This window comes from Oryctolagus cuniculus, chromosome 3 (genome assembly GCF_051225735.1).
Source record: "Oryctolagus cuniculus isolate XC-2025 breed Fujian yellow rabbit chromosome 3, ASM5122573v1, whole genome shotgun sequence".
NCBI classification, from domain to species: domain Eukaryota; kingdom Metazoa; phylum Chordata; class Mammalia; order Lagomorpha; family Leporidae; genus Oryctolagus; species Oryctolagus cuniculus.
Genome location: NC_142869.1, coordinates 109,760,696 through 109,817,683, shown reverse-complemented (window position 1 = coordinate 109,817,683; position 56,988 = coordinate 109,760,696). Strand labels below are relative to the sequence as shown.

At 40.9% G+C, this 56,988-nt stretch overlaps 1 long non-coding RNA gene across 1 annotated transcript; it reads right to left on the bottom strand.

The window, feature by feature from the left end:
* Positions 1-24,552: 24,552 nt before the first annotated feature.
* On the bottom strand, positions 24,553-28,903 carry LOC149127457 (uncharacterized). Its single transcript, XR_016231596.1, has 3 exons — positions 28,709-28,903; positions 28,247-28,282; positions 24,553-24,764 (listed from the first exon to the last, which is right to left on the bottom strand). It is a non-coding gene; the product is annotated as an uncharacterized LOC149127457 (long non-coding RNA).
* Between the last annotated feature and the right edge of the window lie 28,085 nt (positions 28,904-56,988).

Genomic DNA, 56,988 nt, shown 5'->3' with positions numbered 1-56,988 from the left:
GGTACACTGCATAATTTGGTTTGCCTGAAAAGTTAATTCAAGTAATTTTCCTTTTGAATGATCCCCTGAGATACCTCGCTCCATTCCTTCTTTATACATTAGCCATATGCTACAATAAATACTGTCAATACTTGTGGCATTTCCTCATTCCCTTTATTTTTCTTGGTTGGTTGCAATAATTAGTTTGTGGCCTCTGCTAGATCTAGCCACAAATAAATTCACCCTCAGTCAAAGTGGATAATCATCACCACCCAGCACTTGCAAGCCAAATCAAAGTTTAAAACACTCTAAAAAAAAAAAAAGTCAGCCTAAACAGATTTTTTTTTTTTTTGGACAGGCAGAGTTAGACAGTGAGAGAGAGACAGAAAGACAGAGAGAAAGGTCTTCCTTCCATTGGTTCACCCCCGAAATGGCCGCTACGGCTGCGCGCTGTGCCAATCTGAAGCCAGGAGCCAGGCGCTTCCTCCTGGTATCCCATGCGGGTGCAGGGCCCAAGCACTTGGGCCATCCTCCACTGCCTCCCCGGGCCACAGCAGAGAGCTGGACTGGAAGAGAAGCAACCAGGACAGAATCCAGCGCCCCAACCGGGACTAGAACTCGGAGTGCTGGCACCGCAGGCGGAGGATTAGCCTAGTGAGCCGCAGCACCGGCCTAGCCTAAACAGATTCTAACATCAATGGGTAGAGAGCAGATACTTGTACATATGTGCATATGTGCTCAAAAATAAAATAATGGTACAATAAGTTGTCTGATTGATAAAATGACAAATACAATAGTTTGCAAATGTTCCTTTGATACTCTTTCGTTAAAAAGTCTTTCCAATAACATATGTCAATCACACTTACAGATTTAGAATCCCTGGGTATCCCAGGAAATCATGATTCCTCCTCTTATTAAGAACCTCTGATTTAAAGTCAATATATCCAGTAGGATCTTGGCACCCTGAGCTTGCCTCTTTATGGAAAATGTGAGCCAATGAACATTGTCAAATTTGTTCTGATGCCTTTTCCTCACTCCAATAAAATCATCTGTGGTTCACGACATGATCATACAAGACAAAAGAATGATAGGCCCAAGTTGTTTGTGTGGATTTATTCAACTGTTCAGAATCTAAAACCAGCACCCTTATTAAATAGGCATCTTTACAGAAAAGCACAGAAACAGAAGAATGGGAGAAAGGAATGGGGAGCACCGCATGTGTGCAACCTGCACAGTCGCACATAGCCCTGTGCTCAGAAGGGATCTGTGTTGAGACTGATGCTGTGCTGGTGTCATCTTGAAATTCTTAACTTCTGAACAAGGGGCTGTATGTTTTCATTTTGCATTAGGCCTGGCATATTACATATTGCTGGTCCTGACAGAGGTACTATATATCCCTCTGATTCAACACATGGTTGGACTTGAAAAGCACTGGAAAGACTATCTTGAGGGTGCGCATGACAAAAACTTTCTCTCTTGTCTTGTACAACATTTTGCCTTGGATTTCAGAGTCACCAAGGAAGGTTATTTAGGAGAGAGAACTCTCCAGTAAAATTAGGAGGCAGGAATAACTTAATGCTTTGTAACTCCTCTGTCCTGAGCCAGGGCATGGCTCACTATCTCTTGTGTCCTTTTACTTCAACTAAACAACTCAGATTTTTGTTTCCCAAATGATCAGCATTCAGTATGTCATTCTATGGGCAGAAAGTTCCATGTATAGCTGTCATCCATTCTTAAATTATCCTAGCTCTGTGGTTTATGGTTTGACAAGGCTCAAGTCAGTCCCAAACCTCAAAGGCACTGCTGATCCACTTAAAGGGGCCCAACAGCTAACAATGAGAAGGTATGTATCACCTTCTGCTCCTAAAAGTGACCTTCAAGACCCAACCATACAGCCAGATGTTGGCCTTAGCAAAAGCCATACAAAAAAAGAAATTTCCCTCTGTAATAGAAGTTAGTGTCACATGTCAAGTAAATTATGTTGCTGGCAAAATTTATCTGTCAACATACTGTGACTCTGATACTTAAATAAAACCGACTAGCTAGCTAGCATTATAGAAACAGAATGGAATTTAGAGATTTGGTTTTCCAAATTGTTGTTATTTTAGAAAGGATAACAGTGGGGCCAGCACTATGGCATAGTGGGTAAAGCCACCACCTACAGTGCCAGCATCCCGTGTGGGCACCAGTTCGAGACCCAGCTGCTCCACTTCCAATCCAGCTCTCTGCTATGGCTTGGAAAAGCAGTAGAAGATGGCCCAACTCCTTGGGACCCTGCACCCACATGGGAGACCGGGAAGAAGCTCCTGGCTCCTGGCACAGCTCCGGCTTTTGTGGCCAACTGGGGAGTGAACCAGCGGATGGAAGACCTCCCCACCACCTCTCTCTCTCTCTTTCTGTGTGTGTGTGTAATTGTGACTTTCAAGTAAAATAAATAAATCTTTAAAAAATTTTTTAAAGTAAATAAAAATAAAAAAGAAAGGATAATGGAGGCAAGAAATGATTAATGACTTCCTAGAAAGTCAATAAAATAACGTACCCATTGTTCACTTCCTTCTGCTACCCATGTTCCCACTTTCAACTGCCCAAGTGGTTCCCATCCTGACTTGCCTACTGATTCCTAAATATCTTCCTGGCTCCAGGCTGCTTTGATACCTCCAGATGTGATTCTCATTCTGGTGTCTTACCTCCTTAACTTAGCCTTAGGAACCATTCCCATGCGTAGCGCTGAGCATGCATGGGAAATCCAATTTTTTTTTACATGACCTGTAGCTTAGCTATCACAGAATAAGGACATGAAGACATTCTTTGACCATGGGGCAGAAGTTTCTGTCTGTCACTTGCCCAGCTTTGGTAAGTATCCTGGTAATCCTGCCATACATTAGAGGCAGCCTCAAGTAGCTCATGATGCCCACAAAATAGCAAAGTAATCCTGTTTTAACTTCCTGCCAGAGCTCATCAGCTTATACTTCCCTTCTTTCTCTACTCTCTAAGTTACAGACATCAATAGGCCGGAGATTTCTTTGACTACAGATAGTCAGTATGAAGCCTCATCAACACATAGGTTGGGTTACAGCCACCAAGCAAGAAAGCATGTTCTAGAATGCAAGAGAACCTTATAGAAGGATCTGGTAGGTTCAGAAGTTATAGGAAGGGCAAGGGTCATAACTATAAAAGCAAAATGAAGGGCTCTGTATAGTAATGGGAAGGTCTTGGTGCTATAGAGAAACAAACCAGACACTTTATTCATGACTTTTCTGGCACTGATCTTGAGTGGGCCTCAACTTCCCAGTGAGTACTATAGATGTAGTTATCCTAACTGCCATAAAGGACTATGATTAGAAGGTGCACACTTAACCACATTTTCATACACAGAAGGCGTAGCATCCCAGGAGGCTTATAGAGCACTCAGGGACAAATCTGAGTCAGCCAAGAATCTGAGAAAATGGATGAAGAAACAAGATCTTTATTTCTGAAAAACAAGAAAATCTATGCAAGACTAATAGCCAAATCATTGAGAAAACAGTCAAAAGCCCAGGTTCCCTGATTCTTTAGGAAATCAAGGAAAACAGAAAGTGGACTAAACGGTATCAGTGAAGCACTTTCCCCCTCCCTATAGCAGAAATCATCTTTGAAACATGGCCCTTGGCACTGTGGCGTAGCAGGTAAAGCCACCACCTGCAGTGCTGGCATCCCATATGGGTGCCAGTTCGAGACCCAGCTGCTCCACTTCTGATCCAGCTCTCTGCTATGGCCTGGGAAGGCCGTACAAGATGGCCCAAGTCCTTGGGCCCCTGAACCCGTGAGGGAGACCTGGAAGAAACTCCTGGCTCCTGGCTTTGGATCAGTGCAGTTCCAGCCATTGCAGCCAATTGGGGAGTAAACCAGTGGATGGAAGACCTCTCTCTCTCTCTCTCTCTCTGCCTCTGCCTCTCCTTCTCTCTCCATGTAACTCTGAATTTCAAATAAATAAATAAATCTTAAAAAAAAAGAAACATGGCCCTGTGGCTTAAGAATTTTGTATAATGGGGAGTAAAACAAGACTATCACTGATGGGGCCAATTTTGAGTACCAGGTCCTTCTTGGGATCCCAGGGCTGAGTGAAAAGAGGGGTTGACATGGGGTGGGCTAGTACAGTCTGTTAGGACTGCTGTGACAAAATTCCACAGACTGAGGAATATAAACAGAAGTTACTGTCTTACAGTTTTGGAGGCTAGAACTTCAAGCTGTTAGTGTGGCTGGCTTGTAGATAGCCATCTGCCTCCTCACGATGTCTCCCCATGGTCTTTGCTATGTCTATCTGCCCAAATCTTCCCTTCTGACAAGGGCCCCAGTGATACTGGATTGTTGAGCCTATGCACATGACCTCAATTATCTCTTTAAAGACCCTATCTCCAAATACAGCCACATTCCAAGATTCTGAGTATCAGACTTCGACATGTGGATCTGAAGGGGAGAACATTATTCAGCCCAGAACAGATGGTTTTCAGCTCATCTCAGAACTAGTCAATGTTTGTTCCTCGTACAATATGATAGACTGTGTGTTAGGTGCCTTAGAGGGCATTGTTAATGTACGCCCAAATCACCTTATTATCAACCTCCATTTACAGGTGAGAACCTCTGGAGGATACAGGTGAGCTACTATGATTCAAGAGCCCAGGCTCTTAAACAGACACCTTGCTGTCCTTCCAGAAGCAGGAATATTGGTGTATCTGACGAATATGTTTGCTAAAACATCTTGTGTCCGAATTTGTGTCTCATGCCCCATAAGCTCTTGGAGTTTGGCCATAATAGCTCTAATTTATCAATAATTTCTTGAGCACCTATTGAAAAGGCCAAATTTCTTTGTGTGCTAAGAATTTTGCTAAAGAGATGACACAAGCATTCTCAAAGACAAGGTAAGTTGATCACTAAGTTTTGGAGAAAGATGAGACTTAATGAAATGGGTTAATAATTTCATCTTTGCTGGGAAGCTTTCCATGGAATGGAAAAGAGGCTGATGGGAAAATATTATGTTGATGTTCAGGTTTCTGGAGCTAGCTAACTCTATCTCAGATCCTTAAAAGCACAACCACCCTAGGGGCTATAATTTAGAATCACTAAATCAACCCTGGGTAAACTGAAGATCACATGTGAGGAAGGAAAAGAAGCAAGGGAGGAAAGAAAAAAAGGAAGCAAGGGGGGAGGGAAGAAGAGTGAGAGAAAATAAGGTAGGAAGCATTTGACTGGTACCTGCCAAGCAAATGTTGCACTGGATACTACATATATTACCTCTTTCATCTTCATCAAACGCTATGAGGGAAATGGTATATACCTTTATTCTCCGGATTCATAAACTGAGGCTTAGATGTACCAACACTTTTACACAAATGGCCATCACCAAAAATTGTCAGTGCCAAGATTTAAAGTCAACTTTATCTGTGTTCTCCCTAAACCACTTGCCTGCCAACTCCAACCCAAGCAACAAGAAGCAAGCAGGACATTCACACAAGTAACAGTCAATTGTTCTATGCTGGATGCAGCAGGACTTTCAATGGCAGACTCTTCATCCCCATAAATCGATGCTTATGGAGGTTGAAGACTCTGGGGGTGAAAGCAAGGTACTGATTTCAGAGAAAACTGGCTACCAGTAGGGTAGTGCAATCTAGTGTGACCCAAAGTGGGAAAGGCCAGAGGCTCTCTGCTGATGGATCATGGCACGGGGTTAGTTCTATGATAATAAATGGGGTTATTTGATGAGGTTCACTTACTTTATGCAAATAATCCCCCCTTTGTTGCATAGGGGTTTGCCTTGGTAAAATATATAAGCTCCAACCACTAGGGAAAATAAATCTCACTAGGCATTTACAAAACAGACTCAGAGGTGGATGAGACAACATTTTAGTGAAATAGGCAGGCTATTGAACACCAGGGAATTCACATGTTGTTTATCAAGTAAATAGATAAAGATGTACGGTCAGGAAAGAGAAAAGAAGAGACAGAGACAGACGAACTCTGAATTGCCTTTGGATTCAATGACAGCAGTTTAAACCAACAATATTTAAAGAGTTGTTAGAGACTAGGAGTGAACAAACAATTTAACAATATTTTTTTTTTATTTTTTATTTTTGACAGGCAGAGTGGACAGTGAGAGAGAGAGACAGAGAGAGAAAGGTCTTCCTGCGCCGTTAGTTCACCCTCCAATGGCCGCCGCTGCAGCCGGCGCACCGCGCTGATCCGATGGCAGGAGCCAGGAGCCAGGTGCTTTTCCTGGTCTCCCATGGGGTGCAGGGCCCAAGCACCTGGGCCATCCTCCACTGCACTCCCTGGCCATAGCAGAGAGCTGGCCTGGAAGAGGGGCAACCGGGACAGAATCCGGCGCCCCGACCGGGACTAGAACCCCGTGTGCCGGCGCCGCAAGGTGGAGGATTAGCCTATTGAGCCACGGCGCCGGCCAACAATATTTTTGAAAGCAATAACATGCCTTCACTATACATTACTGTTTGCCATGTATGATGGTAAAATGCACACTAATGATACATCATACATGTTTGCCATGCATGATGTATTGAAAACAAATATATTTTTACAACTTTCATTCTATTTAACCATTGAAGAATTCCTCAAAGTAGTGAATGATACAGAATAATTGCTATGGGATTTTAAAACGTATTTTGGTAAGGGATTCTGATTATTTTAACACTTAGGATCAAAGCAAGCACTTGTGTCCTCTAGTGATTTTTCTGTTGAGTTGAGAAGACAGTTCAATAGCATGTTTGAGAACCAAGCCACACTCACACAATGCTTTCTATTTGGCAGTCCCTGTTCCAAGCACCTTAGATAGAATAGCTCTTTGGAGGTAGTGGCTTTTATTACTTCCATTTTATAGATGGAAGAACAGAGGCATCATTATCTGTTTTCACTTCCAGTTGCATATGTGGTAGAGCCATGATTCAAACCCAGGCCACCTAGCTCCTGAACACTGCCTACCCTGCAACTCATGACAATACTGTTCAGGGCTCTGGGAGCTGGGCAACTGTACACAGTCCATCTGGCTTCACTTTATTGCCCTCTTTGGTTCTTCCACTACTTTCTAAAATCGACAGAGGTATCTTTTCTTCAGCACCCATGTAGGTCTATACAGATGCCCAGCATCGTAGGGATGTCTTAAGGTTTTCTTGTTTATTTTTATTTCTTTGTCCTGAACGATGTTTTGCTGAAGCATGATGTACAAACTGACCTTTTTTGTCAAGGCTGAATAAATTCAACAACAAACTGGTGTTTGCTTTTTGAAATCCTAGATTTTTTTTTTTTTTTTTTTTTTTTGATGGGCAGTTCTTGCCTGAGGAACTTACCTTGGCTGTTCACTAACAGGGCAAACCTTCCACAGAGATGACGCCTTGGGAGGGAGAAAAGGTCAGGCCTGCAGGCAGCCTCCGCAAAGGAAAGAAGTGGGAGCTTCTGGGCCTGAGTGTCTCAAGGCTTATCAAGTTGACCTGCTGTCCAAACCCCTATCTCCACTATGTATCCCCCTACCAAAGATGAAACCTCTTCCATGCAGACTAAGGCAAGTTTGCAATGGCAAAACAGCAGTCTTCATGGTCACACACTCTAGAGGCAGCCTGTGCTCTGCCATTTACTAACTGTGTGACCTTGAGTAAGTGACTTAACCTCTCTGATCTTCCATATCTTCAACTCAACATGTTTTGTCAAAAGTACTGGGTGCAGAGAGCTTCACACTTTCACCATTTAATTCCATTTCCATGAATTTTTGAAGCACTCCATTACATAGACATTATGAGTAAAATTTGAATATGTCTGGTCCTCAATTCATGCTAAAACCTCTTCCCCTCCATTTTCTTCACTGGATTAAAATATCAATATGAAACATCTGGGGTATCTTACTCACACACCTCTTCTCTGGACCTAGAGACATTATAACCACACAATGAATATCCAACTATCATTCTCTTCATCTGCAAGTGGATTGTCATGGTAAGGAACATTATTTAGTTGTTCTGCAAGCCCCTGGACCGAATATGCTGAATTCCAACTCTAACTGAATGAAGCCACAAAACCCACATTTTTCACAAGTCATTTTGTTCACCAGACTCACCCAGTGTGATTAATTTTTAATTGACATCCTTGGGGCCAGTGCAGTGGCATAGAAGGATAAGTTTCCGCCTGCAGTGCTGACATCCCATATGGACACTGGTTGGAGTCCTGACTGCTCCACTTCCAATCCAGCTCCCTGCTAACATGCCTGGGAAAGCAGTGGAAGATGGCCCAAGTACTTGGAAGATGTCCCAAGCACCCACATCGGAGACCAGGAAGAAGTGCTTGCTCCTGGTTTCAGATCAGCCCAGCTCCAGCCGCTGTAACCATTTGGGGAGTGAACCAGCAGATAGAAGACTTCTCTCTCTCTCTCTCTCTCTCTCTGCCTCTGAATCTCTGTAACTCTGCCTTTCAAATAAATAAATGTCTTTTTAAAAAAGAGCAGCAAAAACAAGAATGCTTTTGCATATATGATTATAATTCAAAAACTTAATCTTTCAAGTCTCTTCATATAAAGAACATTTTTCTTATCATCCTTATTGGCTATTTTTCAATACCTTCCCTCCATTTTACTTTTGTTGCTTTCATTAAGTTATAGGAAAAGCATTTAAGCAAAAAAGGTTTGGAAATTTCTTGGTAAAGCTAGAGCTAATTTTTGACTGTTCAAATATGACCAATTTAGGAAATAGCTATTTCAGTTCCAGCAAAGATATCTGGAAGAGATACATAATTAAATTACTTATTATTTATTTATCTGTTTTAACTCAAAAATAGCTTCAAGAATGCATAAGCAGAAAAAATATATAACATCAATTGAATACAGAGATCTAGCAATGAGTGTGCAAAATGATGATTATATGGGAACTAAAAACTTTCAAAGATGAAATCAATAAAGGACCAAAAGAGAAGCGATCAACTTCAAAGCCAAGGATCAAAATTGTGCAATAATAATTAGAGGGTACTCTTCTAGGGCAGAGTCCCTTTATTCTTCACCTTTAGGAGAACACTGGCCCAATACACATGTATAAGAGCTTTTTACTTGATATTTATAGGACACTTTGGAAATGAACAATGGGAGGTGAAAAAAAAAAGCTTTTTGTCCCAAATGTTGTAGAGTTACTGGTTTAGCTAACCTCTGCAAAAATTTTACCCACTCACTCAAGAACAGCACAAGATGGAAACAGTAAAAAAAAAATAAAAATAAAAATAAAAAATAAAAAAACAGCTATGCTGACGCCATAAATAAGAGTGTCGAATTGTTAAGTCAACAACAGGAGTCACTGTGTACTTACTCCTCATGTGGGATCTGTCCTTAATGTGTTGTCCAATGTGAAGTAATGCTATAACTAGTACTGAAACAGTATTTTACACTCCGTGGTTTCTGTGTGGGTGCAAACTGATGAAATCTTTACTTGATATATACTGAATCGATCTTCTGTATATAAAGATAATTGAAAATGAATCTTGATGTGAATGGAATGGGAGAGGGAGCAGGAGATGGGAGGGGTGCGAGTGGGAGGGAAATTTATATTTACTAAATAAAAGTTAAAAAAAAAAAACAACAACTATATACTGACTTCTGGATGAAGTCATGGGGTCCACTTTACTCCTACAAACTCTGTCCCAATTCTATGCCTCATTTCTAACCTGTACAAATTCAGTCTTTGAACTGTGCTTTGTTTCCTTATTTTCTTTATTTATCACTTTGGACATATTCTTCTATATGCAAGTGCATGTGCACACACACACATAGACACACACAAACCTCCCAATACTCCTGCCTTTGCCTATATCTCAGGGAAACAGGCCCATCCTCCCAATACTCCTGCCTTTGCCTATATCTCAGGGAAACAGGTCCGTCCTCACTTCCTGCTACACCTTGTAAGTCTCCATTCCCAGTTGCTCCAGCCCACAAGGAACAGGGGAGATAAGTGCCTTTTTGAGGTCCCAACTTCTGTCCCTTACATGGAGAAGGAGATTAATAGCATTTCACTGAGCAAAGAACTGGTGCCCTTTCTTGGCATTAGTAGTAGTTTAAAAACTGTTAGTACAAAAAATAAAGTCTCAAGGCCAGCAGTGTGGTATAGTGGGTAAAGCGACCACCTGTGGCGCCAGCTGCTCCACTTCAGATCCAGCTCCCTGCTAAGACACCTGGGAAAGAAGCAGAAGATGACCCAACTGTTTGGGCCTCTGCACTCATGTGGGAGACCTGGAAGAAGCTCCTGGCTCCTGGCTTCAAATCAGCACAGCTCCAGCCATTGTGGCCATTTGGGGAGTGAAGCACCGATGGAACATCTCTCTGTCTTTCCCTCTCTCTCTCTAACACTGCCTTTCAAATGAATACATAAATCTTTAAAAAACAAACAAAAAAAGTCCTGTAAGTTTGTAGGCCTGGGTCACTCTCCGACGAGACTATGCCAAGGCTGCAATCACGAAAGATGCAATCATTTTGCATGGTTTCCTTCATGGGATACAGCTGGAAGACTGACGTCAGCACACGGCTTCCATTTGTGATGTTCAGTAAGTTTCTAACATCTCTGTGCCTGAGTTTCCTTACTTATAAAATGTAGATTGTTACCACAACAACTCAATAAAGTATTAGTTTTCAAATAACAATTCACTTAATTCTTATAACAGGCTGGCGCCGCGGCTCACTAGGCTAATCCTCCGCCTAGCGGCGCCGGCACACCGAGTTCTAGTCCCGGTCGGAGCGCCGGATTCTGTCCCGGTTGCCCCTCTTCCAGGCCAGCTCTCTGCTGTGGCCAGGGAGTGCAGTGGAGGATGGCCCAGGTGCTTGGGCCCTGCACCCCATGGGAGACCAGGAAAAGCACCTGGCTCCTGGCTCCTGGCTCCTGCCATCGGATCAGCGCGGTGCGCCGGCCGCAGCGCGCCGGCCGCAGCGGCCATTGGAGGGTGAACCAACGGCAAAGGAAGACCTTTCTCTCTGTCTCTCTCTCTCACTGTCCACTCTGCCTGTCAAAAAAAAAAAAATTCTTATAACAGCACCATGAGCTAAGTTCTATTACACTATTCACAATTTACAGGTTAGGACATTAAGGCACAGAGAGGTTAGGTTTCTTGTCATAGTCATGTCAAGCATCAAAATCAACCTAGATAGTGTAGCTGCAGTTCTTGTTCCTAACCACTATGCCACTATGGTGAACTCTGCTGAATATATATATATATATATATATATATATATACATATATATATATATATATATATATAAAATCCTATGCATCTGATAAAGACAAAGACTTTATAGAAATTATCAGGGTCTACAAAGGGAAGATCCAACATATAACCAAAATATCTCCATGTAGAAAGTGTTTCATTCTCTGGCAAAGCAAGAATTACAGTTGTTGCAAGGATGAGACAAGATGGCCACCAGGGAGTCAGCACAGCATCTGACATGCCATCAGGATTGTGATGATGGGGGTCACCACCCAGGGGTTCAGGCACCATGGACATCACTGCTGGCTTTTCACTCTCTCACCTTATACTGCCCAAGTGTCTGGCTAGAATTAGAGGACAGGATGGATCGGCTGAAGCTTATCCCTTAAAGAGGGAAGGGGAGGAACAATGACACACCTTCAATGGTTTCATCTACAACTCAACTTTACCTGTAAGCTCTAGAACCTAAATATGTATTCCATATTCCAGCCAAACTGGATTGATTTTTCTCCTAGATGTCTTGTACTTTCCCAGTCCCACTTCTCCACTAATTCCTTGGCCTTTACTGCAAATGTGTTCTTTCTCAAGCCCACTGATATCTGCCAATTCTTTGAAGTACCTTTCAAATTTTACCACATCCACAAAGCTTTTCCTCCTGCTACTAACTGAATCAAGACATTCAACCTTTTATTCATTCTGCGAACATTTATTGACACCTATCCTATCAGATGGCAGATACTTTGAGAGGCACTGGAGATGATAAAACTCAGTCTCAGACTCTTCCTTCAAGGGGACAAGAAAATCAATGTGTAAGTCCTGTGTAATAAGTGCTATGAATGTAATTCAAAGAATAGTTTTCCTACTTTCCTGTGAATTTCATATTCCTTTCTTAACACTTTTATATATAAAATGCAAGGAAGGGGCAATATTGTCAGTATATTCTCCCTGCTATTATAGATATTTATGCCCTCTCTTACACAATGATTAGTTTATAAGCTGACTGAGGCCAGGGAACATGCCGTTTGCTCCAAGGATCACTGGGGCAACCATCAAGTTCAGAATGCCCTGAATTGACTAATAAATATTTTGTGTTGAGCCCTGAATCTTGCCATGCTGTAGGTTAGAACAACTCTCCATTTATAACGGCTCTAAAGAGTAATTCATTAGGAGAAAAACAAAGAGATGTTTCTTCATCATCTTCCAGGGTTCTTTAACAGGCAACACCCGGCCAACTCCTAGCCACACTCAGACATGGAGTGAGAAGCCAGGAGATTTAGGGCTTCAGCTGCTCAAAAGCCATTGCTGCATCAATGCACAATCCGGCACTGACATATGGTTCTTTATTACCAGGTCTTATAGCCCTGAGCAATTGTATCTGCCAAAGGGAGAATATTCACTTCTGGGTTTGGGATGTAAATATTCCATCCCCCGTGCTTTGCATGTCATTGCTAATGGCATATAAAGAATGATCCAAGAGAAGTATAAATAATCATTTGGCTCTATAATGAAAATAGGAGTTCTGACTATAACCAGCCAAAAATGAAATAGTGCAAACTGCAAGCTCAAATCAGGAGGTTATCATCTGTATCTACCTCAGAAAGAAATTCTTACTGCCAGAGCATGGAATGAATTAAGAGAAGGAAAAATATTAGTCCATCTCCGCAGCCTCATTTCAGCCAACAAGGGAGGCAGGCCCAAAATTACAAAAGAGTTGTCCTTTTGAAAATCTTCTATTAAGCTAAATATTCAATTTCACCAGTAGAACAAGAATAGGGGCCCAATTTCCAGGAATAAACCTTCCAAAAGGGACCCAAGCATGCTTGAAAGTGTTTCAATGGGAAATCAGGATTCCAGTTTCAATTATAAAACACAGGATAGAAGTACAATCTGGAAAAACTAATCTGGCTTCTTAGCGTGAATAAGCTAGTCGTCCTTTCTGTGGCAGACTGCAAAAAAGGGCCACGAATACCTCCCGTTCCATAAACATGCCTCTTTGTCAAGTGACTTGGTAGTTCCCACTAAGGTGGAGTGGTAGAGTCAAAATATCCAGCCCTTGAATTTGATCTTAGTAACTTTGACTTGTTTTGCCAATGGAATGATAGAAAATGATTCAGAGACTTTACCAGTACTGTGCATTGGCACTTCCCCTCCATAGCTGCTCTTGGGAACATGAGCATGGACATGTCTCACCCAACTGAAATCAAGCCAACAACCAGACATGTGGGTGAGTCTTTCCTAGACCACTTAGCTACAGCCAAGCCACCAGCCAACTGCCTAGATCAGCTGAGAATACCAAAGCCAGAATAAATGGCCACCAACCAAATCACAAGACCAGGGGAAATAAGAAAAGTTTGTTGTTTAATTCACTAGGTTTCATTGACACCCTATACCACTAAAGTTACTTGATATACCTGCATCCCATGTTATGCATTCCTTCTAAGTCTCTCCTCAGGTTCTGTATTTTCAAGAAGGAGATAATCTGCCCAGAACTTGGTCAAGGTAAACTCAGAATTCATCTCCATATTCAGCACTCCTGAGGGTGATGGCTACAGATGGTACAGGATGCTCCAGCAATTTTCAGAAGAGACCAATCCTCCACTCCATCTTGGATAACATCTGCAATAGCACTGAAAAGATATGAGAGGATCCAAGGTGGAGAATGGGAGCACAAAGCACCACAATCAGGATTCTCTGACACTGCTGGGAATTCTGAAGGGCAAGATTCACATTATCACTGTCTAGCTTTCCTTGGCCAAACTATTCAAACCCATTCCAACATCCACTAGGTTTCAAACACACCCTCAAGGGAACAGTCTACACCAGGAGAGGGTTGGTGGTTGGTATGAGTGTTCCATGAACCCATCAACATGCCTGCCACATAACTAAATCCTAGTCAAATTCCTCACTCCTGACCGCTTTGCTTTGATATCTGCTTCTCTGTTTATGCACCTTCTCTAGCACAAATGAAGGGTTCTGTTCTATATCTTAGAAATATCCAACACAAATGCCACCTCTCCACCTCTCCCATATTGACTGCTATATGGTGAAATCATCTCCCATTAAGCCTGGTTTCTGAACCTCTCCTATCATGCTGCTCCAAGAGTCTATTGACCAGTCAGTTAGAACTGAAATGTGAGCTAACCTTGACCTATCTTTCCTGTCCTGAACCATTTTGAGTGAGCTATGTTGAACCCTGGTTCATTCACCATGAACACTCTATCTCTCAATCTCATTTTTATGCATTTTCCATACAAAATCCATCATTAAGATACATACCTAGAATTCCTTTCATGACACTTTCTTGGCCTCAACATTTGTTTTCTTTATTGGGCCTCAACTACTTTTAATTTAAATCACCTCACTTGATTTCCTGTATCTTGAAGAGTTACCATATATCTGTATTGGAGTAAAGTGATATGTAAATACATAAAGTATTTATTTTTTAAACCTGAAAGTCAGGTTTCATTTGTCTTTGTTAACTTCATCCTGTGGCTTTACTGGCCTTTGTTTATTTTCCATAAGCCAGCATGTGACTTAGCCCTCCAAATGTCCTGTCATCTGAAAATATGATATGCATGCCTTCCATATCTTCATCTAGATTCATAAAAAAATATTGAATGAGAGAGAAAACTTTGGCACACTTCTAGAGATCTCCATCCAAACAACCTCAAATCATTCATCAGCTATGAATCTATCTAACATTACAAGATCCAGCCCACATATCCATAAATGATATCACAAACATCTAAAGAAATGAAGAAGGGGAATATTTCATGCTTTGGGAGAATAAAATCAGAAAAGGAACAACCAGAATGATATATTTCTGAAATGGAGAATGTTTTCTTGAAATGCAAAATACAAATTTATGTAAAAACAAATTTAAATTTTCTTTAAATTCCACCATTTGAAAGTATTATGATGGTCAGCGCCGCGGCTCAATAGGCTAATCCTCCACCTGCGGAACCAGCACCCCGGGTTCTAGTCCCGGTCAGGGCGCCGGATTCTGTCCCGGTTGCTCCTCTTCCAGTCCAGCTCTCTGCTGTGGCCAGGGAGTGCAGTGGAGGATGGCCCAAGTCCTTGGGCCCTGCATCCACATGGGAGACCAGGAGAAGCACCTGGCTCCTGGCTTCGGATCAGCACGGTGCGCCAGCCGGCCGTAGCGCACCGGCCACAGCGGCCATTGTGGGGTGAACCAGAGGAAAAGGAAGACCTTTCTTTCTGTCTTTCTCTCACTGTCCACGCTGCCTGTCAAAAAAAAAAAAAGAAGAAGAAGAAGAAGAAGAAAGACAGAAAGAAAGTATTATGAGGGGCCAGTGTTGTGGCACAGTGGATTAAAGCCCTGGCCTACAGTGCCAGCATCCCATATAGGTGCCAGATCGAGTCCCAGTGGCTCCACTTCCAATCCAGCTCCCTGCTATGGCCTGGGAAAGCAGTAGAGGATGGCCCAAGTCCTTGGGCCCCTGCACCTGCATGGGAGACTCAGAAGAAGTTCCTGGCTCCTGGCCTTGGATCAGCGCAGCTCCAGCCGTTGCGGCCAATTGGGAAGTGAACGAGTGGATGGAAGACCTCTCTCTCTGCCTCTCCTTCACTCTCTGTGTAATCTTTCAAATACATAAATAAACCTTTAAAAAAGTATTATGAAAAATGTATTTGCCATAATTAATAAAATATTATTCTGTCATCTATGTTTCCATAGAAGATTCTTAAGCTCTATTTAGCACTGATAGTCATTACAATGGTTCACTAAATAGTTCTCTAATGATTCTGGATAAATGGGATAATTTCACTCTTCTGCTCCATCTGAAGTTTGGAGCAACTATAACTTGCTTTGGCCAAAGAAATTTGAATGGAAGCATTATCCACTCTTTCTAGCAGATTTTAAAAGCTGAGTTACCTGTGCCATGGTGCCTGAGAAGCACATGTTGAGACAGAACTTCATGGGTCTGGGTCTCTAGCTTCCCAGAGGTGGCTCACGGTAGTGCTCCTCTGCTGAACTACACTTACCTTGCATGTGCGTGAGAAATCACTCTGAGAATTGTTCACTGCTGCAACACAGGCTGCCCTATTCAAGCTATTGCAGAGTTTGCCTGTGCTTATAGGGGAAGAGGGGATAAAGATGAGACAGATATTGGGGATATATCAGTGAATAATATAGATAAGATTCCCTGACCTTTTACTTTATATTAGGAAGCCAACAATCTTCTGACTCTTCATTTCATATTATTCAAAAATGTCATTATCAGTTGTGTTTGTAGTGGCATTTATCTGAAAAAAGCAAATGTTGCACAATGTCTTCTTCCCATCAGTCATGCTAGGATAAGGAAAGGGCACAGTCTTGACTTCTTTCTTGACTCTTATTTGTTATAAAACACGCTCCTAAGGGCTGGGGGTCCTGCTATTCTTGCACTAGCACTGACATTTGCTCCAACCCTCTCTAACCAGCTCCCAGGTAATGTTGATCATGCTGATGGGTGGACCACACTATGAATAGCAAGTATGGCCTCCCAGGGCTTCAGCTGACACCTTTGCCTCTCAGGTTACTTAGAACACCAGAGGAGGGAGTGGGGCAGGAACGAGGGCCAACTCAGTGCTTAGTCCTGGGTCTTGCTTAGTCCTGGGTCTTCAGCTCAGGTTACCTGCTGGTGCCTATTTCCACCAATGCACTGCAAATACTTCCTTTCCTTTCACTTAAGTTATACTCACCCTACTGGTTCATCCAATAAGTATTTTTAAAAGATTTTTTTAAAGATTTATTATTTAATTGAAAGACAGTTACAGAGACAGAAAAACAGAGAGAGAGAGAGAGAGAGAGAGAGAGAGAGACAAAAGACAGAGGTCTTCCATCCCCTGGTTCACTCCCCAAATGGCTGTAACAGCTTGAGCTAAGCTGATCTGAAGCCAGGAGCCAGGAGCTTCTTCTAGGTCTCCCACATGGGTGCAAAGGCCCAAGGACTTGGGCCATCTCCTGCTGCATTCCCAAAAGCATTAGCAGGAAGCTAATGGATCAGAAGTGGAGCAGCCGGGACTCGAACTGGTGCGCCTATGGGATGCTAGTGCTATAGGCTGGGGCTTTAACCCACTGCACCATAGTGCTGGCCCCAAAAGATCTGTTTTTTTGTTTGTTTGTTTGTTTTTTAATCACACACACACACACACACACACACAGTGAGACTGAGAGAGAGAGAGAGGTCTTCCATCTGCTGGTTCACTCTCTAAATGCCCACACAGCCAGGGCAGGGAACTCTAGTTGGGTCTCCCCCATGGGTGACAAGTATCCAATTACCTAAGCCATCATCTGCTGCCTCCCAGGGTATATACAAGCAGGAAGCAGGAATTGGAAACATAAGTACAACTTCAACCCAGGTACAGATTCAGGGTGCAGCTGTCCCAATTAGGGTCTTTATCATTGTGCCATAATATCTGCTCATCGGTGTTTTTCAAAAGTTCACATATGATGCAACTTACTGCCGAGAAGCACTTCAGCATGGGTGCTGCCAGAAAGTTTTCTCCAGAAGGTAGCATGCTGAGGCCTTCTCAGAAAGAATCAGTGGCCCCCAGTCGTCCCAAAGAGAATTGTCTCGCTTTGTTGATTGTAGTGGGGGTGGGTCTACTATTTATGAGTGACATTACTTTTCAAGACTTTGATTTATTCTATTTTTTTTTTTTTTGAGAGAGAGAGAGAGAAAGAGATAGAGATATGCCTCTCACCCACTGGTACACTCCCAAATGACTGCAGCAGCTGGGGCTTGGCTGTGCCAAGGTTAACAGACAGAAAAATCAATCTAGGTCTCCCAAATGGTTAGCAGGGAGCAAATCAGTTGAGTCACCAACACACTTCCCAGAGTGTGCATAAGCAAGAAGCTGTAAATGAGAGGAACCAAGATTTGAACCCATGCACTCTGATATGTGATGCAGGCATCCCCAAGTGGGTTCTTATCCATTAACCCAAACGCCCACCCCTAACAGTAACCTTTAATGGAATCTGCCTCTGTTGTTCCATAGCCAGGTTCAATTAAATTCCTCGAGTTTATGAGTCTCCCACTGAGGAAGAGGCTACCAATATCTCCTGCTATCTAACGTACCTATATTAGATGAAATATAAATATTTATTTTCTGTAAACTCATGCACTTTTCTGAACAGAATGTGAGTTTTGCTTATATTAAGCCTGCAGATTCTGACTGTGAGTAACAGCTTTTTTTCTGCGTTTAATCCCTTCCCCCTTATTGTCACATAATCTTCCATTTGTTCCCAACAGATCTGGTCTGTGAGTTTACTTTTCTGACATTTAAGCCCTGAGCTTTCAGGGTTTCAATCTTCCCTTTATTTACATCTCCAAGCCTTTAAATGGGTCATGCAAAGTCATGATCTATGTAACAAACAGTGCTAGCCACTGCTTGAGATGCAAGAAAGAAGACAATGAAAAGGTTCATTAAAAAGGAGAACACTGTGAATTTATCCATAAAAATAAGTGATCCCCATCTCTAGATCAGTATTATGCAACCTGCAGGTTGCCAGTTATTAATAGGTCACACAATCAATTCAGTAATTTGTGATCAGCAATTTCAAAGGACACAGAATAGAAAATATCATCATTCCTCCATCATGGGGAAAGAGACTGTTTTATGAAGTCATACTTCAGACATGTGCCCACGAATGTGTGTGTGTTTGATGTGCCCCTGTGGCTGAGATAGAAATCGTACTGAAAATCACTCATATCGAGGGTCACAGGTGATACCAGGCATCCTGGCAAGTGTTGGAATGGCATTTTGCCTTCTCTTTCACCTTCTTCTTGACCATCCCATTCCTCTCTGTCTTTCTGATTCCCTAACATTTCACATCTCACTATAAAACTAGTGTTAGTCTAAATAACAGAGCAAAACACCTTAAGGCTGAAATCTATATATTAGGCTTTAAATTTTCATCAATCTATTACTATACTTGGCTCCAATCACCTTTTCTTTGCCCAGCCAGGGAACATATTAATATCAACTAACAAGGGAAGCTTAATTCACTGACTACCAATTAGAGAAGCAGTAAACTCTATTTGGAAAACACCAATGACTGTGGAAGGTAATATTTTGAACGTAGCATAGTATAAACAACTTGGTTAATTTCTTTTCAAAACTCTGGTCTTTAGGTCACTGCCACAACTTTTAACATGCATTAATGTATCAGGGCAATACTGGGAATGTAACATCTACTTTCAGTCAGTGTTTCCCTGAATCTCTGCTCTTCCCCCTGGAGGGCTTGTCAAATGAAAGCACAAAGTTTGAAGGAACAAAGCCAAAGTCAAAAGTGAAATGATAATGCTCAGGGAGTGAATAAAGAAAGAGAAAAATGCATACACAGAGCAACTCCCAAAGGGTTAGGAGAACACAAATTGTAGGAGGAAGAGACCCCACGGGGGGAAGAACAAAACGTGTTCAGACCAGCTTCAAAGAATTCCTCATTGTTGAGCACAGTAGGAGAAGGTTAAAATAACATGGCTGCTCTCAGTGAAACACAAGAACAAAAAGACACTGGGCAGGACCAGGGTTTTGTGCTCACCAGCACCTGTCTCATACAGAAGGACCCAGTAAGACTTGGGAATTGAATTCTTTGCCAGCAATAACTTTATTTTGGTAGGTAAATTAATGATGAATATAGATAGCACTTTTAATCACAAGACTGTGAAAACTATATAGGCAATTATAATGTATTAAGGTAATACGAAAGAGTAGCATTTACTGGATACATAATATATAAACTCTAGATAAACAGAATTAGAATAGAATCTTCCCCAGACAGTCATTGAAGATAAACAACCAATTAACCCTAGGTCAAAGTCACATTTTGACAGAATTTTCTAACTGCAAAAAGCTTCAAAAGATAAACCAAAATTCATTTCTTACAGTGGAATCTCAGCTAATCTCTAAGAGGCCCTACATTAGAATTAAAATGGTGTGGGTTTTTTTTTTTTTTGGAAGGAATATAAGAATCAAAATTCAAACATATAATTCCAACATTGTTATTAACTAATTTTAAATATCCTTTAAAATAAATTAAATGGAAGGCAAAAATATGAGGTCAAAAATAGCACAAGGTTACTTTGAAAAGTTCATGGAAAATGGAATCGAAAAAATTTATTTTGCTGTAAAAGAATTTTGAAATCAATACATATTTGTTGTCATCAAAGAATTTCAGGGAAAATACAAATTATGAAAAAAATCTATGCAAGAATTTCAAACTTTTTGCACCAAAATCAACTTATCTTTTAATTCCATATTTCCATAGGCTTTCTGAAGTACCCTTTTACATAATAAATTTGGCATCTACCGAACCATTTATTTGTAGTTTTCAATCTCTGCTTCATATCTTCTGGGCATCCAGTTCAATTTAAATCTACATTTACTGAATAAAGATTACAATAATTTGTATTTATTTTTATTTTAGAGAAAGAGGGAGAGAGGAAAGGGGGGAGAGACAGAGAGAGAGAGAAAAACACTCCCATCTCCTGGTTTACTCCCTAAACACAGACAATGGCCAGGAATGGGTCACACGGAAGCCTGGGGCCATAAACTTGGATGGCAGGGACCCAGTTACGGAGTCTTCACCACAGCCTCCCAGTGTTTGCACTACCAGTAAGTTGGAGTCAAAAGCTGGAGCCCAGTATGGAACCCAGGCAGTCTGATATGGGATGTAGGTTTTAATCACTAGGTTAGGGGCCGGTGCTGTGGCACAGCAGGTTAAAGCCCTGATCTGAAGCTTCAGCATCCCATATGGGCACCGGCCTGGGAAAGCAGCAGAAGATGGCCCAAGTCCCTGGGTCCCTGCACCCACATGGGAGACCCGGAAGAAGCTCCTGGCTCCTGGCTTCAGATCGACACAGCTCTGGCCCTTGCAGCCATCTGGGGAGTGAACCATCAGATGGAAGACCACTCTCTCTGTCTCTACCTCTCTCTGAAACTCTGTATTTCAAATAAATAAAATAAATCTTTAAAAAAAAAAAAAAGGCACTGCAGTGTGGGATGAGGGCATCCTAAATGGCATCTTAACTGCTGCGCCAAACACCTATGAGTGTTTAAAAAAAAAAAAAAATCACTAGGTTAAATACACACTTTCACAGACATCTTTTGCAGTGACAGAATTGTCCTGTTTTTAACATTTTATTCAATAAACTTTTAAGCTAACAGAAGATTTGAAAACTATTTGTAATTTAGGTTTTCTGGGTTTATTTTTTCATTAATCTGCCTAGAGTTTTATCAATTTTATCAGTTTTCTTTCAAAATACAGATTTAAGTTTCATAAAATTTCTTCTGTCGCTTTTCTGTTTTGATTTGTATTGATTTGGTTCTTGCATTTATTTCTCATTCTGTTTTCTTTAGGTTTCTTTTACTCTTTTCTACTTTCTTAACATTGAAGACTAGATTACTGATCTGAAGCCTTTATTCTTCATAATATAAATATAAATTTTCTACTAAGGACTGCTTTAGCTGCCTAAAATTTATTATTTGTTGCATTTTCATTTTACTTCAAAATAATTTTAAATTTTTCTTGAGATTTCCTCTATATCACATCACTTATTTGGAAATGTCTTGTTAAATTTCTGTATATTTGAAACTTTTTGAAACATTTTTGCTATAGGTTTCTAGTTTAATTCTTCAAAGGTCCAAAAATTCTATGATTTTTAACAGATATTAAGGTTTGCTTTCTGGGCTAGAATATACTCTGTATTGGTGAATGCTTTACGCATTTAGAAACAACATTTATCCTAATGTTGGGTAGGATATTTTATAAATGTATGTTTGATCAAAATAGCTGAGTAGGTTATTCAAGTCATCTATATTCTAACTGATTTTCTGTTCTCTAGTGCTTTCAGTTTCTAAGCAAAGAGCTGTTAAAGATTCCAACTGTGGTTGTAACTTTGTCTATTTTTCTTTTCAGTTCTGTCATTTTTGCTTCATATTTTGAAGTTTGTTGTTAGGTGTATACACATTTAGGATTATTTTATTTTTCTGGCAATTCACCCTTTTATCATTATTCAATGCTCTTCACCATCTCTAACAATTTCCCTTGTTCTGAAGCCTACTTTGGGTGTTTAATACAGCTACTCCAACTTCATTACAGTTAGTATTTGCATGGTATATCATTTTTCATACAATTAACTTTAACCTATCAATGTCTACATTTAACATGGGTTTCTGGAAGACAGCATAGTCCAGGCTTCTTTTATAATCCAATCTGACAATCTCTGTCTTTTAATTGGTTTGTTCAATCTGTTTATACTGATTATTGGCATGACTGGATTAAAATCTGCCACCTTGCTACTTATTTGTTTTCTCTATTTTCTTGTATTTAAATGCAATGTTTTCTGACAGCTATTGTTTCACAGTATCTTCTCACAGATTTTTATACAGAAAACTGCCTAGGAGGCTAGAGATAGAAAGTAAAATTGCACATTTTTTAATAATTCCATTTCAATACAACTTTTATAATTCCTCCATTGACTTGTCTACCTCTTTCTAGAGGTTTTTTTGGTGACTGCCCTTAGACTTTAATTATTCACTGTCAATAATCAAATAGTGTAATACCAGACCAGAAATTGATTAATGACTTCAACACAGGACATTCCCAGTTCCTCTTTACATTATTTGTGCTACAATTGCCTTGTGTTTAATTGTTCCCTATGTTATAAACAGGCTACTCCTTTTGCTTTAGACAGTTATATTTTTGAAATTTGAAAAAAAAAATTATTTTACTTCCAGTGTTTTTTATTTCTTAGTGTGAATTCAGGCTCATCTTTGGTGTTATAGTCTTTCTGCCGAAAGAATTTCATTCAGCCTTTATTATACAGAGGTTCTACTGGCAACAAACTTCCCTTGTTTTTGCTGGTCTGAGGACATCTTCATCTCTCCCTGATTTCTGAAGGACATTTTCACTCAACAGAGAATTCTTGGTTGACAGTGTTTCTGCTGGTTTGTTTAGTACTCCACAATGTCACACCATTGTCTTTTTGTGTGGTTTCTAATGATGAATCTGCTAATCTTATCACTGTCCTTATTTCTTTCTAGATAATGCATCTTTGTTCTTTGACTATCTATAACATTCTCTTTCTTTGCAAAGCTTTTTGTTGTCTTTGGTTTTCAGAGATTTGGATATGACGTGCCTGGTTTTGGTTTCTCTTTTACAGGGGAAAGGTTATTTATCTTTCTTCATGCTCTATGATGATTTTAGGGCTATGACGTGATGTCTGTCATGTATTTTGAAAAATTATCAGCCAGTATTTCCTCAACTATTTCTTCTACCCTATTTTTCTCTTTTCTTTCTGGGATTCCAGCTATGCATGTCTGAGATTATTTTATAGTGTCCCACAGTTCTTGTGTTCTCAGTTCTGTTTTATTCACTTTTGTGTGTGTGTATGTGTGTGTGTGTGTGTGCTGTATATCCTTAGACTTCTCCTCTGTGTTCATTACTCAATGAGCTGAAAGGCTGCGATGAGTGCAGATTCTCAAACCTGCTGTGGCCCTCAGGGCCTCACACTCCCCAGTACATAGGAACCTCCACCCTGACTGTTCTCTTATTACCAGTGTCTGTTTGTGTCTTCCCTTGGCAAGCTGAGCTCATATCTCATCTCTCCTTGTGGATAGCTCTTTCTCCAAATATTTTGGGACAGTTATTTGTGACTCAAGCTCTCCAAAGTTTTCAAAACAAGCTGTGAACTCTGGTATGACAATTATTTTTTTTTCATTTTCATTTTCAGCTCTCTGATTCTTAAAATACAAATTGTAAATATCATCTACATCTTTTATTTATTTATTTATTTGAAAGAGAGAGTGAGAGAGAGAGAGGTCTTCCATCCGATGGTTCACTCCCCAGATGGCTGCAAGGGCCATCCGAAGCCAGGAGCCAGGAGCCAGGAGCTTCTTCCAAGTCTCCAGGGCCCAAGATCTTGGGCCATCCTCTGCTGTCTTCCCAGGCCACAGCAGAGAGCTGGGTCAGAAGTGCAGCAGCCAGGTTTCGAACCGGCGCCCATATGGGATGCCAGTGCTTCAGGCCAGGGTGTTAACCCATGGGATGCCAGCGCTTCAGGCGAGGGTGTTAACCTACTTCACCACATTGCCACAGGCCCCATATTATCTACATCTTTTAATGAAATCAAATTCATAATTAGAACCTCACACAAACTATCTCCAAGCCTAGATGGTGTTATCAATGAAATCTTCTAGATATTGCAGAAGAATGGAAACAATTCTTATAAAAATACTTATAGAAAAGAGGAAAAGAGCTAACACCTCTTAATTTATTTTACAAGGCCATTATAATCCTGACAACAAAAAAGGACAAAGATATTTTACAAAACAAGACAATTGCAAAGGCAACTCTCTCATGAAAAATAATTTTAAAATCTAATTAAAAACTTAGGACTGTCATTACAACAGTATATTAAAATGAATGTCAACCTTTCACAGTCACATATGTAAAACACAACATATTCTGGGTTTTATTCCTGAAATGCATGGCTAGTTTACATCTGAAGAATCAGTGTAATTCTCCACAGTAAATGCATAAAGGAGATGAAACATATGACCAGCTCAACTGAAACAGAAAAAATATTTGGTAATATTTAACATTTGTTCATAATAAAAATCTATCTACAAACTAGAAACATAAGGATGTTCACTTTTCACCACTTGTTTCAATATTATTCTCAAGCTCTTTCCCAGTACAACAGGGTTATAAAAAGAATAAGTGCTATGATAGTTAGAAATAAAATAATTATTTATAAATGACATGATGTTACACACAGATGTATACATGACTCTACAAATGTATATTAGAACAAATAAACAACCTGTGGGTTAGGAACAAGCAAGTAGAAACATTGTATTTAGAGAAGTTTTAGTTATTTTTTTTAAATTAGTATCAATAACCTCAAATACCTAAGAACAGATCTAAGTAAAGTTGCATAACATCCTTGGAAAAAAAGTCATCAATTATTATTAATAGAAAATAAGACAGAAAGAATCAGAGAGATATATGTTAGAATATGACATTTCCCCTCAAACTCATCTTGAGTTAGTACATTTTCAATTAAAATCATGGCAAAAATTCTACACTTTATATGGAAATTCTAACAACTAAGCTTAGCCACCTTGAACCAGAGAAACAAAGTAGTTTGTTCACTCTCAGTAATGTAGTCGAAGGAACAATGACAAATATCTAGACCTCAATGGCAAAGTAACCACCAATCAGACCCATTTGTACATAGCACCTGCTTTATGATATGATATGATAGCACCACAATGCAATGGGAAGAAATGAGTTCTTCCCAAGAATGCTTTATGAATTGGACATTTTTAATGTCAGGGGGAATCCTGACCCTTATAATCACAAATGAAAATCAATTCCAGATCCCACCCTGACACAAATGGATAAAAGTGAAAACTAATAAAGAGAATGTAAAGAGAATATTTTCATGATTTGGAGATAGATTTGTTAAACAGAACATACAACACAGGTCATAAGAAAAAAGTTGGTAAGTTGGACCTCATTAAACTTAGGAACCTCTGGGGCCAACATTGTGACACAACAGGTTAAGCTACCACTTGTGAAACCAGCAACCCATATCAGAGTGCTGGCTGGAAACCTGGCTGCACTGCTTCCAACCCAGCCCCCTACTAATGCTCCTGGGCCCCTACCACCCACATGGGAGACCTGTATGGCATTCTTGGCTCCTGGCTTTGAGATGGCCCAGCTTGGCTTTTGTGGCCACTTTGGGAGTAAACCAGCAGACAGAAGATACCTACCTCTCTTTTTTTCTCTCTCTCCCCACCAACACCGCCCCCCAGCCCTGTCATTCTGCTTTTCATATATGAAATATATTTTAAAAAAAAAAGTTCTGTTCATCAACAAATCATTAGGAGAATAAAATGAAAAGTCATAGATGGGGATCAATACTTGCAATATGTTTCTCTAATAAAGAGCTCATATCCAGGATGCACTTTAATTTCTATAAACCAGGAACGAAAAGATGGCTATCTCAATGTCTGAAATGTGGGAAGGAATATTTCACAGAAATATTGAGAAGATGCTTTAAATTAAAATTTACAAAATAAAATAGCAGAGAAATTCTGTTTTTCTCCAGCCTGCTTCCTCTATCCTTCCCAAAGAAAGGAGCTGACGTTGACCTTGGGAAATAGATCACTACCCCAGTTTTTGTCTTAGGCTATGGCACTCTCCATTGAAAACTACGAGGTCAAAGCAAGTGCTGTTCTTCCCTGACTGCTCTTGGACTCCTCCAGTCAGCACACCCACCCACAAGCTAGGTCCTGCACCTTGGGGGATGGGAGAGAAAAGCTCCCCATAGTTGAATCTTAGGTCAAAGCTACAATCACCAATTCTGCTTTATCAATCATAAAATGAGAGCTTGAACCCTATCTAATGTTTTGAGGTTTTTTTCTGCTTTTCCTCAAAAATCTGTTTCTTAAAATATTTATTGACTGATTTGTTTATTTTTATTTAAAAGGCAGAGAGAGAGAGCAAGTGAGCACTTCTACCTGGTGGTTCACTCCCCAAGTATGCCCAACAGCCAGACAACACTCAGGCAGAGGCCATGAGCCCAGAACTCCATCTAGGCCTCCCATTTGAGTGACAGAGATACAAGTACATTGCTGCCTCGCAGAGTGCACATTAGCAGGAAGCTGGATGGGAACTGGAGCAGGGACTGAACCCAGCGACTCTGAATCCAAGTGGTACCTTAACCACTGAGCCAAATGCCCACTGCCAGAAAAGAATTCTCACTCTTCAAAAAACTCCAATAGCAGTGGAGAAGGAGGAATGTGATGAGATGAGGATAAATAGATTGAGAGATAGAAGGGGGAGACCATGAAGAACCTAGGCTGAAAGTGAGGGAGCAGATTATCTCAAACTGCTGCTTCCGAGAAGCATGGCTGGCACATGCACAGAGTGTTAACACTGGCAGTGTTAACACCACACTTGTCAAGTCCTGAGGAAGAAACTGAGGGTGGTGCTTCTCCATGAACTACTTTCTTCCCACCAAAATATTTCCCAACTGACTCCATGTTTTGTCAGGAATCTGGATAGCAAAAATTATAAAACCTTTTTGTACTACCCTAGGACTCCCAAAAGTTAAGGTTTTATGAACTAATGATCTTTTAAGCAAAAGAAAAAAGTCCTCTTGATCGAATTTTATTGATCAGAGTTTTGTTTGTGATGTAAAGCACACTCTCATATAATGCAAGAATCTGCAGGATTTTCTAAAATAGGTCAGCCAAGAATTTATTGTTTTGGCCCTATTGTATTCACTGAGTACCTTATAAAACCAAACCAATAACTCTCCCATTTGTATGCAAGTCAGAAAAGAAACAAGCAACCAAGAGACATCTATATTACTCCTTGAACAGAAAATAAGCAAGATATGTGTATTTTTTTTCTGCATTACCAGCAGATAGATTTTATTAGCCTTATTATTTAGTATATAGTATTTGGCTCAGAGACAAGCTTTCATTCACAGGAATAATGTGTACTATTCACTTTGTGATACAGGTGCTATCAGTGTCACAGAAAAAAAGCTTTTTTTCTGTTCTTATAAGTAATGCGCTGTTTATAACAGATGTCAGCTCAAAACAGAATTGTAAACACTTTATGGCACAGTAGACACTATACTGTTGATATGCCTGACTGTTCAAATCTGTAATACAGAAATGGATAGCAGAAAGACGGGAAGAACTCAAAGGAGTTGGAGTGAAAATATTATTTTGCCACTTTCTAGAAACCTTCAAAAATCTTTCTCCCCAAATACACTAGCATTGAACAAGTTTAATTCCTGCACATTTCACTTTTAAAGCTTGAGATCAATATTTCACTTTATATAAACAAAGAAAAGCCAATAATACCAATCCATTGTGTTCGACAACTGTTTCAATTCTTAAGAAGGTTGTTTTGAAAGATCAATTCCAACTCTAATATAGAAAACGTTAAGAAAACAATTATAAATGGTGACACAATTACATTTAGGGTAATTATAAAAATTGTGATTGGATATTAAAGCTACTGACCTTAATCATATATTCAAGGAAGAATGGAACAATCTCCTAAAATACAATAAGAAAGTACATTATTCATAAAGTAAAGTACTTAAGTAGAGCGTGTATGTCACTTTAAGATTGTACGTAGGTAGTCTTCCGGTTTATGAAAAAATTTGATGCGATTATCTGGCTAATTCCTTCCCACACACTCTTTGCTAATCAAATGAATTAAACTGCAGGAAACTGAGGGTAGGGAAGAGGCTGACTGATGTACTTTGATAACATAAACAGACCAAACCCTGAGGATAATTACGCAGAATCAGTTTTCGTCTGCTTAGGCATTACTTCCCTTTTTCTCTTTCTAATTAACCGAAATTTCCTAAATACAAGTAGAACAATTAAGCAAATTTTAATTATGCCTTTTGTCTGCCTGGAACCCCAGACTGAAATGGAAACACCCACCCCAGAGAAAGTAGCCATCTCGGCTCTCACCGTGAGAGAGGGCAGGAGGCCTTCCGGGTAGTGTGGGAGCCTGAGGCACTCCAAGGTAGACCTGATGCGGATGAGGAAGCGGCTGGTGGCGCCTCGGGCTGAGGCTGGGCCGGCTCAGCGCTACCTCACTCTGAGGGCAGCCGGAAGCTCCAAACCCTCACCTGTCACTCAAAACGCCTGCCTTCCCATAATGCACCTTACATCCTGGGCGCGCTCACGGAGTCTATAAAAGGAGTGGAAGACCCGAGCCCGGCCGCACGCCCCTCGCGTCAGGCAGTGCTATGGGTCTGTTTCTGTGCTCGTTTTCTTTTTCCTTCGTTTCGGTCGGCAAGTGAACACAGCGTTTCCATTCTCCTGCCGGCTTAAACGGGGACAGACCTTCAGTCTTGCAGTCCTGCATTCGGCCTCCCTTTCCTCCCCAGTTTGTGCACCATTCCTTGGCCCACTCAGTTGCATATCTTTCTGTAGGGCTGTCCACACTAGCGTCAATGTGTTTGCTCACTGGCAGATAAACTGATAACAGTACCAGACTCTGCTTAGTTAGTATTCCTTTTTATTTTATTTTTATTTATTTGAAAGGCAGAGTTACAGAGGGGCAGAGGCAGAGAAGGAAGAGAGAGAGTGAGGTCTCCATCCGCTGGTTCACTCCCCAGATGGCCGCAACGGCCAGAGCTGCGCAGATCCAAGCCAGGAGTCAGGAGTTTATTCCAGATCTCCCACTTGGGTGCAGGGGTGCAAAGATTTGGGCCATCTTCTACTGCTTTCCCAGGCCATAGCAGAGAGTTGGATAGGAAGTGGAGCACCAGGGACACGAACAGGCACCCATATGGGATGCTGGCACCGCAGGCGGCAGATTTACCCTTTACACTACAGCACCAGCCCCTGCAGGCACATCTTCGGTCTCTCCTCTTTTGCCCCTTCTTCCTCTTCTAAAGACCCCTTTGGTTCTGTTGGTAATCAGACCAGACACCCATGCATCTGGAACCCACCCGAATAATTCAGGATAATCTTCCACTGGAAGGCCATTAATTTAATCATTTTGGCAGAGTAGTTTTTTCTGTGCAAGGGAACATAGTCATAGGCTCTGAGAATAAGGAAGGGGGTGTCTTTGGGGAGGGGCATTGTTCTAGATACCGCAGGGGCTAACTGAATGAACTGTGGTCATGGTCATTTTCTAGAGTGGTGCAATGGGACTGACATTGTGGTGTAGTGGGTTAAGCTGTTTGCAATGATGGCATCCTGGCTGCTCCTTTAGCAATCCAGCTCCCTGATGATGCACCTGAGAAAACAAAGGAAGGTGGTCCAAGTACTTTTGCCCATGCCACCCACGTAAGAGACCCAGATGGAGTTTCTGGCTCCTGGCTTTGATCTGACCCAGCCATTTGCTGAGCATACCAATAGATTGAAGGTCTTTCTGTCTCACCTTTTCTCTTTTACTCTGCCTTTCAAATAAATAAGTCATTTTTAAAAAGATTGGTGCTTTTCATGAGCTGAACTACCCATGCATGAGTAAGCTCCCAGTCCTTTCAAAGTGTATTATGTAAAGCAGCCACTTCTTAAAATTTATATATAACATTTATATATATATATATATATAGTATATCTGCATGCTGCCATTCTCAAATACGTTCTTCAGGCTCTTTTACCTAATACACAAACAGCTTTAAATAAGTTAGAAGATTATCATAGATTCAAAGAAAGAAAATCTCGTAACAAGGTGCCATTTGCTCAAAGGACCTATCAGTATTATTTGAAAATGTTAATTGTAAGAAAAAAGGAAAGCCTGTCTGTGTCAATACCTCCTTGAAGGTTCAGTGAATCAATAATCCTTTGAAATGCTACACACGCACATGCACACATATACAGGCGCGCAAGTTCTCATTTGGAGAAATGTTTATTCTGACTTAATAGTAATAGGCCCCTGGCTTCGGCCTGCCCCAGCATTGGCTATTGCAGCCCTTTGGGAGTGAACCAGCAGATAGAAGATCATTCTCTTTCCCTCTCTCTGTCACTTTGCCTTTCAAATAAATAAAATACAGCTCTTAAAAAAAGGTTTTGGTTTTGGTGAAAAAAATTTTGAAATTGCTGTGGCTTTTTCATAGTAGATAGATTCTCTTAACTTTTATAACATCCTGTGAGTATATAATAATGTAAATTATTATACATGTACTACTAATATACACAGGTACCAGATAGATCATTTAAATGAAAATGAAATAAGCAGCATTTTCATGTACCTTGATAGTAACAGTTGCTTTGTATTTCTAGTAGTTAATATCTCAAGGAAAATATGCATTTAGGTTTAGGGTTGTCTTTACTAAACCTAGATTAAATTAATTCTGTCAATGAGTCCTATTTGTAGATTTCAATACTTTGGCCCACTCCTCATAAGATCTTGTAACATTGTGGCTGTTCTTTACGATGTCAGCAAGGAAGTACTCACCCTAGAAGTATCAACTGTTCCATTTTATTTTGACTTGATTGGCTTGCTCTTGCAATCTTGGATTTAGGGAATGTTTGCATATTTGTTACTTTAATGTGATTGTTTCATAGAACTCATTATAAGCCACTGATTCATTTTATGAATATCAGTTTTGTTAGGAGATAGTACAATATATAATCACCGCTAGTCCAGCTTGTATAACACAGCATGTATAACACGCTGAAATGCCCTCTCGGTCACGGAGCACCTTCTTCCTTCAGCAACTTGCCTGAATGAAAGCAGAAGACCTGTTCACACAGAGTCTGTATCAGAGATTAGTAAAGAATAGTTCTTTTCTCCTGTTTTTCTGTAGAAAGCAGTAAGCAGAGGTCCAGTGTCCCCCCACCACCACCTTATTGAATTGTCTTGCTTACTTACCCCTAGGGGCTCACCCCACGTCCAGATCTGCTGTTCTAACTTATGTTTCCAAACAAAGTGATTTGTAGCAGCATCAAGGAGCATACTCAATGAGAATGAGCTCTGAATTTTTCTTGTGGGGATCAGTCTCAGGAAGATGGCAGCAGATGTCCCTGAGAAAGGCTGATCTACTTCCCTGAGGGGCTGGCTGCACACCCCTGCTGGACCAAAGGCTTAGTGATTATCCTGATGTGCTAGGAGAGAAAAAAGGAGGAAATATCGTAAGGAACCTCTTTTTCTCCAAACCTCTGTTCTCTTTTAGAGGGACATTAATTGGGAGTAACACTCTTGGTCTCTCTTTGGGAGGAAGATTGGATTATTGGTTGGTCACATAGATTAGGGTACAGAAGCCTGGCATATGTGGCCCAGCCCAATCACATTCTCCCAGAGACCTGCCTCTGTCATGCAAATAAAACAGCTTCTGCTGTGCTCCTTCCCTGTTTCTTGGGGGAGGACTCTGCCCCTTCTCTGGAGGCCCAGGGGACTTAACACATTTGACCAATTCTACAGTTCTGTTTTAAGACTCTACTGTTATTCACTGAAGTCGTATTCTCTCAGAAATTTCAGTCTTTATTTGCCTAGCTCATTTATTTACCACTAAGTGGTCCCTGACTGGTCAGGAAGACCCAATATTAAAATATTGTGGGATCCTGAGTAAATTTATATTAACTGTATGAATATCTCCAAAACAGTGCTAATAATACCTGGCCCACATTATAACACCATGTGGCATGTGCTAAGTCTTTCATTCCAGTTCCTCAAATAGTAGATACAATATCTTTGTAATGTGGCAGGGACTACATATTAACAGAAAGCACTCAGAATGTCCATCTTGGGTCTTGACCCCCTTCTAGAAGAGCAAACAGAAGGGAGATGAGAGGTTGAGTCATATATCTCATACACTAGTCGGGGATCCACATAGGCAAATGATTCTAATGCTTTAGTGGTCTTCAAGATTAAGATTCCAAAAATCTCCAAAAATCCCCACCCAAAATCTTCGTACCCAGTGTGCAAATTGTGGCCCTCTGGTGAGTCATGATATCAATTTAGTAGGTCAAAGCTAACATTTTTCTGAGGACAGAATTGAGGGACAGGGCTTGCTTGATATGAAAAAGCAATATTGATGTGCTGGCCACAACACGACTGTATTATATTGTTTATTGAAATCAGTGGTATGTGTGTGTGTGTGTGTGTGTGTGTACTAGGTTACAGTGTATACTGTGTTTTCCTGTCATGAATCATGATAGTATTAACTCCATGGTTCTATCTTTTTCAATTTATCATACAATGTTTTCGTGGTTCTAAGCCTGGTTCTAGCCATTCTTAAAATTCCCCTCTCTCACCCATTTTTCTAAGCTGCCACTGAAAGAGAAAGATGAGGAAAAAAATATGTGTGTATAAGGCAGTAGTGAGTGGGAACGCGGCAGAAAATGGAGAGGAAGGTGGTGGAGGGGCCAGGGATGGCTGCGATAGATTTTGCGATGGAAAGCCTTAGGGGAGTGGTCTTTTGCTCAGGGAAGTGATGAGATTCTCTTTGTATTATAAAGTGATCCCTGGTAAGTGTTGCATGGAGAGTGAATTGCAGGGGCTGGAATGGACAAAGGGAAGTTGTGGTAATAGAGAATGAGACACAGGTGGCATGTTCTAAGAAAATAGTAGCTAAAATGGAGAGGAGGAAACAGGTTTACAGACCTGACTCAGGGGCTCAGAACCATTATGAAACATTTAATTAGAATTTCTTCTTACACAATGGGGCAGCTAGTCACAGGGACTATGTGCGGCAGATGTTTCTGTGCCTACTACTAGAGGTCTGAAGGTCACAGTGCATGCACTTGGGAAGAGAAATTGCACAGAGTGGAGGAAGTAAGAACAAGTGGGAACCTATGGGGCTAAACTGAATTCCTAAAAAGTCTTAAGAAAGACTGGAACACAGCTGTCTCACCGCTTCCAGGCCCCTGCTCAGGTGATGGCAAGTTTCTGAATAGGAAGCTGATGCTGTTCATCAAGGGGCTGATGTGCAGTCAGCGCCTGACTCAAACAGGCTGAGGGCCTGGCCCTGTCCCACACAAGCTGGGTGGAGAAGCAGATGAGCAGCCACAGGAGTGTATTGCCCCACCTCTACTCCATCTTCCAAATTATGGGCAAAATTTTTCTTGAGGTCTATTCTGACTAGGAAGCAGGGAAAGGAATTCTGAGAAATGTGCTTCCAGCTTTTCCAAACTGACACAAACAAATCCACCAGAATGGTGTTTCCTTATGCACAAGAAAAGGGAACTTTTAGTTCCCCACTGAAATGGGGAAAGATAATGCACCTTCCATCCTCCAAACCAAAAAGTTAGTTGTACCTCTGTTCACAGTATTTGACTTCATGGGACATTTGGAGTTGACCACAGAAAGGAATCATTAAATATTCAAGGGTTCATCATCACTATCATCAACTGTCATCTTGGAATGTGCACTGAAGGCATACCACTGTGATCAACTGATAAAATATTTCACTGTGGATGTCAACAATGTTAAAATGGCATATCCTAGAATTCTGCCCATTGCCATTGTATTCTGATTTCTGCATTGCTGAAGTGCCTGTCCAAATTAATATTCTGTGCTGGCCTGCCCCTCCGGATGCATCCCAGTATCAAGAACACTTTTGAAGTAAGAAGTTGGGAATCTCTACTTAAGCCCCCAATGTGTTTCCTGGGAAGAGATCAGTTTCCACAGTGAGATTGTATAATTTTAATACAAACTGGAGTGGCTCTAACACAGACCAAGGTCCATGTGATGTTACATAGACACCATTTCTGACACTAAACGAGCCCAGTTTGTTCTGACAACAACCAGTTCAGCAACATCCACTGAGAATCCAGTGATTCACTTCAGTTCTGAATCATGGCATTATCTCAGCCTGCAGAGGATATGGGTGCCTTTCTTCAACATTGTCCTACCTCAGATGCCAGCTGCAAATGCAGTGCTCAGGTAACCCACACTTCCACCCTGTCTACTGCAAATCTGTGTTCCCATACTCCCCTCATGTTCACTAGTTCACCATGTGATGCACAGAACACAGGAAAGTGCTTTATTTACTATTACAGTTTATTATTAAGGATACAAATAAATGGCCAGATGATGAATTCAGAGGGCAAGGTGCAGAAGGGTACAAAGGTAGGGCTTCTGTCCTTGTGGAGTTAGAATATACTAACACCTGGTGTATTTGCCAACTGGGAACTCCTTGAGCCTCATAGGCGTATCTGATAAAATCCTTAGATATTGGTGATTGAACTCAATCTCTAGCTTTTCTCTGGAGGCTGGGGAGTGGATCAATCATTCTAAACTTCTTCTAGTGCCTTGATATTTCTGGGGACCAGCCCCCCATTCAGCAATTATCTGAGCCCCTCTCCATCCCCACCACACTTGACTCATCTCACTGTCATAGAGAAGGCACTCTTACATTCAAGAGATTCCAAAAGATTTAGGAGCTCAGTGCCAGGAACAGAGGAGAAAGACCAAAGATTTGCTGTTCATTACATCACAGATCTACGGGTGTTGTGCCAGGGTCAGGAAACTCAAGATCATGAGGTATTACTCACTGCTCAGAAAGGAAAGGTTGTGGAGGAACCTAGTATGAGCTCCTAGAGTGACTGAGAACTTGTGACATGCTGCCAGCAGCTACCGGAAAGGCTAAAAGAATGAGAAAGTACAAAAGGACATCCTTCTAGACATTGCCTGGGATCCAGAAACACCACTTCCAGTCCCTTCTTGGAAAATAATTAGCCACATGTACCAAGAATAGTAGGACTGAGAATTCCAGGCATGGGAAAAATCCCAGGTCCTTCATGGAACACCAAGGTATTCTAACCTTGGATGCATTTCCCCAAAACCAAGAAGCTTATTTTGTCTATTTTTATTATGAAGAATAAAGAAGTGCTTATTTAAACCTATACCAGAAGTCAGGGAGCATGGTAAAAAATTGTGGTATAAGGGCTGCATCTGTGTGGCTTACATAGAAAAATTAGTTATCTAGAATTAGAGAACTAGAACGATTTTGAGCATTATCTATGACATATTATGAGATCCAAATGACTCTATTTAGGTGAATGACATAGATAATTGCCTTGAATTGAGTAACTCACTAGATGCTTTCATTTAAAATGAAAGACAGCCATGAAAGCACTCCAGGAAGGTGAGGAAAATCATTATTGTTGTTATTATTCCTGCTTTTAAGATTCTAAATAAGTGGTAATATCCAAAGGTGAGAACAAAAATGTTTTTAGAAGATGACATGAAGGAATCCTATATTACACAGACTATGTGTTATCACCTATTCAGAAGAAAGAAAAATATTTCTTGTTTTTTTTTTTAAGATTTATTTTATTTATTTGAAAGACAGTTACAGAGAGGTAGAGACAGTATCTCCTTGTACATATTTAAAATGCAAATATCTGTGTAATAAGAGGGATACAGTCACTTTCAGGCCCCTCACATTGACCACAACCAAAGAAGTAATTAGATGCCTTAAAGAGAAAAAAGGGCATCTTGGAACCACTGGTCATGGCTTGAAAAGTTAATTTTCTCAAATAAATACAAGTCCTGTATCATCTGCTCTGTGTCTTCCCACCATTAGGATGAATTTGCCCAACATTCTTCATACTGGGCTCTCATCTCCATCCCTAGTTTCAACACTGCCCTCTCTTCATCCCTTGATACTGACCTTGAGCCAGAGGACTTACTCTGTTCCATAGCATCTCCTAATAGTTTGACATTTCTGATGTAATTATATTGTGGGCCTAAGTTTGATTTCCTTGTTGAATTCAAAGGAAGGGCTGGTCCGAGTGCAGTGGTGTTTTCAACTAATTCAAAGGAAGGAGGCAATGCTAGTCACATGCAACCACATGTGGGCCCTGGGTATAGCAGTTAAGCCAACACTTGGGATGCCTACATCCCATATGAGTGCTTTGGTTTGAGTCTTGGCTGTACTCTGTATTGCAGCTTTCTGCTAACATGTACACTGGAAGGCAGCAAGTGATAGCTCAAGTACTTAGGTCTCTGCCACCCATGTGGGAAACCCAGATTGAACTCTTAGCTCCTGACTTCTGCCTGGGCACACTCTGGCTATCAGGGGTAAATGGGGGTGTGAACCAAGAGATGAGAGATCTCTGTGTCTGTCTCTTTGTATTTCTTTCTTCCTTCTAAATAAATATATGTTTTGAAAATTGGCTGATTTTATAGAAAATTGAGTTGCCAAGAACAGGGCCACTATATTGTCCAATTCTAAGGGTATCATTTCCTTCACAATTTATGTGAGTTGTACCCTCTGGACTTGTTCAGCATACAATATATGAAGCTATACACAACCATCATGACCTAGAGAATAAGAGATTCATTTTAGACTTCAGCTTTATCTTTTTAAATTGTTTTTGAATAAAAAAACAAAAATAAACTATAAATCAACAGGGCTTAGTATCAGTTTTGAAACTGCCCTTTTACAAACAATAAGCTATTTAATTTGTGAAATTTATCCTTTGTCACTAATACTTTCCAAGATCTTAAACATACTGAAGAATCATTATATTTTGCAAATGAAAAGGATCTTTAAGCTTTTGATGATCATTTGATTTTCACCCTACCATCCAGGTCATCCCAGAGAAATGGATCAGCTTGCCTGAAGTCCCAGTATGTATTGATGATTATCAGAATGAGAGTCCAGATACTAAGTGTTCTAAAGTCATTCCCACTGGATTTTGAGATCTTTGAAACTGTCTAGACGCTTTAATTTTTTTCCTCCAAGAAAAAGTACAATTAAGGTAAGTTTGCTCAATAAATAAGAGACTCTTTTTAAAGCATGTGTGAATAATTAAGTCATAAGCACATGTAGGGTAATGTCTTGGGCATTCTTAGTATGCTGAGGCTTTGAGAGAAGGCTACCTCATTAACCATGAGCAAGTTATTTAAACTCTAAGTTTAGGTTTAGTTGCCTCAAATGTGAAAAATAACAGAATAATGGAAGTACTGAAAACAACATTTGGTACACAACAAGCCCCCAATCTGAGTGTATTATTGGCTTACCAAACATTAAGGTGGTCTAGGAGGAACCCAAGAGTTCAGTGCCTATTTATGTAATAAAAGGTGCCATACTGGCCCAGCTGTAGGTTATTGCATTTACTTACATGGATTCAAATCTCAGTTCATCTCAAATGACTATTTCTTTGAGCATGTACTACTGAGTCCCCACTCAAGAAGCTCTGTATTTAAGAGAGGAAACAAATAATATATGATAAATAAATCAGGAGATAAAAATCAATGGTATGTGGTACAGGGGAGGTACAAACCCTAAAGACAAGACCCATGATACTAATCTTGAGATAGGTAGATAGGCAGGTAGGTAGCTGTAAACTTATCAAAAGTAAATGTATAAGTCCATCCTGATGAATTTCCATTATTGCAGACCAAAGGTCAGTTGAGTTATTTACAACTATGTTTGGTTGTTTTATTTCATATTTATACTTAACTTTTATTTAAAACTTTTCTATGAATAGCTTCAGATTTGAACAAAAACCATTTGTTTTTACCTTTCGTATGATTCTTTTGAATATTAGCAGTTATCTAGTTAATAGAAAGCATTTTGAGTTCTCTCCAAATGACCATACTCTAATAAAAATCTCATGAAGAGAAAATTTTGGTAACTACAGCTTTAGATTACAGAACTCATTTCCTCACTACATATGGAATCTCTACTTCTGCCATGCATCTCTTGCAGCTGAATACTCGGTTCATCAAGTATTCTCTCAGAACTGAACACTTATAAGACATTTTACTGCATTTATTCAGGCTTCCAAGATGCACAAGTACAACTTGAATACATGGGAGTGGTGAAAAATATTGAAAGTGAACAATTAAGAAATTCATCTCAGAATGAGCTGTGGACTGCTAGAGAAATACCAAGTTTCTGGAGGAAAATATGGCTAATTCATAGAGGATCAGAGGGATCTTCAGGGAGGTAGGGCAATGGAGCCACTTTGTAGGTCGAGGGCTTTGGCAGATGGCATAGGCATGGTAAAGGCCTTGCTGTCATTGTTGGCAAACGGAGCTCTGTGCAGAAAAGCTAGGAGAAGGGAAGCAGAATAGCTCTGCCTGCCAAGTTATCTCAATGCACATACGTGGAGCTGGAGTTGAGAAAAGTAACTAAGGTCAGGGATCGACACTCTAGGAACCTCATCCTACTCTGAGTGTCCTGGAAAGTCATTTCAAATGTTGAGAATCACAGTGATAAGTAAAGTCATACACATTTATGATTCTGAGGGCATAATCTGCAACCAAACTCTTGAACCCACTGAGGCTTTTAAAATTTTATTGATTTGAAAGGTCGTAGCAAGTTTGGTGAGGGAGGCTGGTCCAGGCAAAAGCCAGGAGCATAGAAGTCCATCCAAGTCTCCCATGTTTGTGGCAGGGACTCAAGCATTGAGCCATCATCTGCTATATCCTAGACCCATTAGCAGAAAATTGGATGGGAAGGAGATACTGGACTCAAACTCAGGTTCTTCTGTTTGGGATGTGGGTGTCCAAAATGGCAGCTTAACCTGCTGTGCCACAGTACATATCTCTTGAGTACTTTAAACTGAAGGATATTTGAGGAATCTCAAAGGAAGATCACAAGCAGGTGCCATGGCTCACTAGGCTAATCCTCCACCTGCGGTGCCAGTACTCTGGGTTCTAGTCCCAGTTGGGGTGCCAGTTCTGTCCCAATTGCTCCTCTTCCAGTCCAGCTCTCTGCTGTGGCCAGGGAAGGCAGTGGAGGATGGCCCAAGTGCTTGGGCCCTGCACCTGCATGGGAGACCAGGAGGAAGCACCTGGCTCCTGGCTTCAGATAAGCTCAGAGCACCGGCTGTGGCAGCCATTTTGGGGGTGAACCAACGGAAGGAAGACCTTTCTCTCTGTCTCTCTCTCACTAACTCTGCTTGAAAAAAAAAAAAAAAGGAATATCACGTTAACATTTTCCTATCATATGTCTACTGTTTCTCTCTCAAAGCTAGTTACAGAAACTAGAACTTCTCTCCCCCAAAATAAGCCATAAGCCCTAGAAAGGTCACTCTGCCTTCTGCTGCGTAGACTCATTTCAGAAGGGATCCTGCCATAGACCCCAGAAGAAGGAATGCTACAGAGGGAGTCCAAGAAGAACCTGAATGGACAGGTTTTTCTTCCAGTCTATTATTACTGCTATTATCTAATCACATTTAACATGACTGTCCATTCTCCATAAAATCAAAGCTAAAAATGGGCAGTTTTCCTTGAGTCTTGAGGCCATCATTTATGAAGGCTCCTATGTCACATAAAACTTAGGTTAAATAAGCTTGTTATGCTTTTTCCTTGTTAGCCTGTCTTTTGTAACAAGAGTCAGCCATAACCCTTGTGATAGTGAGAAAAAGTATGAAACTTTTCTGCCCCTATAAACCTCAGCTTAACCACTGAAGTATTTAATTTTTCTATCTTGCTTTCTTCATCTGAAGAAGGGAATGATAATGGTACAGTGTTATGGAATAGTGGGAAAAGCCATCCCCTGCAACACCAGCATCCCATACGGGCAACCAGTTTGAGTCCTGGGTACTCCACTTCCAGTACCCTGATAATGGCCTGGAAAAAGCAGCAAAAGAACACACAAGTTCTTGGGCCCCTGCCACCCATATGGGAGACCCAGAAGAAGCTTCTGACTTCAGCTTGGCTATTGTAGCCATCTGGGGAGTAACCAGAAGATGAAAAATGTCTGTCTCTGTCTCTCTCTCATTCTCTGTGTGTGTGTGTCTCTGTCTCACTTGCTCACGCTCTATCTCTGTAGCTCTGACTTTGAAACCAATTTTGAAAAATGGTAACTAATGATGCGGTTTTTACAAGATGCAATTAAGATGAAACAGTACTCAACGGATGATGAGGATGACGTTAATGGCTGTGATGATAAAAGAGTAGGGAAAGAGGAAAACAAAAAGGGATGAAAGCTTGAAAATGAGGACAGTGTTCAAATTCATGTTTACACTCCAGCATCAAGCATGAAGGCTGGCATCTTGTAAGCACTCAAGGTATATGTTGAATTAATTAAGTGAAATAATGTATTTATCTCAAAGGATCAGGGGGTATATTTGTTTCTTATCTTTACCAGACTTGGAGGACTAAAGAAGACACAGATGTGAGTGGTAGGAAGTCATTGAAGGAAGAGAACTAGACTGGATAATTTGGGGTGCTTATTAGGAAAACTCTGTGATGACAACTATTGCTAATTAAGCCAACCAAATTCATTATCTTTATATCACAATTAGAAGAAAAATGTCAAGGTCAATGAAAAACACAGAGCTGCAATGGAAATTCTGGCACCCTTGAAGGTAATTGGATGTTCTTACTGGGTTCCCTCTCATTAGGTTTGATGTAATTGTTTTTAAAACGTCAAGACATAATGACAAGTCTGTATTTCAATATCACACTGATGCAATAATCAAAAGGGCATTTAAAATTCACTGTACAATTACAGTCCTATTAAATCTAGGTTAACTGCCCAATTGAGTCACTAAATCTAATCTGTTACCTTGCAACACACACGCAGCACATTTCCATCATGACTGAATCATAACCAGACTTTGCTCGTGGCTCTGGGAATAATTCTGCAATAACATCAATAACCAAGGGCTGGCTGATGTGAACCCGAAATAACAGTTTGCATGCAGACACTTTGGGAGCCCAGGGCTCATATTATCACATCACTAATGGGGAACAGGGCAGGACCATTTGATACATGCAAACAACAGGCAACCTGGTATATGCTGCTGCTATTTCCAACTTAACCATGACACTGTGGAATCTGAAAGCATTGTTTGCCCTGGCAGTGAAAACCCTGACTTCAAGCTCCCCGATTTTGCTGTGCATAACTTCTGTGGGATCAGCCAAGATGATTCCTACTTTTTATTCCTCCACTTACCACAATGAAAAAACTTCAAAGAGTCTGAAATGGAACTAGCCTCACAGTATTCAAAACATTTGTCCCTCTTGCACTCTGAGGTCCACCATGGTTATTGTGCATAAGGAGTCTTAAGAGGAAATAGCTTTGAAAAGACAGCCATCAAGTGCTCCTCAGGCAAGCCAGAGAAAGAAAAGATCCCATGGGGAGGCAGCTGGCCCATCCAGCTGAGGAGGGGAGGCCCTGTGATGGATGGCTTCAACTAGGGACAATGCACAGCCGTGAGGGACAGGCTTTTGTTCCCAGGTTCCTGCACCCTCTCTCTGACCTGCCCCACTGACCTGTGTACTGTGCACAAGACAGGGACGCTCTGGCCCTCTGCAAGTAAAGGCCCAGCACAATTGCTCATGCAAAAAGCCACTGCTGGCTGCCCCTCCCCATCCCATTTCCATGCAGTCCAGCCAGATGGTGACAGGGTTGAAGGTGGGATCCTGTACTATGCAGGACAAGGCTTCCAATCAGCAAACTCATCGCAGGATTAGGACAAATCAATCACACAGGAAGATAAGAGCTGGGGGATGGAGCTGCTTTTTTTCAGCAGGGGACAGCAAGCAATCACACCCAGGTGGTTATTGGAGGAATAATTATTTTGTATTCCCAGCAATATTTTCCAATTGAAAGTAGAAGGGCAAATCTAGCAACCTGGCAAAATTTGCATGTTTGTTCTGCTGCTGTACATCACTGGTCAGTTTTATGGTGTGAAGGACAGGCTTGAGCCCAAGAGGTCACTTCCCACCTCACCCCTCTCTTCCCTCATGATCCTTGCCTATAAAAAGGCTAGTCCTTCTAGGTCACGAGAGCCTCATTGGACAAGTAAATTTAAGATCACTGCAAACATGAAGGGGACTTGCCCAGTGATTTAAAAGTTAGAACATTTCATCAGATCTTGTCATCATTTGTGAAGCCTAAGTCTGTAATGATGAGTACTACAATTTCCTGTGCACCTACTTTGGGGCAGGCAAAACAGGAAACACTGCAAATGAGCAATACTAAGCCTTGTGACTGTGCAAGGCAGCCTTATTCATCTCATTTTATGAGAGATGAAAGCTCCTGAGTGTTAGGTAACCTGCCCCAGGTCATGTAGCTCATAAATGAGTGAGCAAAGTTTGCACCTAGTTTGTCTCCCTAAACGCCTGCACACCTCCCACTGTGCCTTGCTGTGTCTGTGTCAGACTCCCAAGCCCCTGAGGTTGTCCTGGAGTACAAGATTACAACTACAGGGAATGCAAGACCTTTCTTCCCAGAGCTCCTGAGCATGTCATATCACCATTGACATATGGATCTGCTACCTCCCTGATTCCATGCCCTTTTCTCAGTGACTCTGGGCCACTCCTCAGGGATGTCCCCAAGCACATATATCCTGTCTCTACACCATACCCCTCAACCAGCTTGAGCAATGATTTCTGCCTTAGGGACCCAGGTGGAAATGCACTATCCTTCCTTGTACTTCTCTCTCCTTCCACCTTCAGTCTTGAGGCCTCCCACTAGTGCAGACCTTTATTGTATTCTATCTACATAAATACCCTCATGCCCAGTCCCATCTTTGTCCTAGATATAAGTCTAACATAACTTTCTGAAGTACAGCTAGGGCCCTGACGTTACCTTGCTCAGAAGGCAGTCACTGCTTACCATCTCCTTAATAAACTCTCAATTCTTTGACGGATACCAACCTACACCCTGGGCTAACTTTTTTCCCAATCTCCTATATTAATCTTCTCCCATAAATAGCTGGCCTGAAATTGACTGGACAGGATTTGTTAGGGCAAGGACTAGACACCAAATATATGTTCAAGAGCAGAAAGAGTCTGGCAGTGGTTACTGCAGACATCTGGGCTGTGAGAGGTCTGGAGCAGGTAGAGGGGTCCTGCCAACGCACTGGCACCAGACACAAGATCTGTGTTCCCTAGTTGCTGAAAACAGGTACATTCCCAGGTCTCTGGAAATTTGAGCACCAGGCAGGGTACAAATCAGACAGAAGGGCCACAAGATAAGAAACACCTTTCATTATGGAAGTCAAAACAAAAAGGACCAGGTAAGAACCCAGGTTTCCAAACATGGCTAATACGGCAGAGCAGAAAGAGCAGCTAGTAGGATGCAGAAGTGTCCAGTAGCTCGCCTGGGTAGTCTTAACTTTTTTTCTTTTTAACAGTATGGTGCTCATACATTTTTTAAAAAACATTACTTAGGTTCCATTTATTGTAGAATTCAGATAAATTTCTTTCACCTTTGACAGGGGTGCAGCATTTGTGAGTTGAGAAGCGTAAACAGAAGCAGCAGTTATGGGTTCCGATAAATGTGACACTATCCCTGCTTTTTATTTAGTTTCTTTGTTTGTTTGTTTGTTTACTTTGAGAGGCAAAAACAGAGAGTGCTCACCCACTGGTTCACACCTCCAAAGACCTCAAACCAGAGCTGGGTCAGGCCAAGATCAGGAGCCAGGAACTCAAACTGAGTCTCCCATGTGGGTGGCAGGAACCCAACTACTTGGGCCATTACCTGCTGTCTCCCAGGGTCTGCATTAGTAGGAAGCTGGTATCAAGAGCTACAGGCAGGCATTAGACCCAGGCACTCCAGAATGGGACACCTGCATCTTAACCTGCATCTAACTGCTAAGCTAAATTCTTGCCCCACCTCTGCTTTTTATTTCTGTCATGAAATTTTAAAATGTACAATGTCCTTGAAAAAAAATCTAACTGAAATGCAAATCTCACAATTTGGGTAGCTGATTTCATGCACAATTATGTTTCACAGTTTGGGCGGTTCATGGCCATTATATTTTTTATTTTGTCCTAGTGATGGGGTGTGATATTTTGATAGGGGGTTGTGTAGAAATAGAGAAAGAATATTATAAACTAGGAGAATATGCTGCAAGTATTTTATCTGTAATCCACCCCCCCCCACATACTACACATACAGATAACAGAAGATTTATTCTCATTTCAGAATTTGTTTTTTTTTAATTTTTTTAACTTTTATTTAATGAATATAAGTTTCCAAAGTACAGCTTATGGATTACAATGGCTTCCCCCCATAATTTCCTTCCCACCCACAACCCTCCCCTTTCCCACTCCCTCTCCCCTTCCATTCACATCAAGATTTATTTTCAATTCTCTTTATATACAGAAGATCAGTTTAGTATATATTAAGTAAAGATTTCAACAGTTCACACCCACATAGAAACACAAAGTGAAAAATACTGTTTGAGTACTAGTTATAGCATTAAATCACAATGTACAGCACATTAAGGACAGAGATCCTACATGAGGAATATGTGCACAGTGACTCCTGTTGTTGACTTAACAAATTGACACTCTTGTTTATGGCATCAGTAATCTCCCTAGGCTCCAGTCATGAGTTTCCAAGGCTATGGAAGCCTTTTGAGTTTACCGACTCTGATCATATTTAGACAAGGTCATAGTCAAAGTGGAAGTTCTCTCCTCCCTTCAGAGAAAGATACCTCCTTCTTTGATGACCTGTTCTTTCTACCAGGATCTCACTCGCGGAGATCTTTCATTTAGGTCCAGAATTTGGTTTTAGTTATTTTCTTTCTTTCTTTCTTTCTTTTCTTTTTTTTTTTTTTTTTGACAAGCAGCAGAGTTAGACAGTGAAAGAGAGAGAGAGAGAGAGTTCTAGGCAGTGAGAGAGAGACAGGTCTTCCTTCCGTTGGTTCACTCCCCTATTGGCTGCTATGGCCTGCGCTGTGCCGATCCAAAGCCAGGAGCCGGGTGCTTCCTCCTGGTCTCCCATGTGGGTTCAGGGACCCAAGCACCTGGGCCATCCTCCACTGCCCTCCCGGGTCACAGCAGAGAGCTGGACTGGAAGAGGAGCCACCGAAACTAGTACCCAGCGCCCCAACTGGGACTAGAACCTGGAGTGCCAGCGCTGCAGGCGGAGGACTAGCCAAGTGAGCCATGGCGCCTGCCTTTAGTTACTTTCAACAAATTCTTTTGTCACTGTCATAAACCTCAGAATCACAGAGCCCTATGGGCATTGCTATGTGCAAATTCTTGGGCTTGGGATATCAGCATTGACTGTCTTTGTTTGATAGTCTATCTAGTGTCTAGGGTCAAAGAAAACCTGGTAAGCTGACGGGGCAAAGCCATTCCTAGCAGCACTGGTACCTTAAAAAGACTTTATTCTGTCTGGTTGCAATACAAGCTCCAGCACTGCCACAGAGAAGGAGACAGCTTACAAGGACCTTTTTCCAGAACTGATGTAAATTAGAACATTTCCTAAGACAGGTCAGCCTAGAGTAATTTTCCAGTTGATTTGTCATATAACCAGGGTACAAGCTCCCACATCACAATGCAATGCAGATGAAAACCTCTTATAATTTCTCTTGGGTTTTCACGTTTGTTCGTTTATGGTGTGCAAAATTGTCAGTGTGGGGCTTAGTGTTTAAGCAAGCTGGTGGGAATCCTTCCAAAGCTAAACCTGGCTCATAGTGGGTGCTTAATAAATGTCTATTGATTATGGCTGTGAAAATGGGATAGGCCTTCTGGACACTCTGCCCCGTTAAATACCCAACAGATGCTTCTGAAAATCAGTCACTCTGATAGCTACAGAAATTCCCCTGTATGTACATAGATTTCCTTGCCAAATTGGCATGAATGTAAAAGTAGGGCTTGGGTTCATTTTAAAGAAACTTGAAAAAGTAAATGAAGCCTTTTATTTCATGCCTTTAACATGCATATAGCAGGTGTGTGGCATTTATCATCATTTAATCAGCCTTTCAGTATTTGGAAAATGTGCCTCATCTAAGCTCTAGCTCCCCTCGCCAAGGTGGAACCTAAGGTCACCTCTCTTTACCAGCTTTGGATTTCAAAAATCAGATGGGCTCATAAGAGAGACTGATGTACAGAGAGGAAAAGAAGCAATAACTGGCAATGCTTTCCCAGCCAGTGGTAGTGCGTGAGACGTCCTGATAGGTGACAGTGGTGGCAGAGGCCATTGCCCAATGTCTAGCATCAGTGATGGGCTCTTGTGTGACTGTGCCCAGTTGTGGAAGCAGTTAGGTTTCACTGACCAGTATCATGGGATAGTGTGGGCACTACACCTGATTGCATGGACTCCATGCCTAATGCTGATACTTTCATAAATTCTGTGAACCCTTGCATTACTATATTTTATTCATATATTTTCTGCTGAAACTAGCTGGAAAAGCATCTGATATTTCCAACTAAGAATGCTGACTTCTTTGCATACATTGTATAGACAACATAGGAGTGTGGAGATGCAAAGATATAAACAAGACACAAAGGGAGCATCGCAGGTTCCACAGGTGAAAGGCGGAAGCATACCCCAGCCCAGTGTGTGACATGTGATCAGCCTGCAGTGGGTACACAAGTAGGCAGTGGGACTTAGGGAAGGAAGGGTCTGTAGAGGGAGGCACATGACCTGCTGTACCTTGCCAGTGGCCTCTGAACATGCTCTCTGTATTTATGGAAGTCTTAGCTCACCCAAACCTGCATGTATAAGATGCCTGATACTGTCATCCTGTCACCTGATAGGCATCAGCCCAATCAAAGGATGCACAGGTATAGCCTCAACTGTTGGCCTGCCTTATCTTCCTGCTGATTGAAGCTGTACTTGGCATCTGTTGTGTTGTAGACAGACACAACTGCAGGGAACTGTGGTGACTCAGATGGGGCTTTGCAGGGAGAGTGAAATTCCTTAGTACAGGCAGCTTCTAGCTTCAGAAGCAATCAGCTCTAATTTGAGTCACATAGTAAGAGGCTTAAGTAGTTGTTTGGGAGTGGGTTCAATATCTGAAGAAAGCACCTTTAAACACTTTCCTCTTGAGGGGAACCAGGATATTTTACCACTCAACATGCGTTTTAGCATATGACTCTTTTGAGCTAAAGGCAGCAGGGTACCAGAAGACATAGGAAAAGTTCAAAAACGGAGCAAATTTTCCTTTTGTAAGGGAAATTTACATTCATCAAAGGTGTCTCCTTCTGCCCTACCAGGAAATGGAGGGCCCTTAACAACTCTTATCAATGGAGAAGACATTGAAATCTGCATATCAAACTTGCTAAATAATCTTGCTTACCAAACTTTTCCTGGCCACCTGAACTTAACCTCTCCTACCCAAGAAGCCCCAAACCCTTTCCATTTGTTTTAGCCCAAGATAATATATAAACCCAAATTCTTTAAGTGTCTCATATCTGGTGTCCCCCTGGGAAAGCACAATGAACATGCTAATTAACTTCTATTTATTTTCTCTGGTTAATCTTTGGCCAGTTTCATTTGCAAGGCTCCCACTAGACAACCCATTTTTTTCCCTATTCTCCCAAGGTCTGACCACCAGTGATGCTATCACATGTTTAGTTCTGCTCCTTCAACATTTTTTTATAATAACCCTACAGGACCTTGTGTTGTGAGGGCAGCACAGCAGAGAACCTGAAGTTATCCAAAGGTGGTATTCAGAAATGAAGCCCAAATTGGAGACAGAGCAAGAACATGGATATAAAGGGCTTGGGTAGGGGGACAGAATCTACCTGCTCATGTGGAGGAAATAGAAAAGTGTTGAATTGGTGTAGTGTCCAGGATCAGATGTCCTCACAGAAAACTTCCAATACCTGTGAAGCCCCTGATCACTGCCTCATTCCTCAACAGAGACTGGATCCCCCTCCGTACACTTCTGATCCTAAGGAGAGATTCGTCTGCCCAGACCGTAACAATAATGTCTAACTTGTGAGTTGCTCTGCTACACAAAAGCCTAACTATTACTCCCTAATTAATGCGCTTTAAAGCACAACTGGACTGCTTAGGATGTCATACTAGGACCAGCCCCCAGATTGTGATTGATTCCCTAAAGTATTGTTTTGTCTGCAAAAACTTTTTAAGCAGAATAGGCATTTGGCACAATGGTTGGGTCCATATAACCAAGTAAGTGCTGTACCCACTCCAGCTTCCTGCTAATGCGCACCATAGGAGACGGTGGATGATGGCTCATGTATTTGGATCCTTGCCACCCATGTCGGAGATCCAAGTTGAAATCTTGGCTCCTGGTTCAACATGGCCCAGACCTGGCTGTTGAGGACATCTGAGGAGAGGTCCAGTGGATGGATGATTGATCTGTCTCTCTTTCTCTCTCTCCTCCCCTCCCCTTCATATAAAACAAAAATAAATATTTTGATTACAAACTATTAAAAATGTCTTAAGCAATTTATTTCTCATAATCCTGGAATCTGAGAAGTCCAAGGTAAAGGTGCAGGTGAATTTGGTGTCTGGTGAGGGCTGGCTTCCTGGTTCGTAGATAATTGCTGCTGAATCTCCTTGTGGCTGAAGGAGCAAAAGAGCTCTCTAAGCCCTTGTTTCTAAGGGCACTAACCCATTCAGGAACTCTTCTATCCTGTGACTTACTCACCTCCCCAAACCCACCCCTAATGCCATCACACTAGGTTTCAACAGATGAGTTTTCTGGGACACAGAAATGCAGTTCATCACAAGTGCTGTCTCCTAAACTAGACTAGGGTTCTCCAAAGGGTGCCTTCCAAGGCTTCAGACCAGATTCCTTCAGGGGCTCCGAGAGGGAATGATAGCACTTCTCACTAGAAATGCTGTTTCCCTTTCCTTTCTTTCAGGCCCCTCCTACTCAAAGAAACAGTCTTGACTTAGTGCTGAGGTATCTCTAAGGCTTCCCTAACAGAGGTTTCTGTCTTTCTGACAAAACTACTACACTCCTGCTCAGCATTGTCCCTAGCAACACTAATCAAAAGGCTGGCACTGTGGCTCCGCAGGTTGAACTCTCACCCACAATGCTGGCATCCCATATCAGAGTGTTAGTTCAAGTCCTGGCTGCTCCGCTTCCAATCTGACTCCTTGCTATGTGCCTGGAAAAGCAACAGAAGATGGCCCAAGTGCTTGGGCCCTTGCCACTCACATCGAAGACCCAGATGGAGTTCCCAGTTCCTGGCTCCAGTCTGGCTATCCCCAACCACTGTGGCCATTTGGAAAATGAACTAGAGAATGGAAAACCTCTCTTTCCCTCTCATTCTCTGTGTCACTCTACCTTTCAAATAAAGTAAATCTTAAATAAAGAGGTAATATTTTTGTGTTCTTTTTTTTTTAAAGATTTATTTTATTTATTTGAAAGGCAGAGTTAAGGAAAAAGAGAGGGGTCTTCCATCCCTGGTTCACTCCCCAAATGGCCACAATGGCTGGGACTGGCCCAGGCCGGAGCCAGGAGCCAGGAGCTTCTTCTGGGATTCTCACATGGTTGCAGGGTCCCAAGCACTTGGGCCATCCTCCACTGCTTTCTCAGGTGCATTAGCAAGGAGCTGCATTGGAAATGGAGCATCTGAGACTCAAACCAGTACCCATATGTATGCTAATGCTCCAGGCCATGGCTTACCCTGCTGTGCCACAATGCTAGCCCCATGTTTTGTGTTCGTATATAATGAATGCAAAGGTATATTTTCCTTCACTGTTGCCTATTTACATTTGTGGTAACTCTATTGATATTAATCTCTCTTTTGTTTTTTAAAATGTTTTCAAAAAATAAATAGGGACAGGTATTTGGCCTAGCAGTAAAGATGCCCTTATCCTGTATCTTAGTCATGGTTTCAAACCCCAGTTCTGGCTTCTGATTCGAGCTTCCAGCAAGTGCAGACCCTGGGAGACAACAGTGATGGCTCACGTAATTGAGTTCCTGCCAGCCATGTGAGAGATCTGGATTGAGTTGCTAGTTCCTGGCTTTCCTGGCTTCAGTCCAGTCTATCCCCAGCCACTGAAGTAATTTGGTAAGTGAACCAGTAGATAAGATTTCCCTCCCTTCCTTCCTTCCTTCCTTCCTTCCTTCCTTCCTTCCTTCCTTCCTTCCTTCTCTCTCTCCTTTTACCCTCTCTTTCTCTCTCCCCTGGTTCTCAAATAAATTAAATAAATGTGAGCTACAGAAAAAGTGAGTAAAATCTTTAAAAATTATAGGGACAGTTCAAAGTCATCACATCTCAAAGTACAATTTCACTTCTATAGATTACATTTTAGGTGTTCTATTACTTCTCGCAGATCAGGGAGAACATATGGTATTTGTCCTTTGGGAACTGGCTTATTTCACTAAGTATGATGTTTGAACAGCCTTTGTCTCGACTGTTGAGGAACATTTTTTTCATACTATTTGTTGAACTCTTTACTTAGTATAGAGTTAATCTTATGTGTATAAGGTTAATTAAAAATAAATCTTAGTAAAAAATAATGGAGAGGAGGAGGAAGGAGGGTGGGAGGGCAGGTACAGTGGGAAGAATCACTATATTCCTAAAATTGCATTTATGAAACGCATGAAGTTTTTATACCTTAAATAAAAGGTTTCTGGGGGAAAAATAAAAATTATAAGGACCTAGATGTGGCAGAAATGGTGAGCACCCCCAAGTAACTGAAGTTTGTTGAAACATCTCTAAGATTTAGATCTCTGTTCTGCTCCCTGTTTTCTCACTCAGTCTCAGTTTGGGTGGGGGAAGGGGCTGTTCCATCCTGGGGCAGAGGCCAACACTGGGCACTTTAAGTCATTCGTATTTGATTCTTTTATCTTTTTATAATGTTTGCATTAATGTTTGTCTTTCACCTCATTTTCCCCACTACAGGGTGAGCTCCTGGCGGTCTAATATGAGGTCTCTGCTTTCCTTCCAACTTGCTTGTTGCAGCTGCCAGTTGTGGTATTAGGCGCACAGTGGGTGTTTGACAGACATGGCTGATCTACATTCAACACTCAGACAGCACCAACGGCCCCGCCCATGGCAGACATGGAAAACTAGGTCATCTATTTGGCAAAGGCCTTTTGATTCATCAGGATAGGATCTGTGAATGGTGTAAAATAACCACACACACAGACACACACATGCACAACTTACACTTTTGGACAAATTACATCTTTGTTGCAAAGATGCCAAAATGTCTGAAAATGGCTAAAACCTGGGGATTTTCCGTGGATTAGTCATGTGGTTTAAGTAATTAGAATTGAAGGCCAGTGTGAGATTGCCCCCAGTGAAACATTACAGGTTCCAGGCCAAGTTTAGTCATGTGGAAAGAGGAGAAGATCCTCATACTGACAGCACAGAATTAAAGGAAAGAAGAAATTAAGAAACAACCACAGCCTGGAGACCAGAGAGAATGGCCGTGCTCTGCAGGCTGGGCCTAGAGAGAGATGTGCAGAAAACCTGGGCAACGTGGTGAACGCATTTCCAATTTTACAGAGGGGGTCCAGTCTGTCTTGCAGGCACTTGGGGCATTTGTTTTAATAACATTCTAAGTGAAAGGCTTCTCTCTGGTAATAGAATTTCTTTCCATTTTTATGAAGTCAAAAATGAAAAATAAACTAAAGCAAAAGAATCTAATTTCCTATAATAAGGTTTTGTTTTTAGTCACTTATAAATGCAAAATCATGGGGCCTTAGATACCAGAAGGCATATGTTGATCATGGAAATGAAATAAGAAAAATAAAATAAAATCTCAGAAACTCACTCATAAATATTGACCTTCCCCTTTCCCCCACCTCCAGCTCCCACCTAAAACTTCACACGTGTGTGCCCACACACGCACATACCCAGAGGAGAAATAACACTGGCTTTCAGAGGCAGTATGAGGCAGACTGTGTGCTGACCTGTTCTCGAGATAGAACACATTTGTTCAATAAATTCATCACCTCTGGGTGGAAGTCCGTGGAATTCGACACTGCTGCCAAAACGCATGCACATAGAAGTGGTCAGGAATACCACAAAGTCTCTCAAGTTCCCCACTGGAAGCTGAGAGTCATCAGGGGCCCGCTGCCTGGGACTATCAGAATTATACACCAGATCCTTTCTCTACAAGGTTAAGCTCATCTTTCATCCGCTGAAGGTTGTAGCCTATGCAGACTAGAGAGTCCACAATGCAACTTCTTGAAGCCTAGTCCATTTCATCAGTTCATCCTAAGCCATGTACCCTGTAGCTGTTTCATAATACTTCCAAGAAGCGCTTGTGAATCTTTCATTCCATCAGTTCTCCCAGTTTTTCCTGTTCCTGAAGTAACAAAAATGTGAGTCCCACTTGCTGTTGATACATATTTGAAATTGCCATCATGAATCGTAAGCCAACACCACTAGCCCCCTTTACTCTTATCATTGTTCTCTTAAAGACCTCCAGTCTGTTAATTCCAGGACATGACATATCTTGTACCCTCACCCCATGAAGTCACAAGTCTTCCTCTATATTTACTGCCAGGAACAGATATCAGTAGTTTACAGTGCAAATTGAGTCGGAGCTATGGTCCAATGTAACAATCTTCCAGTCTTTCCTCATCTTCTTGGTTGGAACACCGCCTTCTCCCTCATTTCTCTTTCTCCCTCCTATAAGTGCTCCTGCCCTACTGTGCACTTAAGCTTTGAATTTGGTCTATACACACACCAGGGAAACTCATCCTTTAACTTCACAGGCCTACACTAAATCTATAACTTTTTCCCTAGATATACCCTCTATCCATGTTTCCCATATGGGGCCAATATTTATCCAGAAATATTTTTCAAATAAGAATGAATGCTTTTGATTATACTTTTTTATTTGTGAACACTAATTTCCCCACAACAGGGTAACTGGAAGGACTGGACGGAATATTGACAGCCTAGTGTGTTTACCTTCTTGTTTGTATACATGAAGTCCACAGAAATGGTGGGAGTTTACGGGCAGCCAGACCTAGGTTTGGGTCCCAGCCCTATTGATCCTTCTAAGTTTCAATGACCTTATCTGAAAAAAACTAGCAGAGATAACTGTAGCTACATCAGTGAGTTGGTATAAGAATTAAATGATATGGTCCTTAGCATAGTGTCAGGATCATAGTAATCTCTCAATAAATGCTAACAAAATGTTAGTAATGATCATTTTGTTAAAATTATTATAACTAGTAATAGTAGCAATATTGTTATTATTTAACATCAGAAAACCTGGTTTCCAGATGAACTTTGCAAATAATTTATTTTCCTAGGACAACTCTTTGAGTGGCACTTCTTCTTCTGAAATAGAGCATGGGAATTGCTATGGTCTCAATGTTTGTGTCTCCCCCAAATTTGTATGTTGAAACTTAATCATCAATGTGATAGTGTTAGGAATTAGGGCCTTTGAGAAGTAATTAGGTCATGAGGATGGGTCCCTCATAAGCATGATTAGTGCCTTTATGAAAGAGGCCCCAGAGAGTTCCATGGCCCTTTGATCAGCTAGAAGACATCATCCATGCACCACACACCATATCTTCTGTTATCTTGCTCCTGGATTTCCCAGCCTCCAGAACTGGGAGAAATAAGTCTCTGTAGTTTATATGACACCCACTGTATAGTACTTTCTTGTAGCAGCCCCAAAAAGGCTTTTTTACTCATTTACTCATATTGGTTATTACTGTGTTCCTAAACCTATATATATATGAAATATATGAAACTTGTGTAACAAATAAAATTTTAAAAATAATTAATTAAAAAGAAACAAGCTACTTAACTACCATGAGATGTGACAACTTTATCTATAAAATGTAGGTGGTAAGAGCAATGACTCCAAATGGCATTGCAATTATTCATGTATTGATACACATTAATGTTTAGAAGTTTCTGGCACATAGAACGTGCTCGAATCATGTTTCCAAAATATGTGACAGGATATAGTGACATCCACCATGCTGGTTATGATGAAAATTTGAGATAAAGCATGAAAAGTTCCCATCATACTGTCTGAGTTGAATGGTTGCAAAGCCATAATGTAACAGATTTACTTGGGAATATTTTAATAAATACTAATGCCTCTGTTCCACCCCCATTCAGTTATATCAGAATCTGTAAGAGTAGCACGACGGCATTTCCAAAAGCCCCCCTAAATGATTTTAATATGCAGCTAGAATGGAAAAAATCACTTATCTGATAACAGGGGTAACTCACTAAAAGATATTCATTAATACTCTCTGCCTATGTACACATGTATTCAATTCCACAAAGAAAGAAAAAAAACATTGATTTATAAAAGGAGTATGCACTTTGCAAGAACACTGTGCAATTATGCTGCCTACATTCACATCCTACCCCATCAAGAATCCATTTACTAAAGACGAGGCAACTGTCAGAGAACATTAGAAGGTTGATAGACATAAAAATAAAGATTTCAGACAAAGTATAGTACTATAGAAATGGCTAGCATGTGTCAGGGCTCAATCGTTATTTGGTAAACTGAGTTGACACTATGATGTAAGCCAGTGGGAAAAGACTGATTAGCAAATTATGAATATGGCTTAAAGCAAGATACATAGATGCACACATGCCATCTCAGACACAAGCTCCTCTTATTGCCCATCTACCAGTCACTGGAATTCTGCCTCCTTCACTGCCCTCCTCTGAACCCTTCTCATTGTTTCATGACAGTGCATTTGCCCCTCGGTATCCCTAGCTTGGTTCTGGGACCCTCCCATGCCAAAATTCATGGATGCTCAAGAAGTCCTTTCTATAAAATGACAAAGTGTTTGTGTATAACTTAGGCATATCTTCCTATGTACTTTAAATCCTCTCTAGATTTCTTACAAACCCTAATTCAATGTAAATGTTATATAAATATTTGTTATACAGTATTGCTTAGGAAATGGCAAGGAAAAAAGGCCATATCCACTTAGTTCAAATGCAGTCATTGTAAGCCTAACTACATAGTACGTATCAGCAATAATTTAATTTTTATTATTATTTTCTACCCACAGATGATTGAATATGCAGATGTAGAACGTGCAGTTATGGACAGTTGACTGTAATCTGTCATCACACAAATAAACAATATCAGGAAGCAGTAAACTTTACGTTCATAGCATTCTTGCCTGCTATTATTTGACATCATTTTCTACAAAACACTAGAAACCCTATAAAAATTGGTACTCTTACACATGAATATGTGTGCCCACACAAAACCATATATACAAGTTTATATAATAACATTATTCATAATAGCCAAAAAATGAAAACAAGCCAAACATCCAGCAGTGGATGAATGGATAAACAAAATGTCCTATAGACATACAATATAATGTTTTTGATAATAAGAATGAAGCACTGATATGTGCTACAATATGGATTAAGTTGTAAAACACAATAGGAAGTAAAAGAAGCTACATACATATGTCGTGTGTATAAGGCTACTTATTTCCTGATCCCCCTTATGTGAAATCTCTGCAATAGACAAAGTCACATAGACGTATAAAGTAGTGCTTCTCTAGGACTAGGGCAGGAGAAAGGATAGGGAGTTACTGATAATGGAGAGGGGATTTCTTTTGGGGATGATGAAACATTCTAAAATTTGTAATAATGGTAAATATACTAAAATCCTTGAATTGTATACTTAAATGGCTGAACTTTATGGTTGATAAATTTAATCTCAGTAAAGCCACTATAAATTGATGTTCTTAAGGACAACGGTGATACAACAACATCAACCTAAAATATTCCATATATTTTAGTTAGGAAGGTAAAATAATATACTTTAGGAAAAATTAGTTAATACTTTAGGAAAAATTAGTTAATACTTTAGGAAATGATGTGGATATTTTGTTAGTATGGTCAAGCTCATTTCCTAACGGTGCTAGAGAAATGAGGCTGATGGATAATGGATTCTGCAGCACCCAGGGTAACTTGCAGGCCCACAGTACTGCTTGTGGAGGGGTTCTCTGACTTCCATGGGGCCAGCCTGGAGTTAAGTCTGTGCCCCCTGGTGGACAGAGACAAGTCCTAGAAGGCCCTAACCATAGGTAGGTAACTGCTCTTCAGATGACCTGCCAGCTCTAATGCCTTTGCAGAATTTCTTAGGAAAGTCTGCCAAGTTACCTGTCAAAAAGCCATTTACTCCTTCTCTTCTAGCTTATAGGACCTTATTTTTTTAGGTTGAACAGTGTACAATCTTAAGCAATAATCTGTTTGAGTTCATTATAACCCATTTTTGGATTAATAAATGTTATAGCAATGGGCAAGATCTCTAGGACTGGCTAGTAAGGGGAAGTGGACTTGAGGATATTTTTTTTTATTTTTTTTTATCTTTTATTTAATGAATATAAATTTCCAAAGTACGACTCATGGGTTACAATGGCTTTCCCCCCCATACCGTCCCTCCCACCCACAACCCTCCCCTTTCCCACTCCCTCTCCCCTTCCATTCACATCAAGATTCATTTTCGATTATCTTAATATACAGAAGATCAGCTTAGTATACCTTAAGTAAGGATTTCAACAGTTTGCTCCCACACAGAAACATAAAGTGAAAAATAATAGATGATTTTTTTTAAATGATGATGAAATCAGATCAGACCTATTGTCATGTTTAATCCCAGTGAGAGTCAAGTTGGGAATTGACAATTTCTTCTTCTTTTTTTTTTTTTTTTTTTTACAGAAGATCAGTTTAGTGTACATTA